Raw genomic sequence first — 72,089 nt, forward strand, 5'->3', positions numbered from 1 at the left:
TCCCTCCAACAGTGAGAGGTGAGCCAAGCTGGCCTCCCCGGCCCCCTCCCTGCCCCCGGCCCCGGACCTGGACCCGGATCCAGACCCAGACCCCGAGCAGCGGCACCCCCAAGAGGAGCAGTATGTAAGCGAGGCCGAGTCCAGCCAGCTTGAGACACACTCGGCACCGCCCGACTGCAGGGACGCCGAGACCATCACAGGTTTGTGTGTGTTGGCCAACGTTTTAGGAATTACTGCAGGAAAACACTGACTCGCAGTTTGTATGATTGATATGTTTTATAAACCCAAACACTGTAGGCATAGATAATAATTCATTTTAGAATATGTAATGTAGACTTTATAAACACTTTCAAGCAGGTAAATATATACTTTTTTTAGCAGCAATGTACAAATATATTTGTCATTTTTATTGCTTTGATCTATATAGAAACGTAATGTAGCTACAACGACCCACTGTGTCCATTTTATAAACATTACATTACATTTTCTTACAGTGGTGACTGCTCAAGCAAAAGATACCGCTCACATTCATGAAACTATACATCCAGAGGGGGCAGATGTGATTAACATTGTAACAAGTAAACATCAAAATGTACGTTAAGTATCAGTTAGTAACAGTTAGTGAACTTCTTCTGCAGAGACATCTCCTGTGCTCCTTCTGGTTTTTTAATATTAATACAAAAATGTCTAAAGAGCATTTTAATGTTGTCTCTGGTGGAGTTGAAGATTTATATTTTTTTTATGTGCTGGTGGCTAGGGTGTGTTTTTGTTCACTACTATACTAATCGATCACAGTACCAGTCGGTCCAAATAAAAAACTCTTTGCTAACATTAAAGGGATAGTTCACTCAAAATTGAAATTTCACTCATTATCTACTCACCCTCATGTCGACTAAGGGCTGGGAGAAGTTTCAGCAAATCGCGCGAGATTTGGACGGACCAGGAAGAGGAGCTTCCACTGCAAACAAGCTTGAAATATAGACTTATTTAATTTTCTTCGGAACAATTTCGCATTTCGGGGCGTCAATACAAGACAGACATTACATAAGAGCAGCATGGAGGTATTTGGATGTTTTTTGGTGACATGAAAATTCAATTTTGGGTGAACTATTCTTTTAAATCTAAAGTAAGTGAAGTGGTCATATAAAAGCAGTGTAGTGAGGAGGCGAGTCAGTTTTAGTCTACATGTTGCTCCAGGACACTCACAGCTCAGTTTCCTTGTTCAAGCTGCTGTATCTTCACCGTCCTCTCTGTCATGCTCAGATGTGTGCAACAGCACCGACCTGCCAGAGTTTGAGATCATCAGTCTTCTGGAGGAGCAGTTGCCGGTGTACCGGTTGCGGGCTGACACCGTCTACGGCTACGACCACGATGACTGGCTGCACACTCCCCTGGTTGCCCCAGACGCCCGGCTCGACCTGACCACTGAGCAGATTGAAGAGACACTCAAATACTTCTGTAAGTTTGGCACTGACATGGTCGCACACAGTTTCATATCTGTCTGCAGTGCCGTTGAAGCTGTTAGAGGTTTTATTCTTATTTCAAATTCAGACTGATGAAAAGCGGCAGGGAAGAAGCTTTTGGATTAAACTTTAAACCTTATATCTGGGGTTTCTATTGAAGTACATGACCTTAAAGTTAAGGATTTAGCCACCTGGGCCCTGTTTTAATCCTTGAATTGGTTCTTGGGAAGATAATCTACGGTAAAATAATCTATTTTGTGTGAATATACTGAATGTGTGCATTTTCTTGACAGGTGTCAATTGGAGAGATATATTATACAAACAGTCCATACAAAAACATTAATATGTTTCTTATCTTTAATGTAGGATTGTAACAAAAATCAAAAAAGTTCATGTGCAGTGTCAGTGCACTAGGGGAACAGGAAGGTGTACTATTATCATAACATTATGATATTGGATGTGTCCTTTACCATCACAGTTTATATTGGAGTTTCTCCCATGTATCCTCAAACAGCCTCTCTCAGGTTTGTTGTGTGTTTTTAGTCATATACAGTACATATACAATAAGGAATTATTATGTTTGATCCTATAAGCCTTATAGGATCAAACATAATGTTGCTGTTTTCATAGCGACAAAAGCGTTGAGAGATGGTTTCAGTGTTGATTTTAGGGGTTCTGGGGTATGGAGTCAATCATAGACCATTTTTATTGCTTCCTGTCTATAATCGACACCATATTTGTTTTGAAAGCCTCGAGCTGAGTCACACTAAAAAGTCTGAACCATCATTTGAAACCTCAGAATAAACATAGTATGGTTTTATGTCAACACGAAAACAGAAAATGACTCTGGTTGGTCGTCTTCATCAATATCATCTCAGTTGTCCACCCTGCCTAATGCACCGGCTCAGAGAGAAGTTACTCTCAATTAACAGTTATCAGGGGATCAAATAATATTGATTGTTGTCGGGTCATTAAAAATGAATGTTTGCTGATGGATTTAAAACATAAAAACCATTAGCTCATTAACACAGGTGTTTGTTAATTTCGTTTGGCACATTGATAACATCTGATATCTGTCTGGTACAGATGAGTAACATTCAACAAGATTTCTCATCCGTCAGCATGTCTAATGGCTTCACACTTTTAAATGTAGTCAGTCCTGTTTTAACATGACCTTAGGGCCTCCCTCCACAAGGCGGTGCTGTGGCTTTAACCTGGTTATAGTCTTGGTGTTGCTGAATTGCCCTCTGTATTTTTTCAATCATTTAGATGTAAAAACTTTACTTTTGTTAGAGTTGTACTCCCTTTTCAGTGATTCCTCTGTGATGAAGTATGTTCAAAGAGTTATGGAGATGTTCTTTGTCAGCGATGCAGACTCTCCTCCAGTACAGATCAGTGATTTACTGTAGATCCTCTAATGTGTAAATTGGTTTAATTTTAGAATATCTCATTTTAAAGATAGTGTTGCTAACATGGAATTTATGTCGTTTATACACTGGCAACGTCACAGTTATACTATATCTCCATCATATTTGCCTTATTTCACAATTAAGACAATGCATGCATCTCATTTTTAAACTTCTTCTGTGTCCCATTGTGTGACATGGCAAACTGATCTTGTCATTCTTTGTCAGATGGAGTAGATGCTATAATTTCCCCCCCTGTGCTGCTTCGTACACCTTTCACAAGAGATCTTAGATATTTCTCCATCATAAGTCATTTTACAGATTAGTGTGAGCTTGAGACTGTACTGTGAGGAGGCTGTGAGTTGTATAATCAAGTCGGATCACTGGTTCCTGCTCCATTATGTTTTGTTGCTGTTTACTGAGGCTAAAAAAATGTCAGAAAGATAAGACACATCCTGTGGCGGTTAAGAGCGGTGTCACTGGCCCTTTTTGTGGATGAGGGTCACCATGGTAACAGCTGTTGGATGCATATACATGTACAGTGGTATTGCACAGAGCAGAGGAGAGAGAGAGAGATGTGGGAGTTCTGTCAGCACTTACAAACTCAAAGAGGACTCAACACTTGTATCCGTCCTCTCTGATTGGCTCCCTCATCCATCACGCAGCCTCTGCCGTCCAATCATGACACAGCGTCTACTTCCGTTTCACCTCGAGCAGCTGCAGAGCTTTTTTCAGAAACGGATGTGGACGCTCTGTCATCTCTCCGCCTCCCTCGCGCTCACTCACAGGGGCGTTGATGTGGGTGGGCGGAGGGTAATTCGGGCTCTGGGCCTGTTATGCTGTACGGTGGCTGAGCAGTGGGAGTGAGAGGAGTGAGAAAGTGAATGGATCAGTATTTAGATCAGTTGTCATGCCTGCGTGTCGGTCATCGTGAAGCCAAGGGGAGAGATGGACAGCAGGAGCAGGACGGAGAGATTGGCGAGGGATGAATGTGAGCTGGATGACTGGTATTATGAGGAGGACGTTAAAGGTAAAGTGCATGTTGAGAATACAGAAAAGAAATGTGATGTTGGCACACATTGTTGGTAGATTGAGAGTGTTTTTGACAATGAAGCTTGTCTTGGTTTTGTTCTTCTTCATTAGGAGGAATTTGTGTGTTTCTAACATAACAACCCTCAAGCACACACACACATGGTTCATTGTTGTTCCTGTGTGAGCCACAGATTCAAAAGATACAACAATAATTGAATAATCCTGTGGTGGTTTTACTACTTGTATTACAGGGGTTTACCATAATGCATTCAATAACTTTGTACAGCAGGTTATTGACCAGAGCTCTGAATCAATGACAGCTTCCCCCCTCAGGGCAGACAACTGGCGTGTGCCATGGAAAACAAGCCTTTCGCCTTTCACTCTGCCCTGCTTTAACATCAAATCAGTGGAGGAGATCATAAACACACACACCCACACACACACCACCTACGAGAGGATGACTTTCTAACCTCTCTGTGTTACGTAATGTGGCTGTGTTGTGTCCGTGCCGCTAAGCATGTATCACACCAGAAGTGATGAGATTTGCACAGGAGTCTGTGGCTCATCTTCCACTGTCCTCTCTCGCTTTTCTATCTCCACAGTGCTATGTGCAGACAGAGTGGGCCAGATGACGAAGACCTACAATGACATCGATGCTGTCACACGTCTGTTGGAGGAGGTGAGATTGTCTATTTTTGTCTGGAATTAGAAGCTTCACCGAGGGGCAGTTCCCAAAGTGAGGCTGCAGCAGAAAGGACGCTGCACTGTAGGTTTGCCAGAATGAATAAAACGCCTGAGGTGCGAACACTTGTGGAAAGTTTAGCAGAAAGAGATCAATAAAGAATCTGTGAATTCTGCCGCAAAATTTGCCAGCAATTGCTGAACAAATGTTCTGCATCTCTTCTCTTCTCTTCTCTTCTCTTCTCTTCTCTTCTCTTCTCTTCTCTTCTCTTCTCTTCTCTTCTCTTCTCTTCTCTTCTCACATTCTGACTAATAGAAAGAGAGAGATCTGGAGCTGGCTGCAAGGATCGGCCAATCGCTTCTGAAGAAGAACCGAACTCTGACTGAGCACAATGAGTATTTGGAGATACAAGTGGGACAAATCACAGAGGAGGTCTGTACACACACTCACTAGAAAACAACACATGTGGCCGTAAAGTATGACATAAGACCCACTGATGTTTGTATGACATCCACGAGTTGTGAATGGTCTGGCCTCTTGCAGGTGGCCCAGCTGCATCATGAGCTGAACCTGAAGGACGAGCTGCTGCAGTTTTACACCAATGCAGCTGAAGAGAGCGAGGACGAGTCCAGCCTCTCCCCAACGTCAGCATCCACTCTTTGTTAATTCCTGTCTGTCTGTAAAAAGTTGATTTAGTAACTTCCAATCTGCATGACTCCAGGATGCGAATATGAAAAACAAGCAAAAACGCTCAGTTAAACCAAACGTTGATCACTTATAATCCACTAAAGATCAGAGGTGAGAGCTCCCTGACCTCTGGTCTGTGTTCCTCTGTCCACAGGGGTAAGAAGACTAAGGTGGAAGCTTCAGGAGGGTTTGTGAGTGACACACTGCAGAGGAAACTCAAGGATCTGGAAGAAGAGAACCTGTCACTGCGCTCGGAGGTACAGTATCTCCACACACAAACCATGACGATGATGATGTTGATGTACTTTATTTGTACTATGGTGTGTGATTTTTATTATTGTTTTACTGTTTGTGACTTCGCTCTCAATGTAAAGCAATTTGTGATTTTGGTAACACTTTATTTGACACCTATCTCTATAACACATTATAACCATACTTATAATGAGTTATAATGCAGTTATAGCACTGTATAACTATAGTTATAAACACTCATAAATGATCATAATGCTTTATAACAATAATAATAACACACTATAAAGCATTTTATCATGACTTATAAGGTCAGGTATTATAATACATTATACTGTAGTTGTTAGCAACTTGCTGACAATGCTCACATCAATAATGCATTATAAATATAGTTATAATGTGTTATAATTGGCTTATAAACGTGTATAACTATCATTATAAACACTTGTAAATTATCATAAGGCTTTATAACAATAAGCAACACAATATAGAGCATTATAATTCTATTATAATACTTGACCTTATAAGCCATTATAAAATGCTCTGTGATGTGTTATGCTTATTGTTATAAAGCAATTATAACACACTTATAATGCATTATCGATGTGGGCATTAGTTACTAACAATTATAACGTATTATAATACCTGACCTTATAAGTCATGATAAAATGTTATATAGTGTGTTATGATTATTGTTTTAAAGCACTATGATCATTTATGAGTGTTTGTAACTATAATTGCACAGTGCTGTAACTGCATTATAACTCATTATAAGTATGGTTATAATGCGTTATAGAGAAAGGCGTCAAATAAAATGTTTACGTGATTTCATATCTGCGTAAGGTGCTATACGAATAAAGGTTACTTACAAACAACAACAGCTCACACTGTATGAGGGAGAAACAGCTGGGAATATGTAACGACTGTTTAATTTACGGATGTTTACATGTAGGCTAACCATCTGAAGTCAGAGACGGAAATCTATGAAGAGAAGGAGCAGCAGCTTGTCAACGACTGCGTGAAAGAACTTCGTAAGTCTAGCTCTGGCTTTCTAGTTGTGTATATATATATAATTATTTTATTAAGTTGGTTGAGCTAATCTCTCCGGCCCTCTGTCCCGTCAGGACTGTCCAGTCTCCAGATCTCTGCCATAGCGGAGGAGCTGGCCCGTAAGACAGATGACGCCTCCCGACAGCAAGAAGAGATCACTCACCTCCTGTCGCAGATAGTGGATCTGCAAAAGAAAGCCAAATCTGTGAGTGCACACGCCCAGACACATAAACCCATCATAATTCAATCACAAGAACTGTTATGCTTAGTCAAACCTGCATGTGTGTGTCTAGTATGCAGTGGAGAACGAGGAGCTCTCTCAACACCTGATAGCAGCTAAAGATGCCCAAAGGCAGCTCACAGCCGAGGTAACTTCCACATCACTGCTCGCCAAGCTGTTGTCATGCCATCTATTCACATTAATGCCAAAAGTTAAGTTGAATTATCCACAACACGACAGCTCCAGGAGTTGGAGGAGAAGTACTTGGAGTGTATCGAGATGCTGCACGAAGCTCAGGAGGAGCTGAAGAACTTGAGGAACAGAAACTACACAGGAACTCCTCGCCGCTACCACCCCATGGGACTGTACCCGATGGTGAGGGAACGTGTGTGCGTATGTGTGTGTGTATCTGAGGGTGTGTCAGTGTGCATCTTGTGCTCCTTCATGTGTTTTTGTGTTGCAGGATTCTCTGGCAGCGGAGATCGAGGGGACGATGAGGAAGGAGTTGAGTCTGGACGACCCCGAGTGTGAAGAACAGAAGTAGGAGTTCAAAGTTTAATGTGACACTCAAACAATTCTGATTTCAGTGATTTTCTGATTGATTGTTCAGAATTATAACATAGAAAAAGATAAATGTAATGATTGAGGTTTGCTCATGAGATGGTTTAGAGGAAAGAGAGTTTCACTGCTTCAGCATGTGATAGACACCAGAAGATAAAATTAATGGGAAAAATGAATGAAAGTAGATAAATATCTTCATAGTAGTATTATAAATGAGAAAAACACCACGGATTAGTTAACGTTATTGGCCAAAAATAGGTTTTTGCCACTTAAAGGTCAGCAAGGTAGGAAACGTACAAGATGATCCAGACAGCGGTAGTGTTCGTCATAATGTCTGTGGTTCTTTGGTTCTGTTCACTGAGGTTTAAACTCAGTTTAAACTTTTTAAACTCTGTTTAAAAAGTGTATTATTCAATGACAAAAGTTTTGTTTCACAAAAATAAACAAGATGTTTTAAGTAACTACTCTATGTACGGTTTGTCCTGATACTCTTATGTCTGATTGTTTGCAGAATCCATCGTAAGCGTGTTTTTGAGACGGTCAAGAACGTGAACCAGACGGTCCGTCAGCGCTCGCTGACTCCAACCAGTGCCAACATCCCGGGCTCCAACCAGTCTCTGTCGGCTCGCACCTCGCCTCAGTCCAGCGGCCTCTCCACGCCCCACTCCAGCATATATGGAGGTGACATGAGCGGAGACAGCGTTGCCCTCGACAACCGCACCCAGAGCATCTTGATGGAGACGGCGTCCAATCAGGATAGGTGAGGGTAAAAGTGATTAGCAAATTGTGGATGAAGTGACTGAGGACGCATTTTGACGTCATTGAGAAATATTCTTACACCTTGTGTCGTCCCCACTCTGACAGCAGCACAGAGGGCCGAGAGAAGAAGGCGAGCGGCGCCGAGGACCTGAGGCTGGCCCTGCGGCGCCTGTCTCTGCGCAGACAGAACAACCTGAGCGAGAGGCGCTTCTTTGAGGAGGAGCGGGAGCGAAGGCGTGGAGGACACGGGGGAATGCAGGACGCTCTGGGCCAGGAGTGCGTGATGACCCCCTCAGAAAGCATCATGTCTCTGGGGAACCTCCACCTGTGGGCCACACGAGGACCATACCTCCCCGATAAACTCCAGATCGTCAAACCGCTTGAAGGTGAGGGAGAAAGGGAGCGGGGCGCGAGCTGCAAGGCGGGGAGGAAGTGGGAGGGCGAACGGGGCCGAGGGGCCGGGACAAAGAAAGGGAGCAAGAGAGGCTGGGCTTCGGAGAGGGAGAGCTGGCATGGTCGGACGCTGGAGGGGGAAAGAGAGAAAGGGTGGGGGTGGGGGGCGAGGAAGACGGGAGCTGGGATAGAGATGGAGAGAGGAAGGAGGTGGGCCAGAGACCGGGCGGGGAGCAGGAAGATGAGGGGAGCCAGGGAGAGGAAGGAGAGACCGCTGTCACTCATGCTCTTCAACTCTTTCTGGTCCCTGATGCACCATCACAAGTCAGGCAGCTTCACATCTCCACACAGCTATTACAAAGACACGCAGCCCAGAGAGTGGCTGTAGATACACACACCTCACTGAACAGAGGAGGGGCAATGTTTTATTTGTGCCATGCATCCACACTGTTTGCTGCTTTTCATGGCAGAACGCATCTTCATCAATTTGCATGTGATTTCTTAACTTGCAGTGTGTCAGGGCCTCTGTACTCTCACACTGTGTATGGAAGTGAATAAAAAAAAGAGTCCTGGATCCGTCCCTTCATGTGTATCCACACCAGAATTTAACTCCCTGGTTCATGCCCCATCCCCAAATCAATTTGCTTTTTGTGAAATCCTACCAACAAATAAATAAAGGAACCAACAGATGCAGGTGAAAATGTGACCTTATTGGCTGTAAATAGGTTCCCAGTGAGTGTAAATTCATGTATAACCTTGGTGATGGAGAGCATCAGATGTGACATCACTGATTTAGCTGAGGGAGAAGTGTAACATGTTAAAAGTTTGATCCCAGAAACAGTTGTGTGATCATTCCCCCTTGTGTTGTTGGCCTGTGCTGCCCTCTGCTGGTGATGCTTCATCCATCATTTATCTTCATATGGACCACCTCCATTGTTTACATGCATTTGTTTATTTGTATTTACTCCTCCTCATTTTGTATGTGTGTTTTATTTTTTCTTTCTTTTTGTCTATTTATGACTTACTCTGTTTTTGTTTTAGATTTTTCTTTCTTCATTCAGTCACTGCTCACTCTCTTTGTTTCAAGTCTGACTAATAAAAACCTGCTCTCATTCTAACTACTCCTCCATTTCATTTCATTTTCATGTTATGCTTCTCTTCATCACCTTTCAGTGTCTCTGGAGTACTTTCACCACCTTTATTTGTCATGCTAATCACAGAGGCTTTTTATATGCTTTTATCTTTTTATGGATATTCCTAATGGACAGGCATTAACAAGTGGTTATTAGCATTATTTTAACTGGGTACTTGTCATGCTCTTGTTACACAGTCAGTAGTCTTGTGTTAGCTCATCTTAGCTGCACCGATACCTCACAGTTTTTTTTTTCTATCATTGATTACTGAGATGCTTTTTGTCTGAATTAACATAGGAAAGAAAGTTGTGTCTTCAAACTGAAGCCACACCACCACTTAAGTATTGAGCACTGAATATTCAAGTGGTTGTTTGAAGATATTAAAAAGCAGTAAAGTACATAGCAGATTTATTCCCCTCTGTCCTCCAGGCTCTGCCACCCTGCACCACTGGCAGCAGTTAGCCCAGCCTCACCTCGGTGTGATTCTGGACCCCAGGCCTGGCGTCGTGTCAAAGGGTTACAGGCCGCTTGAACTAGAGCTGGAGCAGGTGTGTGTGTAAGGTGTAAATCTGTGTTTATAACACAGTGAGGTACCAAAAAACACAGTTACTTTTAATTTATTTATTTGAAAATGTAATTAGAAGATGAATCCAGTATTACTATCTAATGAAACTACACTTGTAATCGGCAATAAAATTGGGATTCACAGTTAGTCCTCTGTTAAAAATTGACTTAAATCCAGGCTGCAGTACATACAACATGTTCCTTTGCCTTGATAATATAGATTATCTGTCCATCTTCCTTCAAATTCTCTGCCATTTCTCATGAGTGCAACATTTTATCAGTTGCTTTGGCCAGGATGTTTTTATTATTATTATTATTATTATTATTATTATTATTATTATTCCTCATATGAAATACATACTGACCAAACCAACTGACCAAATCTGCTCAGATAGGTTTGAGATATTCAGTGGAAGTTAAAAAAAAAAAAAAGTAAATGGTATGACCTGACTAACTGATTGAGATGTATCCCTATCAATACAACTAATGTTGATATCGTAATTAGTAAAAATTCGTGAAATGGTAGTATCTTGTACTTGTACTTGTACTTGCACTTGCACTTGCACTAATGATCTGTACCTGCCTCTCTGCATTGTGCTGCTCTGTCTGCAGGTTTATCCGTGGGGCGGCTTTGAAGAGGACGAACCAGGTGAGCAGTACTTCCAGAACCTGCCCACATCCTCAGCCTCGGCCTCTCCGGCCGTGCCCACCACCTCTTGCTCCAGCGAAACCAACCAAGCGCAGCCTCCGCCCAGTCTCGCTCCGCTGTCTCCCCCCACTCCATCCCCGTCGCCACATCTCAGCAACACTGATGCCATTGGTGAGAACGGACACTGCATTTACACACTCACCGTACAGTCAGTGTTTAACTGTCTCGTTGTCGAAACACAGCCGATCCTGACCTGTTGTCTGTGTCTGCACGACTTGCAGCTGCATACTACCCAGGTAAATGCATGGCCCACACCAGCTCCACCTACACCTTCACCACCTGTCGGATCCTTCACCCGACTGATGAGCTGACACGGGTCACACCAAGGTGAGCAAAATAATTGAAAAAAAAAAGAAATTTATGATCAAAGTCAGCTTTTTGTTACTTGTACTCTTACGGGTTCTCCAAGTTCCCTTGCTGAAGTTGTTCTTAATCGGCCTGAATTTGCTGCAAGATTTTGCGTTCCTGCTAAAAGCAGCTGTATTCAAACATACCTTTCTACAGAAGCCCTAATGAAATAATGTGTTAAAGAGAGCAGAGCAGTGCCTAATGCACATTTTCAACATTTTTAAGCAAGTATTTTATTACGTTTCATATACTGTAATAACACTAAAAATTAACATGATCATCAATGCAGTTTACACTTTAATTAATGTGATAATGTTGTTTAGATATTGTGGCGCCCGGAGGAGCCCACATTGTCCTTAATGTGCAGTCTGAATTCAGCTGAGTCCCAAAGGGCAGATAAGATCCAAGCAGCAGTTGCTGAGGTTGGATTGTGGCCAAGCAACAACATTCAGTCAGTCGCCTGCTAGACAACAGGAAGATGTTAAATAATACATGCAGGTGCTTATGGCTCAAAGAAACAACATCCCTTGCGCAAAACAAATGTTAGTTTTGTGCTATTACTGTACGATGATGCGATATCACAGAAGTGCAGTTTAAGTTGTTGAAATCAATGAGTCACTAAAAGTATGTTTCTAATTATCCGTGTTCTTGTCTCCTCTTTGGTTTCTCGCCAGTCTGAACCCCGTCCCAGCATCGTCCTCCTGTGTGATGACCAGCACTCTGCTGGGGACGCCCGCTGCAACGCCCTGCACACCCCGACGGCTCAGTCTCAGGCCCTCCGAATCCTCAACTAACCTCAGGCAAGACTCCAAAGATACCAGAGAATTACTTCACTCTGAGCTTGTAATAATGTATAAATTTATATCGGGTTAACAATGCAGAAGGTTGTTTTAAAGGGGACATATTATGGAAATATCACTTTTTGAAGGCTCTTTAACATATATTTGGGTGTTTGTCTTGCCTTCTGGCCCCCAAAATGTGAGAATTGACAAAAGAATCTGTAATTTTCAGCCTCTCTCGGTTGAAATCCATGTGGTTTTATGAGTTGTTCCCGCTGTTGTCTGACCATGATGTAATTAGTTGTCAAATTTGCATAATACCACCCCTAGCTGTGAGTACCGGTACCGGTAGAAGGGGTGTCGTGGGGCAAGCAGCCGTTGAAACTAGCCATTCTGAACAGGCCTATTTTGATTGGATGAAAAGAGCTGTGATGTTTGATCCTTGGAGTATTTCCACCAAAGCATGTCACAGACATGTATTTAGGACACCTTTGTGGAAAAGAGGCATAATATGTCTCCTTTAAAGATCAATTAGCAGTGTATCACACTGAGTTAAGACAGGATGCATAAGACCTTTTGACCTTTCCCCCTACATCTACTTACCAGTCAGTATGATGTTGACGCAAATCTTTCGTGTCTGTACAGAGATGCAACCCGCACCACCAGCACCTCCCTGGGGTTAGTGCGTCTTCTCCAGGAGAGAGGGATCTCAGCAGCGATGTATCACCACAGCCAGGGCCTGGAGCATGGGCCGGGCAGCGGAGGAGTCTTGTTCAGCACCTCCATCACCCCAAACCGAGCGCCCAACCCCGACCCCCTGCGCCCCTCTACCCCTCCCAACTCGCCCACAGGACCAGGAGCCACAGCTTTGCTAACCTCAGCGTGTTTCGACTTCAAGAGCCCGTCGTACGACAACTTCCTGGCCTCTAAACCAGCCCGGTCCATTCTGAAGGAGGTGACTGGGGGGATGAGGGGCAGACAGAGAGGGAGGGACTGTGAAAGCCAAACGGATGTTAGCGTGACCGTCCACAACCTCAACCTGCTGGACAAGGTGAAGCGGCTGGGTGTGGCTGGAGCTCAGGGGGGAAGAGCAATCAGTCCAGGCCCGATGCTGGGTCCTCTGGGCGGGCTTCGCAGATCTGGCTCCCCTTTTGCTCCCGATGGGATGAGGCGGAACCGGAGTTATCCTGCCATGGTTGGGGCCAGCATGGCGATGAAAGCCCCTGGGCCCCCGGAGTAGTCAGGACTGCTGCTGCTGGCCATCAGGATAACCAAGTAGGAGCCGGGCCGGGTCGAGGTCTGACTGCTGAGCGGTCACCTGGAGCCCAAACACTGACACTGTTCATACTGTACCACAACGACGTGGCACTACTGACCAATTTCTAATCACTGCTGTGGTTCCACACTGACATGATCAACTTTATAGCGCTTTTAGGTAGCGACCCCTGCTTGAAGTAAAAACTAACTAACTTAAAGGGTTAGTTCACCCAAAATACAGAAAACATTTTCTGTTTTGCTTTTACTGGTACTCAGCCTCAGAAGGGCTGGTTTTATGTGCTCAGATATTGAGTTATCGCTGATGGCTCGAATAAAAATTCTCTTCGATGAGAAAATCAGGTGACGCCACTCTCATGTTTATGTGTTAAGTATGAAGATGGATCTTAGCTTAGCATAACGAATGGAGGCTTGAGGATACAAATATTCCGGTCATGTCTAAAATTTTAGAATACAAAGACCAACACTTGTATTGCTTGATGATTCACATGTTGTACAAGATAGGTGTAAAAATAATTTTAACTAAGAGTTACATGGTGTATTTATTTCTTAATGGACATCCGATAATCATATTTGGCATCACTTTGCACAGCAGGCAATTGTTCCAGTGAATATGCCTGAACTAACACATTTCTTTTCTGTTTGTGTAATGGATATAATGTTTGTAGAGTTGACTTAATACAAAGACATGAGAGAGATCAATCATCTGTGATGAATTTCCCAAACTGTAAATAACACTTGGCCGTGGCTTGTCATTGAATATTTAATATTAATTTGTTGAATACTTTTGTTTTTGGCGAAATGTTTGTAAAACTGACAAAACCTCCAACAGAATCAGCTTAGCTTTGATTATGGTGTTAATAACTAAAACCTACCATGCTATCGCACTAAACTAACAAACAATCGGCCTGGTTATTGTCAGCTTGTTAGCATGGTGACATTATAATCAGTCAGATATCTGAAAATCTGGGCAAATACAACGTTTTTTTAATCTAATTTAACTTTATGTAATTGGGTGAACTGATCCATCGACAGCAGAATATCTTAAAAGAGATTTCAATCCAAAAAAAAAAACTACTGCTAGCTACTCACGCCCCCTGCTTCGGAGACTGACTCTGCTGGCTAGATGTAGTACTCCCACTCTTGCCTTTTCTGAATCACAGCCACACAATCCCACACACGTCCAGACACACACAGGTGCCATCGTACTAGTTGGCTAGTTACTGTAGCACTAAATCATGCCTTTCTTCCTCAATATTACTGGGTTAAAATCCAACGTTTTATATGTAATGGAAAATTTAGACCAAAAAAATGTCATCCTTCCTCTCACTCCCCCCCCCCTCCTCTCCTCTCCTCCTTCCTTCCTGTGTCTCCCTCAAGTGATTAGGTGTGAACCCGACAAGTCACTTTCAACCAATCATGGGCATAGATTTTGTGTCAGTATTAAAGATACTTTGGATTAGTTTCTTAATTGGCCATTAGACAGAGAAGCTGATGGTGCTGCCCCTGAACTGGACAGATCAATACGAGGGATGAGTGAAGTGATTGTGGCTAATCAGCTGTTGTGGTCGGAAGCTTTCTGACATTTTCCTTAAGGTTTCCTTGATGAAATGAAGCAATATAGTGCCTCAAGCGTCTTATTTTTTGATGATTTATTGTTCTTCTGGCGTTGGATTAAGTGTGAAGTAGCTGTCACGACCATTGTTTGCACTTGTGTTTATTTATTTTAAGAATATTTTCCTGAATTTGAACTATTTTTCATAAGAAAATATGTTGTCTCACACACTGTATATAAATGCTGTTCATTGTCAGTGAAAATGACACACTCATAAAGGAACTGTTATGTGTAGCACATAACCAAGAACCACACATCACTGTAAGTATTGGGGTGAGCATGTAATCAGGGGATTTTCCAAATAAAAATCATCAAACAACAAATGAATCTATGTGATTTTCCTCTTTATTTGCCTCTACATGAGTCTGTGACTCATCCAGAACTGGTCAAATCAACTCATTTCATCTACTCACTTCCAGCAGATGGAGCTCACGAATAACTCAACACGGCAAATAGTACGTGAAGTGCCAGTCTGTCCACATTCATTACCCATCCAGCATCTGTAGCTCTTGTGCTGTGAGGGAAATGATGAGGGCTACTTATTAAACCTCTATTAGCCGCAGGGTGAATGAGAGGTGAGCTATAACCGAAAAATGTCACTCTGTCAGCCGGGGGAGTCTAATTAGAAGAAATGAAATCTAACTAACGTCACTGATGTCTTCCATGTTGGATATTTGTCCCCTTGGAATAACATTTTGATAATCTCATTTATCACAACATCAAATCACACAGCCCCAGAGATGTAAAAGGAAATCCACCCTCCCTGTTCCCTCCTCTGAGCACAGACATGACAGCAGCTGGACCTATAAAGTGAGTGAATGTACAAATCATATGTTCATGGAAGTGGATATTAATATAATTTAATTAATTAATTAATTAATTATAAATTAATATAATTTAACAATAGTGTAGTGTAGCCTACACTTATCCAGTGTAATATCCAAACACCTGCCAAATGGATTGGCACAAATATTCCTACAGACATTCAAGACAACAACAGATGAGATCAGTTCTGATGACTGAAGATTCATTTTCTTTGATGATCTTCTTCTAGCGCCACCATGAGGTTGGATGTTCAACGTAACCTCAGGTTGAGCATTTGATTGAGATTTCCCAACATTCACAGCTGTGGGTGGCACTAATTAGCTAATGACAGCTAATCCTGGCCAATAGCACGCTGAGCCAGGATGAGCCAGGATGATGGTGAGCATAGAAAAATACCAGCTAAACATCAGCACGTAACAACTGTCGTTCTGAGCCTCTTATAACTTACAACAGGCTCAGGCTGCTGGGAGCTGTGTCTTGTGCGCTCTGCCTGTCATATCTGGTAGTTAACATCAGTATTTCAACCAAAACATTTTTAATATCAGCTTCATATCAATTTTTAATTCTGTTTGTGAGTTTATTTTCCTCCTGTGCTTGCCTGGGGCCAGCTACTGTCCTACTGCAAAATCGACCATACCTGCTGCTGGTGGTTATAAATGTATTTCTAGTCAGAGTCTAGTCTGAGTTTAAAATGTGTAGCGACTACTTTATTCTGTTTAAAAGGTTTGCAGCTATGTTATGTGGTCATGGCTGCTAGATGAATCTACATTATGTGGGCTTGGATTTATAGCCTTTGTTGAGTCAACCCTCAGAGAGCAAGTCTTCCTTGAGTATACTGTAAGTTGCTCTGTGTCAGATGCCTTTGAATCAACTACAGTTGAAAGAAAGGGAAATCTGGAGAGTGGACAGAGATTAAAAGACAGCATGTTCAGCCAGTTTCAGGAAGAGCTCGGACCATCTGCTCGTCACCGTGAGCTGGATCTTCATTACAGCCACACTCTTGGAGCTCATGTTCCTTTCATGAGTGTGTGGCTTCGCCCATTAGGACAAAAAACCAGAGCACTTATGCATGTATGAGTGCTCCAATCGCTCCATGTGACCATATAGGCTAGATGCATGTTCGCCTTTTGACCTTTCTTTCTCTGTATGATTTCCACCTCTGGCACAGATCCACATTAACACACACACACACACACACACACACACACACACACACACACACACACACACACACACACACACACACACACACACACACACACCAAGTGGAGCTATTTGCTTGCAGATGCCGATGAAGCTTTTAAACCATCCCAGAGCCTTTAACTCTGTAGTCTTTGGCTCTAAGTTTGAATCAATTTCCGTGGTCCTATCAGAATCTCAAATCTTTGAAAATTTCTAATTCAATCGCAAACCCCAGTCTAAGCTGGTGGCGGGGACACACACACAGACACACAAACAAACAAACATATAAACACACAGCAAGCCCCTTTCTTTCCCGCGGGGCATCCCAAACCACTTCTCTGAATAATTCACCCAGCCTGCTTTGCTCATCGATTCCTCTCCCCACCTCTCACTCATACAGACACATCTTTCACTTAACACACAGGTCCAGCAGCAGCATAATGGGCTGCTTCATCACAATTCACCACCACTGTGTTTTCCACCTCTTCACGTCACTGATACCTTCAACAGGTTCATCTCAGCAGACTTTCATGACGCCTGGCTTTGGTCAGAGTCACTGCTTTCAAGACCATTTCAAACAAAAAATGGAGTCAATAGAAAAATCATTGAATCTCGTCTTCTCTCTTCACCCAAACAAGTTTAATCAAATATTTTCTCATAACACATATTTCTTCATAACAGCCAGATATACGGGGCTTTTTGGACACAGTTATCGTCTCTGTGGTGGAGGCAAAGGCAATTATTAGGATTCATTTTGGGCCTTCTTTACAGTAATAATTCAGTCGATATCAGTGTCTCCAAACATTTCAAACTGGTTCAGTGTTTAGCAAAAACTTTAGCTCGTTATGAGCTCACAGCTGAGAGGGGAAAGTATTCTCAGACACTTACTGGCACTCTCCCTAAATGATGCATTTACTGACTTTCATCTCTTTCATGTGGCTGCACGCTGACCTTTTTTTTTCTAAGCATCAGATATTTTTCTCTTTACATTTATTATACTCTTGAAAAAATCCACTGTGGACCAGGAACGTTTTCTTTCTTTGTTTTGCATCAGGCAAAAAGATTCAGATCTTTAACACTGAAAAATCATAGGTCTGAAATCATTTTTGTCCTTTTGAGTGATTCAAAGTTGCATGGATTACAAAATGTGTGATACAAATATCAATCCATTGCATTAGCAGTAACACTGAGTATAAAAGAAATCCACCTGGCAGTAGATAATATTAAGTAAATGACAGGTCCCATGTAGGGCTCTGTAGTCAGGGATCTGCAGAAAGTCTGAAGCCCCACATTTGTACTGTAGCAGTATATCATTATTTTTTCTTTACTTCAATAGAATCACATCAACACTCAGTCTTTCAGTCAGTCTAAGATTTATTTCTTGTGAAATGTGACAGTGGGAGCAGTTTCCTTAGAGTCTTTTTGCCAAAAGCAATAAATTATCTAGCAGCTAGCATTTCAAAGAGAGATATGTCAAAGAAGAGGGTCTTTGTTCAATGTATAGCTGTTTTATTGTTGTTTTATACCACAATCCCAGTTGGCTGTACAGTTCCAAAATGGTTTTATGTATTACTACTGTCAGCAAACACAAAAATAAAGATCTCATTCTCTGAGATACCAAAATATATAGTTACATCTAATGTATGAGTTTCTTTCAGTTTATTGTCTTAACACAGTCATTGGCTTCTTGAGATATGAAATGAGGACGATTTCCCCAATCCAACACAAAAGTATATGATGCAGATTTTGGGGTGTCATTTATAGGATCGTTGTATATCGCCTTAACATCAAACCAAAATTACATACAGCAGCTCTATGTGTAATGAGCACTGGTACCTGCTCAAGCTGTCACCACTACTCTGCTGTGTGCTATGTGAAGGTTCATAAACCAGGTGCCACGGATAATCCTCACTTTTCCGTGTGAATGCACCTACTGAATGTTAATGAATCTAATTTCAATAATTCAAATGCAGAGAGTGATATTTTCAATCTTTATTCAGTCCAGTTAGTCTCAACAGACCCTGACACCTTCCCAGTCCTTACCACCCAAAAAAAAAAAAAAAAAAAAAGATAAAGAAAACCAGGAACAAACAAACCTCGGACAGTGAGAGCTTTTCTGCAAAATTTGGCATATGTATATTGCATTATTACAGTTTTACAAACAAATGTACAACAAATACATCATAAATAGACTCTTATTGTGAGACAGTGAGGAGCCAGCTTGCATGGGATTTTTTCTTCTTTTTCTCTTGTGCCCGTATGGAGGGAGCGACTCGGCTCTCTTTACGAGGAGTACTCGTACTCCTCTGCGCTGCGGCGGCCAAAGTCCATCCAGCCCAAGTAGTCCCTGTCTGCTATCCGGTGGTTGGCACTGCCTCTGCTGTTCGCTGTGGAGTTTCTGCGCACAGAGCCTGGGGAGGGATGGAGGCAGGGAGAGAAGGAGTGGGTGGAGGAGGAACAGAGCAGGGAGGGAAATTAGTATTCTTCAGAGAACAGAGGACAAGAAGGATCGAGAGAGAGAGAGGCTGAAAACTTCCCTGGCTCGTGGCCCCACTTTTGGTTTGTTTCTGCAGTTTAAAATAGAAGTCGCAGACGAACATGGTGCCCTCGATTCATTTACAGATCCTGACGACTAAAGCCTGACTGCTGCATTGGAAGTGTTATTATGTTATTGCAGCTGTAATGTGTCAGTTTGGACACAAATGATGCGATCACAAACTCAGCAGCACGTTGGCTTCCTGCTCTGGAACTGAGTTTTAGTGAGTGATGCCTTTAATATAAAAAAAAACAAAACAAGTTTCATCACTTTTGCAGTTTTCAGAAGAAATTTTCAGAAGTTACTTCACTTTGTCACCAAATTATACTTTTCACAGTTGAGCGTTCATGCCTTCCAGAGGAAGAGGAGCTGGTCATATTGGAAACTTGACTCTGCACAGCTGACGGCTGATGATGTTTAGTTGCTGTGATGATTCTCAGTTTTAAAGATTTCTGTTGTTTTTATTTGATTTTTTCCCCCCTCTTTTGCTGTGAAGCTGGTTCGCTTTGAGAGACTTTAATTGCCCACTAATGGATCTGTCCTCTCTTTCTCATTATTTCTCTCTCTCTCTCACTTACAGACATCCCACACACACATACATACAGAGAGAGAGAGAGAGAGAGAGAGAGAGAGAGAGAGAGAGAGAGAGAGAGAGAGAGAGAGAGAGAGAGAGAGAGAGAGAGAGAGAGAGAGAGAGAGAGAACACCACAAAGAAGAGGATGGTCCAACAACAGCTGGACCTTAGGTCCTTAGGTTGACAACATACTATTACCCTCCCTTCCTTTGTGTGTCCATGCCTGTGTGTGTGTGAGAATGTGTTAATACCCCTGAAGTGATCGATGTACTGTAATTTTACCCCGTACACACACACACATACACACACTCTGACCTCCAGCCTTGTAATTACCAAAAAAACGTTTTAACACAAGTGAGGAGAAGGATTGCTGCTATTATTTGGTAATCAATTGAGCGCTAGCAGAGATGCTGTTTTCACTCCACCTACAGCCTCCTACGCAACACACACACACGCACACACACACACACACGCACGCACACACACACACACACAGTGCTTCAGTTCCCTGGTGTGCTGAGAAGATTGGCCGCAGAAGGCTCGACAACGACACCTCCTACACTGAAACATGCAAGTGAACAGCGAGCACACAAGCACCTAGACACCACACACACACAGACACACACAGACACATACACATACATTACATTACACACCGATGTCAGCGTGACTTTTGACACACTTTGCTGTCTGACTGACTGAACATGCAGTTTCTGTTTTACATTTTTCTCTTTTCTTAAGTTTTACTGTAAACTGGAGATTTTACGACAGCAGCACATCAGTTTCACAGCCTGGATATGTGAATATGCAAAAGATACATATTAGTGTCACGAAACAATCTCACCTATTTCTTCAACGTGTTGGCAGTGAATGAATCCTGAAAGTGACTCACTCTGATTTGTAAATCGCTGACTGTTGAAGTTGTTTTTTTCCCCCAATCTAATCCCATGTTGCAGTCTGTCTCTTCTTCTGGGACAATATTTCAGTCCGTTCAAATTCTTCTGCAGAGAGACCCCATGCATGTGGACACACAAGGAGTCACATTCAGTAGCGTCAAGCCAAGCTGAAAATGCAGATCCCGACATCGTGTGTAAGTGTGTGTGTGTGTGTGTGTGTGTGTGTTGTGCACTGTGGATTCTCCTCGGCCAGAGAGATCAGAGCACTGAGCATGAGGAGCTCAGACAGGATTGAGGTTTTGTTTTCTCTGTTAGAGAAAAAAAAGACAGAGAGAAGAGAAGAGAAGAGAAGAGAAGAGAAGAGAAGAGAAGAGAAGAGAAGAGAAGAGAAGAGAAGAGAAGCGTCTGGGGAATCAGACGAGGAGAAAAAAGTGAAATAAGCTGGCACGAGGAGAATGGCCGGAAGGCTGCGAACACTAATACACGCTCTTTCAAACCACAAAAGCTTTTCAGAGCCACTAATTCATTTTACAAAGCTGCCGGCGCTGATTCCAGTCATTAGCTGGACCGAGGGGAGGAGGAGGATGGCAGGGAAAAGCACTTGTCTCTGAAAATGAATCTTTCTTGTAAATATTGTTGTTTATGAAGCTGTTTTCTTTATAATCTAACTCACTCATCCCTTCATAGAGTTTGCAGGCACTAAATACAAGAAAACTAGATCCAGAGAAATACTACCCTACACACACACACACCTTTCCTGGAGGAGATGAGTCTTGCCAGCAGCTCACTGAGGTTGGCCCGGGAGTCTGCATCGTCCTCAGCCAGAGGAAGAGCCTTCAGCTGGGGGGCAGAGCGGCTGTGTCGGGGCTGGAGTTCTCCCAAGGTGTGGATGTCGGAGTCGAGGAGAGCTGCTCACACACACACACACACACACAGAGTGGGAAGAACAGGTGTCAGCTATGAAAACTCACAGTGATATTATAATGCACCTGTTTGCTGCAGGCTTGTTCTTGCATGTACTGTACCTTCAGAAGGAGCAGACACGGAGCGCTGACCCTCGTCCACGGGCGGCGAGGAGAAGGGGAGCCCCAAACAGCTCGTACATAGGACTGCCAGCACAACACACACACACAGCCCTGCAGTCATCTGAAACACACACACACACAGCAAAATGAAATGACAGAAAGAGAGAGAGTGAGAGAGAGAGGCGGGGGTTAACAATCAGAGATGAAGTCCAGTCTGAGTTCACAGCTCAGTTCTCAGGCGTCTCCTGACTCAACAGTCGACTTCCACGGTCACAAACTACAACTGAGAGCGTCTGGCAGACACCTGTTCCTTCACAGCTAATAATCACTGACTGCAAAAAAAAAAAAAAAAAAAAAAGGCGCGTGAATCAGAGCAGCGTATTCACACTGTGGCTCACGGGGCACAGCGCACAAACGCAACAGCTCTGTCGCTGTAGCTGCTGCTGCTGGACACTCACATCCTGGGCTCAGGGTTTCAGCAGGGCAGACTGAACCTTATTGTCAACGCAGAAGGAATTTCTCATTTCCTTTTTGGTCTCAGGACTCATCTTTGGAAATGAACTCTCAAAAGAGAATGAGGGGAAGCAAAGCATAATTAAATCATTTCTAATCTGACCCTTCCAGTTTATCAGTAAACATATCAGTACAATACAACCCTGCTGTAAATAACATCTACATTTATCCAGTAGTATCTATTATTTATATTTATTTGCACTACCAACTGACCACCTTAATCCACCTGCCACTTTACTTATCTGTTGTATTATGTTATTGCTCAATTGTTGCTGTCTCATTCTGTATGTCTTTTTTATATGTGTACAAGTGAGTGCATAAACCAAAGTCAATTCCTTGTGTGTCTGCACATAATAAATCTGATTCTGAGCAAATGTGATGTATTCACACAAATATAGATTATGTAAAAAAAATAAATAAATAAAAAAAAAATCTAAACAGAAAACACATTTTCTTATCTTCTTTGCCTCAATGTGTTTTAGGAGAAATTTCCTCTGTGTTGGATCCAATGAAGAAAAAGAAAAAAAAATTACATTTTGAAAATAATCTCATTAAATCGTATAAATCTTTGCTTGATCAAATTCTAAAAAGAAAAAGTGGTTGTCTTACCTTGAGAAAAGAGGTTCAGCGTGTTAGAGGAGTGTGTGAGAGAGAGGAGAGCACTTCTATGCTGAGTGGGAAGGATGTCCCTTTTATACTCCCCGCGCTCTGCGCGTGTGTGTGTGTCTGCTCCCTCAGTGTACATCCTGTGTTTTCTCTTCCTCTGTGTGTTTTTGCAGCTAATGTGAGTGTATTTGTTACAACCTCAACGATTGAACGGCGTGCTTCATTTTTTATTGTCTGTTTGCTCATCATTAAAGTCAGCACGAGGAGCTGCCTGGTTGACATGCATTAACTAGGTGTGTGTGTGTGTGTGTGTGTGTGTGTGTGTGTGTGTGTGTGTGTGTGTGTGTGTGTGTGTGTGTGTGTGTGTGTGTGTGTGTGTGTGTGTGTGTGTGTGTGTGTGTGCGTGTGTGTGCGTGTGTGTGTTTGTGTGCGTGTGTGTTCTGTACACACCTGGATCCAAAATATAGTAATGTTTTATTTTTGTATATTAGTGTATTCTGATCTGTATCTTTGTAAATGATCCACGCTGTATGTGTGTGTGTGTGTGTGTGTGTGTGTGTGTGTGTGTGTGTGTGTGTGTGTGTGTGTGTGTGTGTGTGTGTGTGGGTGATGAGGAGGATGGCAGTGCGGTCAGGCATGTGTGGGCGTGTGTATTTGTACACACCCACGCGTGCATTAGATGTCAGCGGATGTTCACACTTAAAAAGTAGCAGAAGCAGAGAGGAGAATTTTAAAGTGAGACATCTTCACCATCTCCACACTGTCTTTCACCCCGTCCCCGTCTCTCTCTCTCTCTCTCTCTCTTTAACTACGCAGGATTTACCAGTCTCATCGATCACACAGGTGGAGCAAATCAATCAGCCGGGGTCAATAGCCATTGATAAGCTGTTGTGAGTTAATGGTTTTTATTAATGAGGCCGACAGCTTCTTTGCTGCGTGATGGGATCACGCTGCCACAGCCGTGTTTTACCTGCTGAGATAATGTGGACAAGAAAGTGTAGCATGAGTGAGGCTGTTAACTAACGCTATGGTCCACAGGGGAGTCACACACGTCCTTTTACTGCTGGAGCAGGAGAGATGAATGAATGACAGCTCAGAGAGTGTGAAGCTGCTCTTATGGCCCAGTCATTACAAACTCTTTCTGTGCAGACACATAACTTTATTTTAAATTCAAGTGGAGATACCAGCAGTGTCGGACTGAATTAATGTGCAATGAATGATGAATGATGAATACGTCTCAATATTTCTATATTGTTTTATTTATTTATTTACTTCTTTTATAATTCATTTGGACATACTGATAAATCCATTATATATAATACGAGACATATGCGCTATCAAGAGTGATATTCCCATATTGCTTTTAACAATGCTATTATTAACTATAATGTAATTTTGATATATCCATGTATCATATTTGTGTAAAGTAGTCTTTTCTTTGAATATTTACATCACTGTGCAGACCTAGAATAAGTTCATAGAGAATATATGGTGTAAATGTGTATTTTACTCAGTGTTCTGTTAACAGCATTTAAAGCAACTACAAAGAACTTTTAACTGGATATGCAGAAGTTTCTCGTTTCTGCTGATGTCTCTGTAGCTACAACCTACAACAGCAAATGAGGCCATCGGTGGGAAGATAAGTAATTTCTAAATAATGTAACTCTTTACCTTGGGGAGGCAGTGGTGCTTATTGAGCGTAGCGTTAGTTCTGGCAGGCCACGACGTCAAGCTCTAACTGCTGTCATCGCTGGCGCAGATCAGCTGATGGCTCAGCTGACTCTGCGTGTCCGCTCCCAATTGGGATAACCACTAATAATAACCACCAATGATAACCACTGCGCCACACACCACCCCACATCTGAAGTATTTACTTAAAAGGTATTTTACTTTACATGTAAGTTGATATTCTGACCTGACATTGGCACTACATGAATATCTGTGTCGCAATCCACAGAAATTAATTTCATTTTTATGGAGATATTTCACTAAAAAGCAGAAATGTGAAATTCATAGTGGAAAAGTAGGTACAGCATTTTCATCTGTACAGACTAGGCTACTGGTGGACCATGACTGTCTGACATTTTACAATATTTTGATGTAACAATTTTACTAGAGCCAAAAAAAGACAAAAAGCACACACTGCGGTCTTATTAGTCTACATTTAAGGGACTATTTTAGTTCTAATTCACCCTCTGAGTGGTGCTACATCTTTAAAACAGGCTACAGTGAGTCGCTATCGGAAAGTTGACTTGATTGGTCGGGGGCGGGGCTAGCTGGTTAGCATGCTAACTACAGAAGAAGAAAAGACATGATAGAAACAAACAAGAGTTGTTTTCCTCTGCTGGAGACAGCTTTTGGTGACTCACTGTGAATGTCTGCTTTTTGCTTTGGCATCAAAAGTTTCCACTCACTGTAGGCTAGGTGCTGAAACGCCGCAGCATAAATTGTGGTGGACAATTGTTGCCAAGCTGCCAGTCTGATTCCAGTATGAACTCCTCTCTGGTAAAAGGGAAGCGACACAAATCGTCTTCCCAGGCAGCTGCAGGAGGGATGAGGTTGGAGACCTTGTCACGTCTCTTGTTAAGCATCAAACATCATGACCTGGCCCCAGAGTGTGCCCGCTGTGTGTGTTTTTTTTTAGAATATCTATCTTATTTTCAGTTTTCAACAGGATATAGGCCTACGTGAAAATACAGGAACATCGCTCCAAACCCCTTCCTTAACCCACCCACCAACAAACTAAAAGAGAGAGAGACAGAAAGAGAGGGGGGGGGGACAGACAACACATTAAGACTGATGACAAAAGTTTTGTAAATTCTAATAACCTTTCTATAACCTGTCCACTAAGTTGGTAGGGTGTCCATATAGCCACATCTCTACAAAAGTGTTTCTGAGTGTGTGTAATCAAGTGGAACACAGCTAGGCTATTCATGGTTTGTGCTTCTACTGACACTATTTGTAGGCTATTTAAAATATAAAATATCTAATTTCACCACTTTCATCGTGCTAAACTTTGAGCCACGAGTCCTCGCTGTCACTACAACACGCCGACGTGTCCGTCTCAATTACGTCACCTCACTCGGACATTTCCTACTTTCACATTGATGGGTTTTGCTTCACTCTTGCTGCCTTACTCGCTCACTGCAGCGTTTCCTCCAGGCACCTTCACAAGGCAGAAGTGTAGGAGGTGAGGCCGGGGCCGTTCAAATTAGAATTAATTAACCATGAGGTGTGGGAGGCAGGCATGTGCGTGAAATCTGCGCACTTGTGAGGTTCTGTCCGAGTTTGTACATTTTAGTGATTTCCTCTCTGTGTGTGTGTGTGTGTGTGTGTGTGTGTGTGTGTGTGTGTGTGTGTGTGTGTGTGTGTGTGTGTGTGTGTGTGTGTGTGTGTGTGTGTGTGTGTGTGTGTGTGCGCGTGTGTGCGCGCGCACTTGAGACATGGATTTACTGCATCTTGGAGGCAACCTGTTGTACATGACTGCTCCCTCACCTTGCAGTGTAGGCGAACAAGAAGTCGTCTCCTGTGAGCTGAGGATCTATCCAAATGAATCCAACGCACATCTGGAAGATAGGTTGAGTTGAAATGCTTGTCAAAGAATCTAATTAGCATCAGTGGAGGGAGATCTATGAGAGAGAGAGGAAAATAAAAGACAGACACAGTGAGAGACCACACGCTGAGGGCATTCACCACGACTTTGGTACACAGTAAACATGCTAAATAATGCATAGATCTATTAATGCATGTCTCGGTAGCTTTGTCTTCCAGTCACACACACACACATTCACACTTAGACCGGTCTCACAGGACCGTTTTGCCTACGAGCCAGGTCCTGGAGCTCCTGCACACACACAGTAGTTTACATATAGTAACCTGATGGTTTCACTTCACGGCATCTTCTTCATGTGAGCTTGTGTTTCAGTTTAAGGCTCCACAGGAGCCTCAGGGACGTAACATGCTGTGCATCCATCTGTTTCTATAGGGACGTGTGTGTGTGTGTTGTTTTTAAAGATGGTCCAATGGTATCAAGAATTGGTGGAATCTGACATAAAACAATGAGGATTTAAGACATAATCTGACTGCAGCTATCTTGTAAAAACATTTAATCAAAAAACATTAATATAGATTATATGATTATAATTGAAAAAAAAAGTTATAATTTCATGAGCTGAACAAGTAATCAACACAATTTAGGGATTTGGGATCAGAACGAATTTATTACATTTTATTTCCTTTATGTGACGGCGGTGAACATGAAATTTGCATAATGAACACATTGCAGTAAATGAATGAATAAATTGTAAACAGAGAAAACAATTGCATTTGTGTAAGACAAGAAAAAGTCATTCTGAAGTTTTGGCAGACAAAATTAACCGGAGATACTTTACAAGAAAAGTTGAACAGACAAATGAAAATGAGCGTGGATAACTGTGGGTATTCTGTGTAATGACACTTAAGAAAAGATGAGGATAATTGAACACAGCTTATTTTATTGCAGTGGATAAGTTATCAGTTTGATAATAGACCAAGGTACAGAAGGTGCCTCCACTTTGTTCATTAAAGTCCACATCATCAGTGTTTCACTGATGTGAATGAGGCCAGCTACCCTCACTCTAAAGTAAAGAAAAAAAAAAACACCTCTCCAAGTTTAGCAGGGATTGTGTATTGAAATAATTCCTTAAAGGGACAGTATGTAGCTTATTTGGCTTTTTATTAGCAAAAATCAAATATTGCTTTCATAAATACGTATTTACCAAAGTCTAATCAAAACTACATGAAAGCTGTCTCGTAGCTCAGAAAAAGTTATTTCACCCACCGGAGGCTGTCATGTTGCATCGCCATCTTTGAATATGAAAGCGGACAAACCTGGCTCAAACACATTATTGAGTGTCTGTGCTTGTGCCCCCAGAGGATGATCTACAAAGTTTTTTTTTTTTTTTTTTTTCTGCCGTTACGCAACACTCACAGTGCTTGTTAAGCAGCATTAGCAGCTAGGCTACATCTTACAATGTTGAGCTGTTTTTATACAAAGTGCAGCCAAACACCAGGCTGAAGAGAGAGGGACAACAGATATTGTTAGCAGTTAGCGTTTGTCCTCGGTGGCCACCGTCACTTTGCCGACAGGAGGGGTGAGAGCCCCAATACTACATACTGAGGCTTTAACAAGCTGTAGGCTTACATTATCTATCACAGCATCTCTGTGCAGGTCTCTGCAGTTAAATAGCTACAGACAGTGAGCATAGGTTTTAAACACAGTGTGGCCTGTTGTTTGCCAAAGCCCTAAAATGAATGACCTATTCACATATTGTCTCTTTGAGTACAGAATAACAAGCTCCCCAAATGTTTCTGCTGCTTTGAATCAAAACACATGCTTTGTTTTTTGCATGCCATAAAAATCTGTTTTACTAAATCAGATTAGATTTAGAAAATAAAAGTTGTTGAAATCAAATAACAACCATAGCCTATAGCATTAAAAAAGAAAGAAAGAGGGAATCACAATAATAAAACTCAACATTTTTATACTTTTGCTTTAGTGTATACAGATGAGATATAAAGTTATAATAGTAAGATTTATATGCTCTGGGGATTAATTTTCAACACCCCGGGGGGTTTAGAAAATTTTAGGATTCGCTGAAGGGTTTTTTGCCATTTTCTACAAAACCACTGGCCCGATTTCAACCAAACCCTTTGTGTTGGACTCCGCTCGGACCACCAGATGATATATTCGAGTTTGGAGAAATTTGAATTTTGGTCAAAAAATACTTTTTCGACACCCCCAGGGGTTAGAAATTTTGAAAATTGCCTGTGTGGTTTTTGGTCATTTCCTCCAAAACCACTGGCCAGATTTCAACCAAATCTTCTACGTTGGACTCCCCTCGGACCCCCAGATGATATATTCGAGTTTGGAGAAATTTGAATTTTTTTCCAAAATGGCAATTTTCGACACCCCAATCTAACTTTTATACCAGTCAGTGTCAACCTATAGAATATATTATATATTGAAATGAAAACAAGGGTTAAAAGAAAACAATGGCAACAAAATATGTATGTTGAGTTCTTTATGCAGGGTGGTCACCACGCTTCACACAGCGCACATGGTGTAACATATATCTCCCTTAAACCTACCTCCTCATTTCAAGTGCTAAGCTGATTCAACACAAGGCTACCACAGCAGTCACACTCACATATGCCTGTGCCAGGAGCCTCACCCTTGCGCCGGTTACTGATGAATGCCAGCATGTGGACGGTGCTGGTGGTGTGTGGAGGAGGTGCAGCAGCAGCAGCAGCAGCACTTGAGTCCCAATGAATTCAGTTTCAAGTGTGATGTGAAAAAGACACATGGACCCTCAGCTGCATTCAGGCGAGGATGGATCACCAGGTCCTCTTTACATACAGACACACACACACACACACACACACACACACACACACACACACACACCTGGAAGGAATAATGCATCAAGAAATATCCTTTTTCTAGAGTGCTGCGTGGCCAGGAATAACACAAACTGATTACACACTGTGTTTATGCAGATTTCTCTTCAGGAGCTCTTAATCTTTCTTCTGTCTTCACCTTTGCTCTTGTCCTTAAATTACCATGCCTGTAAACAAGGCTGCTGTTCATTTCCATGTGTCAAAATCAATTTTATTTTGTATAAATAGTCTCAAAAACTCGCACAGACTGAGGCAAAGTTATTAAAACAGAGACTTTATTCATCTCTCAGTTGGATATGCTGCATTTATTTCCACACATGAAACTTTTCCATTTTCGTTTTCGGGCTACAGGTGATTTCTTTGGGGTCGTGTGAATGAATCTCCCAGGAGATTCAGCACCAGTATGGACAGTCACAGGACAGGGAGACCTATCACACCGTGTGCCTCCCATCAATTGTTCTGACACACAGGTTGATGAGAGCGAAATGCCTCGCCACGGCAATGGGTCCATTATGATGAAGTCTGCGACACGTATTATAATGTGCAAATTGCTCAAATCTTCTTGTTCTCAAGGTTTCCACCGTGTTACTCCTCCCATCTCTTGTGACAGACGTACAAATGCACAGCGTCAAGGATGAAAGTGCTGGAACACACCAGCTATTTAATTTATATTTGATTCCCGCCTCAATCAGGCGTCAATTTGCTGAAAGAAATTAAATTGACCCCTGAAACAACTCTGCGGCCCTCTTTAGTTTTCTGAGAGGATGAAAAAAAACGATGCACAGGAGTAGAGGAGCAAGCAGAGACAAATGAGACTTGAGTGGCGTGAATGAAGGAGAGGAGGAGAAAATGAAGGATGGTTGAGATAAGAGAAGAGAGGAGGAGTGGAGGGAGGAGGGAAGGAGGGAGTGAGTCACTCTTGTTGTGTGGTCAGTCTTTGTTATCACTTAGTAATTAACAAACAAACCAGAAGCTTAAGCTCTGTTGGACTAAAGGCTGCTGCATGGTCAATGGTATTGATTAGCATTAATGAAAACGTTGTTTGCTGCTTTTGGAGCTTTTCTCTGCAGTCTGAGCTCCGGGGGGTCCTTGGTACCCCATAACTTTTTTCATTTATTTCTTCCACATATTTTTTTCACATTTTAATCTCACAAGTTTGATTATTTCAACTGCACAGTTGGTGTACAGTTTCACACGTATATCCATACATGCAATCCAACAGGCACAGGCCTCAACCAGCTGTCTGTAATGTAATATAATGTCATCTCAGAGTAGAGGAGATAGCCTTAACATAGCTGTATTTGTTATCTGCCTGTCATCACTGTCGACTATCAGCAAGATGAGAGGACGATCAGACGTCCTCCAGGTTTTCTGCTGACTGTGAAATTTATTCATCAAATGTCATATAAATCCATTTCTATGCAAATCTCACACACTTTTCTATGGTGTTCGCAAATGCACAGTCACAAACAAATACAGTAAAAGCAAAATCGTTTAACATTCACTACATCCCAACTCATTTTTTTCATTTTGTAAATCTATCTGAAATATTTCCTCATGTAATTCATGTAATTGTGCAAAAAATATTTCTTGTGTCTTTTGGCATTTATTTACAAAATATAATGGCTGCCATTTTGCTATTTCAAATTCATTCACGGCCTCTTTTGTCACTTCAAGCATGTTAAGGTTGTGCTCCTCTCCTGTCCTCCTTACTGTCTCTGTCCAAACATGATAACAGTTTATGATCAATTTGTCCTTTCTTTATTCTCATAATCTAATCAGTCAAGGAATGGACTAAATTTATATGTATCTTAAAGTGTATCTTTTCTGCTCAGACCAGGTCACAGTAAATGCCCAGCGAAGACATCCAGGTGGGTCTTCCTAGTTGTTGGAATAAGCGAAGCAATCAGAGTCATTAAAATGTGCATGACTTAAGTGTTACGTCTCAGACAATGTCAGCAACTTTTATAAAAGTCTGATGGATTAGCTGCTGGATTCAATCAAGAGGCTAATCCTCCTTTGCAGAAAAACGAAGCCTGCAGGAAAGAGCCACAGAAGTGCAGTTCCTCCAGCGGCCACAAGAGTCGCACTCCAGATGACACTCAATTCCCATCGACTCCCATGTTAAAGCAGAAGTAAGTGATATATTTGTGTTAATATAAGTCTTAAATAGTTATATCTTCCGACAGCAATCACTTACATAGAGTGTTTGGACTGAAACACGGGTCTGTCAGTCCCTCTGCTCTGCTCTGAGCCGAGGAGAAAACATTTATCGTATCCTACAGTTTTTATCCAATGAGGAGAGAGAACGGCATGAAGGGCTGTGTGTGCAGCCAAGGGACGCCGTGAATGTGGTGACGTAAGGACGAGGACTGTTATGGTGCGTTCAAGGCAGCCTGTAACTCGTGTTTTTCCTACCTGTGAAGTTGTACCAGTTCGATCTGGTAGGAGTTCACAGGTCAGAAGTTACGAGTGGCCGTTATAGTGACTTTCACAGGTAAAACAGGTCGGAAAAACACGAGTGGGTTGCCTGGAATGCTACAAAGTCGTAAGTTGTGACTTGAAGCTGTAATTTACGGTTTCGAAAGCCGGCTTGGAACGCAGCATTAGCCAAAACGACCGGATCGCTTACTTCTGCTTTAATGAAAATGACCAACATTACAGCAGAAAGAAACATGTTTACAGCCAGGTTCAGTCCAAACAGCTAATTTCCTCCTTCATGACGACTTGACGTGGGTGGATCTCTGCATTACTCACTCGTTAAAATTTGATCAAGGCTTAAAGTTCTGCATAATTGAAGGCATGCTGCTCTCAGTGAGAGTTAAGTAAATGCTTTTACCTTCTTCTTTACCCATTTTTAGATGAGCTGGAAGTTCAGGTGCTTCTAAGATGTTGACGGCAGAGCAGCCCACTCTCCAGAAGCCTGTGGGTGACATAACAGAGACAACATCCATCTTTATACACAGTCTGTGATGTAATGAGATGCAGCTTTGGCGCATCGTGGCATAAAAGCTGCATGTCACTAAAAGATCTTTTGGAACACAGGATCACCAAATATGGACTTTTTTCACCACAATTTCAGAGACACTGATGTCTTTTCTCACCAGACTAAAAGCACAGAAGGTGTAAAAAAAAAAAAAAAAAAAAAGAAAGAAAAGAAAAGAAAAAGAAAATCCATCTGAAAGGATGGTTAAAGTGTGGAAGCTCGACAATCAGTCAATTTCTGTAACTTTCTGATACCAACAAAGTGATTTTCACACCCACTGCACTCAGTGACTGACCAGCTGTGTGGATGTGAGACACTAGAGACACTAAGTTGGAGTTTGAACCAAAATGCCCCTCAAGTTTTCTTCAGTCTTCACACGCCTGTTCCTGTCACGTTGTTACACAGACATCCACCAGCCAGCGTAGTCTCTGTGAAGGTGGAAGTTATTCAATCTCAAAACATACTGGTGTGAAATTATGAAGGTGGAGAGTGGAGTTTTCGGCCAGGAAATATCCCATCTACAGCCAGAGGTCAGCGAGGGGGCAGCTCACCATCACCCGATGTAGGCAGATGGTCCTTTGTCAGCAACTAAAACATGAAGGTGGACAAAGTTTTGTTCAAAAGTTTCCCTTTTGTTGATAGTACGATTCATATAAATGTTATTTTATTGCTATATTTTCAACATATAAGATCCTAGAGAATCTCCTGGGCACTTTTCTTGGCAAAGGTGCTTTGAAAAATGATATAATGTACATTACAGTGTTATGCAGAGAGGTGAGGGGCCGCAGCAGTAATAGCAGCTCGTCTGCTTCCACCTACAACTCACATTTCTCCATATACGCACGAGAGCTGCCGAACGCCTGTACAGTGTCTGAAAAGGTGAAAAGCACAGGCAGCAGTCTTTGTGACTAAAGCTGTAATCATCTGTTCCTCACTCATGAACCCTCTCTCGGTGTCACTTCCATCTTTTCCTTCGGCCAACTCCTTCCAAACATCAGGTGAACTGAGCCTCCTCAGTGTTTTCATCTACTGCAACTGTCCCCTGCTTTAGTCTTGCATGGAAGCGTCTTAATTTTCATCTTTTTATTCCATGTGTCACTCGTGTCTGTGTCAAAACACATCAGCTGAATCTCGCACTTGAACTTCGCTCGCTCGGCTCTTCAGCAGCGTGTCAGGGTTAAGTGAGTACTTGATGTGCTCAGTTTCTACCACTGACTGAATGGGCTCACACTAAACAACATAATCTATCATTATGCTCTACATCCTGAATGTTAAGTCAGAAGTTCAGGAAAGGACAGTTACCTTTTAAGAGGTGATGTTAGTCCATCTCAGTTTCTCCTCTTACTATATTTAACATGAATGTTGTAGCCTTGCCATTTTTAAGCATTTTATCAGTTTGCGCTCATGAGCAGTCATTACAGAGTCGCATTGTCTTTAGAGTTTATACTGGTCAACTTTAGATTGTGTGTCTGTCACTGATCTTGATACACTTTCAGCTACACTAAGAGTTTCTTCTTCATTTGAGCATTCAAAATAGAATAAGATGATTAATAAACATGGATATAAAATGATCTGTTTAATGTATAAGGATAAGAGGATAAGCTCTGATGTGTTTGCAACATACAGTATGGTCTATGAATTATTACCATAATTGTTATCATCATGTCTGAGGTAGGTAATCTCTCACAAAAATACATAAACAGCAACAAGTGGAAAATAACGTTAACGGTTCACTGAACTCATTTAAAAACATTTTTTTCTTTTGCAGAAGACATTTTCCGTCTTTTTGAATATTATTGGTAGTTTAATTTTTGCATTATCTGACTTGTTGTTAGCATATACTGTGCTGTAGGCTATGTAGTATGTTGCTTCTTCTCCCTTATGTGATCACAGTGACTTCTGACCAGTCACTTTTATCTCTGCATCAGCCATTATCATTGTAGAAAGTGCATATTGCTGGCTGTTACCCCCCACCCCCAACACATCATCACACAATCTTCTGCATGGAGAATAACTTAATGCTTCAGTTCAGCTTCACATACCATCAAAGAGAGACAAAGGGAAGGTGGCGCTGAGAGAAGCAGGAAAATGACAGCTTACGCCAACCGTTAAACACATGTTAACATCATCACATGAAAAATAGGTCATATCATGTGGCAACCTGTGTGTTATGACATATGTATGTTATGCCTGAATGTGCACCAGTATGCAGAAACATTTCATGCGGGTTAGTCTCATAGAAATCCATAATATCACTGGGATTTAATCACATGTCTATGACTTGAATATATAAAACCACGTGGAACCAGAAAAAAATGTCATAATTACCAGGTTATATCTGTTAAATGATTCAATGCACAGATCAACTTCATTTGCTTCAAGTCACTCAACAATATGAGGATGAGTTGCATATTAGACTCAATGTATACTCACTGTATACAGATTTTACAGCTTCACCTTTAAATGTTTTAATAAAGTTTGTGACCAGACTTAATTCATATGATGTCAAACTGGGGTAAAGACGTAAAATCTAATTTGGTTTCCACTTTTGCAGCAGGAAGCAGAACTTTGACCTGAACAATGTTTCATAACCTGCATTATAAAGTGAAACTAAACCAGAATAATTTCTGTGAGGATCTCTTTTTCTTCAAGGTAATTTTGTTCAGGATAAAATTTAGGCACAGCAGCACAGATTTTATATTTATATTTGCACCGAGCAGCCAGGTTTTTGCCCTCGGCTACGTTCTTGCAAACTGCTCCTGCATGTCGTGATCTTTGGCTCCTTCTCTTCATGACTCATGGTGTAACAGCAGCACTTTCTTATTTAGAAAAGTGTTTGTGTCTGTGGGGACACAACCCTGATGAAGGCAGGGTCGTCTGATGCTTCTGCCCAAATACATCTCAGAAAAACAATATCAGTGTGTTGCTTTTTATAAATATGTATCTGCTGTGGACCTTCCTGGCCTGTAATCCATCATTACAAGTCCAGATTCTTCTCTGCACTTCAGGCTCAGTAACAATGCAACCACCTTTACAAATGAATAATTGCTCCAAGTGAAAGCAGCTGATCATTCACCTCTTTGACAGACTGTTAGGTAAACCACCCATGTCCCAATTACTGAGCAACATTCAGGAGGAAGCTATTCCCTCCACATCCACGATGTCACCATAATAAATGACCTTCTTAGCTGCTCCGTTAAAGCCTGATCCCCTGTGAGAGCATGTTATTTTACACATATGATGCCTGTTACATACGTTTTGGTGTGTTTATCTGCGTGTGTGAGTGTCTGCAGCGTGTGGACATTTTGCAACCAATTAGTTGACGAGGATTTATTAAATCAAGCCACATTTCTAAACTTGGGGCAATTAAAAAAGCGTTGAGTGAAGAGACACGGATTTAAAACAAGAAAAGAGGAAAAGTTCATCACTCATCAGGGCCTGATGACGTAAAACTAAAACCTTGAAGACACACAGCCTTCCATTGAAGCTGACAAAAAAAATCCTCACATAAAATAAGGAATAAATGTTCATAAATGAATCCTGCTCACTAGTCAGAGAGGACTAATGCTGTTAGCTGTCTCTCCCCAGCACCGGTGCTGCTTACATGAACGCTGGGAAATGTCACCACCTGTGTGTACCTGTGCAGACACACATGGGCAGAAAAGCATGAAAGGCTGGTAATTGTTGCTCCACTCCAGCGCTTGTCTGTAGGAAAAGCCATTCGCGTGGCTCTGCTTGGTCTCTGCGCTGAATAATAAATGACCCTGCGGCGTGTCACCGCTGACAGAGAGAGTGGCTATAGGTTACTCCCACTGAGCAAACACAGGCATCACACAGGGAGGAGATATCTGTGGCAGCTCTACTACTGCCTCGCTTTCACCAACTCTGCTGCCTACAAACCTGCGGTGCAAGAGCATCTCCTTTTTAATGCGACAAAGAAAACAAATGAAAGAGTCCGACTGAAACAGCGCACACCATAACCGCAACCAGAGCATCACAACTGGATCACATTTCCTCCATAAAATAAATGATTTTAGAGTCATGAGGTGCAGGAGCAGCAGAGTGAGTTTGGGGCTGAACAATTAAGTAAAAGGTCAAAAGCAAGACATCCTCATACCTTTTAGTCTCAAAGGTGTTAGCTAGTGCTTTTTTCAAAAAACAAACAAACACACACTATCCTATGTTGTGTTATTGTGTTCAGAAGTATTGTGAAACTCAGAGCTGGCATTTGCTGAAGGCCCGTGAGTGCAGGAGCGGTGTGTCAAAATGGAAAAGCTCCAGCAATCAGAACAACAAGATGTTTTTCTCTTAGGTTGATCAGAAGATCAGACTACCTCAAAATTAAATTGAAATTAAAATTTAAAATAAATAAATAAAATTAAATAAAATAAGAAGGCCTATGTCACATCTGGAAGAAATACATGTCATTCTGTTCAGTCCAACATCTCAGCTGCTGCATGGTATAGCTGCAGGAAAACAGCACCAATATATCTTCAGTTAAACTTATTCAACTCATTGCAACTATGATTGACTGGTTTTGGTTAATGTCTCAGAAAGAAATGTCTCATCCAACACTGTCACTGAAAAACATGTAGCCTAACACATAGTTGCTTGTTCTATCCAGGCGCCTCTAACAAAGTAAACCAATATAACTATAATGGTTTCCACAACAACAAAGATGATCACGTGTTAAGGAAGTACTTTTTAAAAAAAACTGAAATTAACTTCATTATGGTTACAATTGGTACAGCCATGAACAAAGCCAATGTAACCTTAAATGGAGTGATGACTCACTGTGTTTGATCACAAAGGTAGTTAGATGAGTTTAGGTGCATATGAGTTGGTTATAAACTCATCATGGCGCAAATAAATCAGTGCTTCTATGTCTGTGCAGCATTGATAGCATCCTCGTCCTGTCCCCAGTGGGTGCTCAAACGCTGAGCATCCCATGGGATCGGCGCCTATGGTCTGAAATGACTTTGCTTATTCTTTAAGCATTAAAGTGTACCGCCTATGTGACATTTATGCTGGGGCACTGCTCATTTATACCGGGGCTCATACCCCAGTAAAAGGGGTCAGGTGACGCCCATGGAGAAGACATATTATGAAAAAGCACCATTGGTCGAAATACCTCCATAGTGCTCGTCTATAATGTCCCTCTTGTATTGAAGCCCCGACATGAGAAATTGTTCCGAAAAAAATTAAATAAGTCTATATTTTAAGCTTGTTTGTAGCGGAAGCTCCCAGTGTCTCGGTTCACTGCTCTTCCTGTGTCAGTGCAAATCTTACGTGATTTGCACTGACCGGCGGAAAAATTCTCACAGCCCTTAGTTGCCATGAGGGTGAGATAATGAGTGAAATTTGAATTTTGGGTGAACTATCCCTTTAAGTATGGTGAGTGTAAAATGTTAACTCTGTTATTACATTACATCTACAAATACATTCAGTCCTCTGTTCATCAAACACATGCCTTTTAGGGTGTTTTTGCTCTTCATGCACTCATTAAAAACCTCACACTGATTCTTCTCTAATATTTTTTGTTTGGGGCAGTTTCTTCATTTTATTTTGTGCTTTGCATTATGGGAGCTTTTCCATGTTTTTTCCTCACCTCGTGGCGTGAGACAGCAATGCAGCTCCATCACTCACGTCATGGTGGTTAGGTACATATCCATTAGACAAAACAAACCATTAAATATTAAACACAAGCCTTAATCTTCATCCAGGGCTGATGAGCACGTGGTACGTGTATGTGTACACCAACGCGCGTTGAGGCAGTCGTGTGCTGTATTTGTGTGCATTGGTGATACAGGAAGGAATTGGCCAATAAAAGAGGATGAACAACAATCATTATCTCTCATCAAGGGAAACCATTATCCTGATATAGAAGTGCCTCACAGAATCTCTATTGATCTTGGGAGTCGTAAATATCAAACACAACCTTAACAAAGTAACCAAATATTGATCACGGCCTGTGACAAGCTCTATTTATCGAAGGAAACACATCTGTGTTGGTAATGATCAGTGCTTATACACCAATTAGATTCATTTATTGAAACTGCAGAGAAGTAACTTCTACTTTTTTCTTCTTCTTCTTTCTTTTCTTTGGTGTAGGTCAAAACAACATTTTTTTGTCCCCAAACACAGGAGTTACTCTTGAAACAGAATCTGAAGATTCATGGCAAACAACCTGTGGCATGAGTAATGAGCATGATACATGTGATGCTGACATTTAAAAGAAAACATTTGATTAGGTTGTATAGGTATTATGAAACAGAAGGATGGATTCCTCAGAGAGGTGATTATAAGACAAGAGTTAAACAAAGAATAACATTGATGCTGCCTAATATACTAATAAATAACTGGGAGATTTTTTTAATTGTTTTACTAAACCTTAAAGGAACAGTTCACCAAAAAATGAAATTCAGTCATTGTTGACTCGCCTTCATGCTGATGAATACTCCGGAGTAGTTTCTTATTCCTCAAAGTGCATCTGGAGACCCGGTAGGGGCGTTCAAAACTTTATATGAGAGTAATAGCGCCCAACACAAAAACGTCCATAAAACTACACAAAAACCTTGAAATATTCCTCCACAACGCTCGTCCACGGCAATCCAAGTGTCCTGAAGGGATTTAGTCCAGAGTTTACCCGAAACGATGTCATTTAAGCAAATCTGGTCACGTCTGCGTGCATCACATAAACGCAATAGAGAGTGCACCAGGTTAATTCAATACAGGACTGTTTAGGCTGTAAAAATGTCCTAAATGACGTTGTTTCGAGTAAACTCTGGACTATATCCCTTCAGGACACTTGGATTGCAGCAGACGAGCAGTATGGAGGAATATTAAATGGTTTTTGTGTATAGTTTTATGGACGTTTTTGTGTCTGGCGCTATTACTCTCATATAAAGTTTTCGTTGGACTACGAACCCCCTTCCTGGGTCTCCATTCATCAGCATGTCAACAATGACTGAATTTCATTTTTTGGTGAACTATTCCTTTAACCAAATACTTCTAGCTGAAGAATAAATCACAAAAATTGTGATTTGGCCTCTTTCACCTTTATTAGACATTTCCAGGTGGAACCACTTCAGTCCTGAGAAAAAACTTTTGCACCGACAAACAACTCGGTAAGTTTGAATAGAGTCATTCAGGGGATTAGTTTAGTTTTTACACCTTGTTAATACTGACTTGGAGGTGTGTTTGAAACCTGTGTGACTCCTACACGCTCACCTCAAGCTGTTTGTTTGACCTCGCCGCCTGAATCTACAGAAAAACATCAGTAAGCTCCAGCTTCACTGTTGTCCCAACAGTCTTTGTGTTGCCGAGCACTGTGGATGTTAAAGCGAACAAAAAGAAACAGTGTAAACTATCTGAACCAAAGGATAAATAAGACTGTAGGTGTGACTGCAGCAGATCACAGCCTGCGTCTGCTTTGTTGGTTTGTACCACGGTGTTTATGCCAGCTTTGCTGAATTTGTCTGTGTGTGTGCGTGTCAGTGTGTAAAGGATCCTGTCGTGTTTCTTGCGTCTCGCACCCACGTTAATGGGAGAAATTAGTGTCAGTCATCTAAACTCCTCATACATTATTACTTTTATCTCCTCCCTCTTTCTCTATCTCACCCTTGGCTTGTCATCCATTTCTAAACACTTGTTGAATGCTGAAGACAGCAGGGGATTTAATGATTTTCGAAGGCACACACAGGATGCATAATTCATTAGGCGTTAGTGGAGTTTGGCAGCCATTGGTTTTGTGAGAGTTCAGAGCTGTAATGTGACACGAATTTGGCAATTACCAGAGGAAACGTGCCAAAGCGGATTGCACAGGGGGACACGAACTGTCCACAGAGAGAGAGAGAGAGAGAGAGACAGAGACAGCTTTGGTTTGTGGAGCAGAGGTGGAGTACAGTACCTTGACTGCTGCTCAGGAACTCAGAGTGATTGGAAACCATTAGCGCTTCTAACTATCACCAATTCGTTCTTGTTCTATCTATCACATCCAAACGATTTGGTGTGTGGTTATGAGAGCAGTTTTCTTAACCCAGGTGACAGTGGGGGCTGGTGTATAATCCCATCCTGGCTCTATTTCAGGTTGGAAAATAACTGTGTTTACTTCTGAGAATGTGATGCTTTGTGACTCCCTCTGGTGAAAGACTTTGTGCCTGAAGCAAGTCTCACAGCATGACACCTGAAGCTGCTATTCTATCCTGTGCACAGACACTTCAGCAGGTCCAGCTGAGAGAGGGCGTCTGAAATGACTCAAGCTCTATACAGTAGGTACAACAGTTCCTTCAAAGTGAGTATATCAGCTCCATGTCAGAAATATCTCCATGCTGCACGACATGACCAGTCATGTCCACTGCATGCACATGGGGAAATAGAAAAGAGAGTTACCTCCATGGATGTAGACTATTATGAGAACAACACTGATGTCATGTTCTTAAAAGTTCACGCTGACAACATCACCTTCTTATGACACATCTGTGACCTCTTCAGGGCAGATTTGAGGCCATGCTGAGTCACTATTGGCAAGTGACGAGATGAGGCTATAGCCAGTTAACTTCAAAGGAAGAAAAAAATGTGATAGAAACAAAAACTAACTTATATCCACCCAACTCCCCACCACCTCCAAACTTTCCTCTCTTAGGAAGTTTGAGCCCGATCTATGTGGAGGGCTGGACTGGACTCTAATGCACCACACTTTATTTATGTTTTTATACTTGTAGTTAGGCTATTGTGCCACTTCTCTTGAACTACTCAGTGTGCTCTAAAATTGCCCCTCGGGGATAAATAAAGTTATTTGATATTTATTATATTATTTAACTGAATTGAAAAGCCTTGGTGTTGCTTTCCAGGGCGGTCCTCTCTGTGTGTGTAGCCAAGGGATGCACGTGAATGTGGTGACGAAGGGACGAGGGCGGGGACTGCTAACTCCATCGACTGACAGAAAGTTAGCCAAAACGACCGGATCACTTACTTCTGCTTTAACATAAGGTGATGTATGGTGAGTTTGATTGGTTTGTTTGGTTGGTAACACTTTACAATAAGGGTCCCTTACGTTATTTAGTACATTATTAAGCAATGTTGAGTATAATGATAACTAATTACATTATTCAACTTTTAATTTACAGTATTAACTAACTTAGAGTAGTAAACATTAATTAACTGCATACTAATAGGCTACATTATGTGTTTCATAACCCTAAGTAATACATAATAAAGATTGTTAATATATCTGTAAACATTTAATTAATGCCTAATAATGTACTAACTAACGTTAATTAATAAGGGACCCTTATTGTAAAGTGTTACCGTTTGGTTTAGCTTAACCTTTGTCTTTAGCCAGGTCCACCACTTTTTTGTGTATCTGGAAACACTGTTCTGTTATGGGTTTTTGAAGCTTGTTTGTGTAGTTGTGTTGTCAGTTTGTTTCACCTGCATTCTCAAATTGATAACATTGTTTTCAGTGCTTGTATGTGCAGGTGTTTTCTTATGCTATTATGTTGAGCTCTCAGGGCCACCGTACACCTGGCGGAAATATCCTACAAGTTAATTGTGTTTTTTTGTTTGTCAGCAGATATCACACAAAGTAGTAAATCAAGTTTCTCCAACCCTAATTAAATAGGTGGATGGATTGATGAGAACCAGGGATGAGGATTACAAAGTTTTTTTTGTTTTTTTTAATCCATGGATCTTCCTAAACATGTATATTATTTACAATATTTATTTTTTTTACTTTGTTTGGTGCAGATCCTTTTGATAATTTGGATCTCACAGATGTATGTCAGCTTTTTGGGCCTCATGTGCTCTGCTGTCACTCTAATTTCTGTAGGGAATAAATAGAAGAAGTGGGTGGTAAGCGTGAGTATTTAGGCCTATATTCATATCGAGTAAACAGCATGCCACCTACAGAAACAGTATTGACAGAAAATCAAAGGAAAGACATGTTGCAATGCTGAGAGATATCAATAGCAATACAGTGACACTTTTTTTTTTTAGATTATCTACCTTGTTTCTTTTATATTCAGTGATAGTCCACCTCAACAGCTGTAGGCCTATCTATCTGTTATACTGGTCCTCCATCTCCATGACCACAACATGCATCTCTATTGTATCTTTGTTGCTATGTTCTCTAAAATGAGCATTGCTATGTTTAACTATCCTGTTATTATGAGTGCACAATTAGACATGTACAAAATGTTTCTCTGTAATATTTCACCCTCAGCAGCATGTCTCGGCAAGAGCTTAGCATAGTGAATGAAAGCACTCAATTATCCAGTTATATTCATTTCCAATTAAGTTTCCTGGAAACAACAGTGTTTTAGCACAGGGCCAGGTAAACAAACATATTCCTCACACAGTAAGTTTATACAGTAAACAGTTGTTGATTTCCAGAGCAAAGTAACTTAATTTGAAGTAAATGTTCATGTATTATCTGGTGAGACTTTACTTACCACTTGGAGATAAACGTTTTGATGAGCTGACCTGCTGTGCACTCTAGCAATTACATGGAATTCAATAATTGGAAATGTTCTAATTGCACATGATGTAGACATTATTTTACCTGCAGTATAAATACTGGTATATTATATTTATATATTTCTGTCCTCCTACATACACATGTAAAGGCCATGACTGATTTAAGAGATTAAAATGATTCATATATTTTTCAATTTATGACAGAATGATTGGGACAATATGCCATACAGTTGAGATACTGTAGGTCTGACGATGACACACTGAACCATCATAATCCAATCGGACATGAAGGAATTAGTCACAGCCACACTGAAGTCCAGACAGATATTTATGTGGGCACACATACAGCCACTCTCACTCTCTCTCTCTCTCTCTCTCTCTCTCTCTCTCTCTCTCACACACACACACATAGCCTACACATACACATACACACATGCTGACAGGTACATCCCGCTCCCAGCTTATTGCATATGGATGTGCACAGCCTCAGGTCCTGCTGAAATACAGTATGCATGGCATGCTCGTGGTTGCTATGAATCATAATGAATATTTCATAGTTGGCATGCCTTGTCTGGATAAGCAGATGGTACCTCTGCCGCCTGTCTACCGTGCACCTGGACCCTGTTCACGTATTAGCATTTAAGAATGTCTAGTCCCTTGCTCACTTCTCTCTCTTTATATCTATCTCTATCCCTCTCATTCTCTCTCTCTCTGTCATTATCTTCTCTCGGTGTCTGTTTAAGCCATGGTAGCTACTCACTTTCCAGGAAACATCTGATTAGTTCGCCTTGACAAAGAAGGATCAGCTGCTCAACTGCCTCCACCACATTAAGTTTATTGACAATATCAAATGGGATCTGTACTAAAAGAAAAAAACTATCCTCATGCACTACTCTGTATAAACGCCAATTAAAGCCATTGTTATACCCAGTGGCAACAAATTAAAATTAAATTTTTCACTAAAAAGTGATAAAAGCATTTAAAAAATGAATTCAATAATCTAAGTGAGCAGGCTGTTAATGACCTCAGGATAGCTTTTATTATACTGGTTATAAAACAAAGCCAACAATGATCTTACGCATTTTTTCTGAGGAAAAATCATGTTGCTGTAAAAAAAAGAAAAAGAGAGAGAGAATAAAGCAAAAGCTTATTTTCATGCTTGTTAAACGTTTAACCTAAATCTTAAAGGTCAATACAAGAAAGTAATTGTAAAGGCTCAATTTGTGTTTTTATGGACACTGAATGAAGAGTGACTGTTCATGGAGATAATATTCTTATGCACAGTCACCATTATCCACTCCACGGGCATCCCATTAGTCAGCCATGTGGTCCTTAGGATGCCAAAGTAACAAAATAAGAAGAAGAAGAAGAAGAAGGAGGAAAGAAGATGGAGAAGGAGATGAAGAAAAAGCAACCTGAATCTACAGAGAATCCCACATAGATGAAGCCAAATGAGAGAGGCTGTGCGAAAGCCTGACAGACGATCTTCGAGGAGCCAAGCCGCCCATCTCCCAGATGGCTCCATCTACAAGCAGTTAGGGGGGTGTACGCTCTTCAAAATTCCTTGAGGAACTAATAAAGCTTCTGTCACTGTGAGAAAACCTGTTTCAGAGTGAATGTTTAGGTCTGTGGAAAAGTGTAAGGGAGTTTGATCAGTCGGCCCACAGCCTAATTGTTTACTGTCCACTCATCTTAAGACTTTTATTCATCTTTCATTTTTCAGCCTTTCACTTTTGTGATTACATCTTCATGGACTCTTTTTTTTTATCAGTCAGTCATTTTTTCAGTCCAATCTGGATGAAAATGACAAACATTCTTAGGATCCATCTTCCAAGGCTTCGACTTTCTGTGCGTCAGCCATCCAACTGATTGTCAGACCACATCTTCAAAAGTTTGTTATTTCCTGGAATCGTAATGTTCACTTGAGAATAATTGATTAAGAAGAGCGCCCAACTACTACAACTCTGCCTCTAAGTTTTGAATGTGGCATACAGGTTAAGACGTAAGACAACACACAGCCACTACTAATGGAAATGCCATTATTTTTGGAAGGGTTTTCTCAGCAAAAAACAGCGGCAATTACGCTGCTTCCTCAGGGTAGATACAGTAGGATGCTTCAGTAACTTGCCAACAGAACTGTATAGGGCTCGATGGTTAGGGTTAGCATGCTAACTTCAGTAGAGGAGGAAACAGAAGATGAGGAGGAGTTAACATTGGTGTTTCTTGTCATCACAGGAGACGGTGAGTAAAGTAAAAAAAAAAAAAATTTTGTTTTTTTTGCCTTTATTTGATAACATATGTGAGAGAGACAGGAAATGGGGAGGTAGAGAGAGGGGGAGTGACATACAGCAAAAGGCCACCCAATGCCGGATTCGAAACCGGGGCTGACTGCAGCGAGGACTATCCTCTGCACATGGGGCACCTGCTCAACCCACTGCGCCACACAGCTTTGCCAAAGTTTAACTTGATGGCGATGTGTGATTATGAAAATTCAGTCCAATTCAATTTATTGACACTTTTATGAAAAAAACCTTTGTTTAACATGGGAGCGAGAAGCCTTTCTCCCTGTCATGTTGTTTGCAAAATAAAAAGGAGACACATTTAAAACAAGAATAGATAAGATGGGGGGCAGGATGGGGCAGCATAGCGAGCGTTCATATAGCTCTGATGGCTTGGGGGAAAGAACTGTTGCACAGTCGGGTGGTTCTTGCTTGGATGGGGTGGGAGGGGTCAGTCATTATGTTTGAATAAATTATATACTCACATTCATTAAAATTACCTGTTGTCCCTCCTTCTTTCAGCCTGTCAGTTCAATGCTACTAAATTTACAGGTCAGTTACTGGACATGTTGCAGCAAAATCTAATACAGTTTTTACAGCATGTTCTCCACTTTGACCCATTCAGTTGACTCACATTACGGTAATGGACCAGGAACGGCATGAGTGAAATGACTCACACAGATGGCGAGTTGTGGCGCACACTCAACAATGTGGTTATTGGGTATGATTCCCCTCAATAATTTATAAAATTCATTTTCTACAGATTTTAACAGTTTCAGGGCACAGCTGGATGTTTCTGTAATCAAGGTCACGGTGGCGTAAATTGGATCATTAGTTTCTCTTGGGGAAAATAAAAAGATGAGATTTCCCCTCAGATATGCTGTTGTAGTTCAGAAGTGGGCAGTACTTCTTCTACAGCCTGATCACATGTCTAATGCAGTAGGCAGTGAAATCCCATTGCATGTCTGCATAAATCTGACGCTACTGAGTTAAACTCATTTCATGTATGCAGCAGACACCTCTGGGGTTTTCTAAAATACCTATGACATCGAAATCCCAGTAAAGTCTGGTGTTAATTTTGTGTAGAAACGTAATTTTGGACGGATGACTTGTCATTTGACTGGAGCCTTGTGCTGAAATGTTCTGATTATCAGCACATGTGGGACAGGGCATGATTGACGCTGCAGCAGTTAAGAACAAACCAATGTCTGTCTGAGGAGCTGCTAATTACTAAGAGTGGGTGATAGATAGCAACTGTTTGGCAATTCTTCCCTAACTTACACCCAGTTGTTTTGCTGTTTAGTTATAGGAACTCCGGTAACACTTTATTTGACGCCTATCTCTATAACGCATTAACCATACTTATAATGTTATAATGCAGTTGTAGCACTGTATAACTAGTTATAAATACTCATAAATGATCATAATGCTTTATAACAATAATCATAACACACTATAAAGCATTTTATAATGGCTTATAAGGTCAAGTATTATAATAGAGTTATAATTCTCTATAATGTGTTATGCTTATTGTTATAAAGCCTTATGGTAATTTAGAGTGTTTAATGATAGTTATACACATTGATAAGCTTATTATAACACATTATAACTATATTTAATGCATTATCAATGTGGGCATTGTCAGTGAGTTAGTAACAATAATAACATATTATAATACCTGACCTTATAAGGCATGATAAAATGCTGTATAGTGTGTTATGATTATTGTTATAAAGCATTATGATCATTTATTAGTGTTTATAACTATTGCATTATAATTCATTATAAGTGTAGTTATAATGCGATATATAGGCGTCAAATAAAGTGTTACCGGATCTCCTTTACTGTTTGAGGTTTCATAGCTTTGACCCATTGTGGTGACTATCAGCACAAGTCCAGCTTCTTAACATCTTAACATCTTATTAAAAATGATTGAAGTGTCAACATTTTAAACTTTTTTTTTTCTACTTTACACTAGAGCATTTCCATCCTGTGTTTATGATGCCACTGATCATCAGTATTTTTTACTGTCAAAAGGATTTAACACAGTGTGTGTTTGTGCACATAGATAACACACACACGCATCCATAAAACATAAAAATGTTCTTCAGCACATTCACATTACTTGTCCTCGTTGCTGACAGCGGGACCAGTGCTGCAGCTTCTAATCTGTCAGTGGCTGTCTTGTTCGGTTTGATGGATGCATCCAGCGTCACCACATGTCAAAATACTGCAGCCTTGAGACAAAGCATATGGGAACTGTTTCTGCTGCTACAGGGTAGAGAGGTCACTGTATAGTGGATCGCTATCATTCAGGTGTACAGTGGAGTCTTGCAGTTGAGATGTGTGTCCTTCCCCCCCGTTACGTGACGTCCCAACTTCAAAAGCTCTGACGACTGCTTTTTAAGTCAAATAATCATCATGATAATGAAGCTTTTTCCTGGCTTTTCCCTGTCACTCTGGCTTTATTTATGTATGCCCACAGACCTTTATAGTGACTTGTGATTCAGAAGTCTCTCTGGTCTTCATTAGAGGGTTTATTCACAACTTTTGTTACAAGGAAAGAGAGAAGAGAACAAACGGAAAAAGAAATGGACTCAGGGGAGGAAAAAGACAGAGGTTGGGGATATGGGAAGAGAGTTCAGATGAGAGAGACATTAGAGATGGGAGAAGATTTACACTTCAAATGTGCTTCTTATATTCTCCTCCACTACTGCACACATAGTAAAGGTAGAGCATAAAGTGCTTGACTGTATTAAACCGTTTGCACGCTGAATACAGAAAATCTTGAGCTGTGTATGGGTACACCTAAGTGTAATGTTTAAATATGCATAAAATCAGTGGTGTATAATTATAGCTGCAGCTCAGAATGACCACCGCAGAGAAATGGTCACAGCGTCAGTGTCAGGATAGAGAAAGATGTTTCAATGACCCATCTATACAGACTTCACTGCTCTAAACCCTCATGTTTCCTTTTTACTCATCAGCAAGACTGAGTTTTGATGTAATAAAATGAGTGAAAACTGTATTTGAAACCACTTGGGTGTCTGTCTGTGAGACAGTTCCTGTCGTGAACGGCTGCTTGTCTGGATCCTTTAAAGATGATCAGTGGGAGGAGGATCAGAGAAACAACACAGTATTGTTAACCTCGTGCATTTTTAATGCACATTGCTTCAATATTTGATGGGCCGAGAGGCCTCACAGATATTGTGGCGTCAGCTGACAGATGTGCGCTTAACAACTCTGGGGAAACTCTCAGAGCTTTAAAGTTTCAGTCTCAGTTTTAGGACAGTGTCTATGCGTTTAGTGAGATGTGCTTTTTTTCCTCCACGAGAGAGACTGAGAGGATGTTCAAAAAGAAGAGACAAATCAGGGTTTATGTATTCATTTATTTGTGGCTGTGCGCTTTCCTTCTTTCCTCCGTCCTTCCCTGATTTGTCTTCCCTCATCAGGCTCGTCTTTCTTTATACCTGCAGTAATTTAATGACTGTTTTGCGACACATCGGGCACGTATAGTTTTCAACGATGTCCATCATGTCTATATTGTGTTTTTTTTATGTGATACAAAAGAGTCAACGCCATGACCGCAGCATATTCCAGTGTATCAATGACAGTCTCATTAAAACAGATTTGTATTTATGTCAGGGTGTCATTTGTCACATTATTTTGCAGCCAAGCCCGTCAACTTGTGGGAACAGGCAGCTGGTTAAAAACTATTCAAAACCTTGTCAGTGCAGAAAGTGAAAGTTTAAATCAGCAGGCTCATTATCACTGTGTCAGCCACTGGCAATCACACACTAACAACATAAACAAATAACTACAGTCACCTCTCACATCCTGTATTTGCTGATTTTGGTCAACAATAACATCTTATCGCCACACAAGGTTAACATCCAAGTATTCAAGTTGTGTAGTCACTGTCCTTCTAAAAAAGATCCTAAACATCTGCTATAGGAGCTGAGGGGAACTCGCTGTGTCACTGTGAATGTTACACTTTCAGATCACTTATCATAATTTGATCATTATGAATAATTAATTAATAAGTGCAGCTAATAGAAGCTATAAATATCTACTGTACATGAATTGATACTTAGTCCATAACTTGCTCTAGAATTAGAACCAGAAAGGATTTGATTCAACCTTTCCCTGTTATCCAGAACAAATAATGCATCTATGAAAGAGTACAATGCATCCGATGAATAATAATCACACAACCATTTGATTTTAAAGGAATAACTTGTGGTGTGGCACTTAATCGATCAGTGATCTGTTACGCCAGCAGCTCTGTGTTTGCTGTACTCTGTTCCTATTGACTAAATCATTATCCCTGCAGAAGTGGCGACGCCACCTCAGACCTTTATCGTACCATCAGATGACTTTTAAATGTTGTGCACACATCGTTCAGCACAGTCGCTTTGTAGATCATTAACACCGCTGTTCGGTGCCAACACTTCAGCACATTTTTTCAAAAGTGATATGAGAGCAATTTTCAACCAACTCTATCATCGTTATAAATTGTAACACATGGATTTATTAATGTTTAATAATGTTTTAATAACCTCTCTAATTAATGCTCTAGAATAAGCCATCATATCTGCTGTTGTAAATGTGAATGAAGCACTACTGAATTTATTACAACCAATTATTGGGTCTGAGTTAATAAGTTCATACACAGATTTAAAAGTGCTGCTTTAGCAGGAGCATCTGGATAACAACTAAAGATATTATTATCAAAAATAAATCATTGCTAAATTATGTATTTTTCATTGACTGATAAAATATGACTTGTTGAAAAAGTGTACTGAAAACAAAAATCAGGTTTTAAAGTCTTATCTTATCTTAAAAATTGTCATCCAAACTACCTGAATGAGCAGTATGAAGAGATGCTAGTGAATCTGAGGTGTTTTAGAAAGAGGTCGGCTGGTGATATAAAGTGCATTGCAGCCATTTGATCCCTGTTCATGTGTTTGTCGTTTTCTGTTTACTGTTCTGTTTGTCTACATGGGAAATGTGGTTTTGATACGTTTAGAGAAGTTCGACTCCATTTGGCTATTTTCCAGTTTCAACACACTTGTGAGAGACGTGGGACTGGGGAGTGAATAAAATAATAACATTATTGTATTGACAGCACCACCTGTTTATGCTTGACTGACTTGGGGGTTGATGTAACAAACAAGAGGAGTTAGAAAATGACAAATTGGCTGGGTAAACTATGGAAAACAGACAAATGAAACACTCTCGAGAGACTGAGAGCTTTCCATGAAGGAAGACAAATACCAAATATAAAATCAATAGATAAATATTTATGCTGAAAGTGAAAAAAATGGGGATTTTTTTTTTTACAGGAACAAGTTGTTGGATCATTAAATAGCCAGGTGCTTTTTTTTTTTTACCACCTTTCTTCCATCGTGGTGTGACTTTAAATGTGTGGAGCCAGCGGCCCCAAAACTGAGCAGCTACTTCATTGTGCATGTAAAACTATAGCTGCAGCAGTGCAGTGCACATCAACCTTTGATGCACCTCACCACGGGGTCTTCTGCTGCCATCAGAACAAATCCCTTTGTTCAAACAGAAAACTCCATGAATGAGTGGGAGATAAAGAGAGAGGAGCATGTGGAGGATGCAAAAAAAAAAATAGAAAGAAAAAAAAAGAGGGTTCGGGAGGAAAAGATCGTGGGTGATGTGAAGAACTTTGCAGGTGTTTGATCCCTGTTCGTGTGTGTGTGCGTTGGCTGACCTTTTCATACTGTGTGTCTACATGGAAAATCTGTCTTTGATACGTCAGGAGAAGTTCAGCTCCCTCTGGCTGTTTGCATGAGTGACACAAACAACAGCAAGAGACACAAACACGCATGGAGGGATAAATAATAACATAACTGTATGGACAGCAACATCTGTTTATACTCCACTGGCTTCTTGGGGAAGCAGCTGTCTTCGTAGAATGAATCTTCTTTCCTGTTGGGTTTTTTAGCAACATGGTGCAGTAGTTAGCCAAGTGATGTCTGGGCTTCAAAGTGTGTGTTGAATATACGTGACTTTTTCCATTGAAGCGTGTACCATTGTGTGTATTATTTTAGTGGTATGATCTAGAATAGAATAGAATACACTTTATTGTCCCACAGGGGGAAATTTGTTGTGGACTCGAGTGCATGGTAACTGATGTAAGCCTTTGCTGGGATTTCAAATTGTAACCTACAACCTTAGAGAGAAATGATATTTCATAGTTTCTGGTTTATAACACTGGTAATCTCTGACTGGTTGAAGTTGCAGCAGTTTAACTTCTCCGGTCTGACAACTTGCTGATCTTATTTCTCTCAAATAGAATACATGTATTGCAGCCTAAAATTATTATAGATGCTTTTTATAGTCATATATTTTTGAGGCCCATATCGATTGGTTCAAATATTTACTCAGAATAAAGATTCAATCATGTTATTCCTTGTACTGATGATTTGAAGTATACAAATATTTGTATTTGCCTGTTTTACATTTTAAACCAATAGATGTTACTCTTGTTAAAATGAGACAGCACTTTGCTCGTACCACACCACACAGTTTCTGGCTGGGGGCTTTCTGTGTGGTGAAGTTTGTATGTTGACTAATGTCTTGTGTGAATACGAGTGAATATGGTTGTTTATCTTTATCCAACAGCAACCTGTAAGACTTCAATTAGGCCAACACAGAAGCGAAAGGAAATAATACATAAATATGCAGGTCACATTTTATCTCCCTTTATAGATCATCTTTAAAAGAAGTTTATTCAGAAATCGTTATACTTTTATTTATTTATTTATTTATTTATTTATTTATTTATTTATTTATTTATTTATTATTGTTGGAGCAATGTATTTATTGTTAGTATTTAGTGCTGTTTAGTGTAGTATTTCGTTTAGTGAGTATTTAGTCTGAATCAATTTATTTGATTTCATTATGATTAGATTTCTGTTAGTATTCTAGTTTATTATTTGAGTTTTGTTTCATTTGGGCACATTATGGGGGCACTTGAGATTATATAGGTAGGCTCATGGTAAGGGACCACTAGCATGCACCTGAGTGGGCAAATGTTTTTTTTACTGGAGCGGGAGAGGCACAGGAATTTTCTTTGTTCTTTGTTTGCTCACTTTTCTGGTTAAATAAACCACGTTTTTTGTTGAAACTGGACATTTGTTTGGACATGTTTGTTTGTATGTTTCTTTGCACCTCAATAGCCTACAGCATGATGTGCGTATAAAAACCTCCTTTTTCCAGAAATGTTTGTATGTTTCTCCCATCCGAGTACACCACAACCCATGGTGCAACAGTGGCCCTTTGATTTTTATGATTTGAAGTTTGATTTGAAACTTGAATTTGTTTTGACGAACGGCTGCTACAATTATTATAATTTGTGTGTGTGTGTGTGTGTGTGTGTGTGTGTGTGTGTGTGTGTGTGTGTGTGTGTGTGTGTGTGTGTGTGTGTGTGTGTGTGTGTGTGTGTGTGTGTGTGTGTGTGTGTGTGTGTGTGTGTGTGTGTGTGTGTGTGGGAGAAACCGGAGGGCCCGGAGAAAACCCATGCCAACACAGGGAAGCTCTGCAGTACTGGCTCTGGTCATGGTGTTGAGGAGACCAGTACTGAATCCCTGTGTAAACGTCTGACAGTGGACAGACAACAGTGTGAACTGTGTCACTGTCAGAGGTTTACAGTAAGATGGCAGCCAGGATGCCCCAGAAGGCAATTATTCCAACGATGTTCAGGAATTCCCACATTATCAGTCTCCTGTATTTCTTCTTTTTATTCTCAGCAGACCCAGTAGAGTGGTCTGAGATGCAATGACCTCCTCCTCTCTGGGCTGCTCTGAGAGGATCGCAGACCTGAGTTTGCGCCCCCCCGCCATACTTCTTCTCCAGGTCTTTGTAGACAGTCTTGCAAATCTTCCCTGGACATCCTTGGTGTCCAGGATGTATTCTGGTTTTACACTCAGTCCCTGCATTGTTTGTTGGACCACTCGCTTAGTGTAAGTAACTGAATCTTTCCCACCCCAGATGTTTGCAACATGGCTCTTGGTGAGCAGATTCACAATTCAATAGAAACACACGTATGGATTCTTTCAAGTGTTTCAGATGTGGAGCTAGTAGCCAAGAACCAGAGTCTGAGGAGAGAGGTGAATATTGAGAAATGGTACGTAAATGTCAAAGTTAAAGTAGTTTATTTTAGAGTTGTTGTTGTTTTTTCTCCTGAATCTTTTGCACATCTATATGTAGTTTCTTGACACAATAGTTCAGTTTTCTGTTTTTGGTTTTACACCCTTGTTGTTATAATTTATTTAGTGTATACTTGCTACAATCTAGTGTACCAAGGTCTCAGTTGCCCCTCCCAGTTATGGATTGGCTAGTTGTTAACCAGTCAGGCACTGCCAAGATGGTGATGGTGGAGCAATCCATTTTGAGTTTCACAACCTCTACTCAAAAACTCATGATGGTGCCAATGGAGGCTACATCCACCTAAATATAAAGTCTGATCTCTCTATATAAGTTCTGTGATAGAGAGGTAACCTGTCCAGAGCGTGCCCTGGCCTTGCACAACATCAACAGGGATTGTTCCAGCCCCCACCGAGCCTGAAAGCAGTTTCGTCCTTAAATGATGACTGTGAAGGCTATAGCAAATGATTCACATCATGTTTGACTTGTCACCTGTTTATAAATACACCAACATGGTTTAGGCAATGACAACCATCCATTCACAACATTCCCTGTATCCGTTCAATTTCAGGTTTCCAACTTGGATAGTGTTTCTGTCTCTGGTGGTCTTCCTTCATTTAGTCTGAAATACAGTAGTGGAAATTCCAAACACACACGTCCTCGCTCTGCTTTTATTAGAATTCACTATTGAACTGTCCCTCGCATCCTCTGGGTATTTTTCTCATACGCACGAATGAAAGGACTCAAATGTCTGAACATGAGCGGGCTATATCTGTGCAGGAGATGCGGTGATCCACAGTCGGTCTCAATTTGCTGGGAGGATGGGCGGACGGGGTAATTTGCGCCAGCGAACACAGCGCCCAGAACAGAGCAGAGGTCAATGAGCTCTCACATGGCTCCATCTTACATCTGTCGCTTTGTATGTTATCAGTCCACTGCCCGCTGTAATGGATCGGCCTAGGTGTGTGTGTACATGCATGTGTCTGTGTGTGTCTAATAAACGTCTGTGATGCATGATGACTAGGTAGAATGGTGGTCAGCCTAGACAAACTTGAGGTTACAAGGCCACAGCGAGTCTATAATCCCATCACTGGTTTATGTCCCCCCCCCCTACGTTATTCACATTGAATCACATTCTGCCTGACGACGCTGCTATAGTGGGGTTGCCATGACTCCCTGACAGGAAGGTAGGAAGATAGAGATGTCATGATCCAATTCGCCTGTGGAACGGAGGACATTAGGTAATGCGATGGCTATAAGTAACCACATGTGCCACAGCTGCTTCGTCAACACAGTGTCATTGAAATTCACCTGCATCAAACTTAAAAAAATAAAAAATGAAAAAATAAATCATACCCGGCTCCTGCTGGCTAGAAGAACATGAGCCAAAGTATGACTCAGCGTGTCATCTTGATCTGTCTCAGCAGAAAATTTGGGATCATCTTTCGAGCTCAGTCAATTGCTTTCATCGAGTATGTTAAAGGGATTGTTCAACATTTTGGCAAATTGGGGGATAATCCCTATAGTTTTAGGAGTACAGTAGGTTCATTACCTTTAATTGTCAGTGCACACTATTTTTAGAAAGGCGGAGCAGAGCCACGAGTTGCTCAGAGCTACGCTATGGAGGATAATCGGATTTCTTGGTTTCCCTCATCAAATACACAATCCAACAACTCCAAAACACTCAAGTTGACAAGTTGTGACCTGCACATTCACCACGCTATGAGATAATAATGTAATGTTATGAGATGGAGTTGTTTTCGAGTCAAATGCAGAGACTGCTTGCCGAAAAACTGCCCCCCGGCGGGAACGAGCATCAGCGGATTTGCATGAATTTACCTCGAAAACAACTCTGTCTCATAATGTTCTGTTATCATCTCATAGCGTGGTGAATGTGCAGGTCACAACTTGTCCACAAAAGAGTTTTGGAGTTGTTGGATTGTGTATTTGATGAGTTTGATGAGGGAAACCAAGAAATCCCATTAGCCTCCGTAGCGTAGCTCTGAGCAGCTCGCAGCTCTGCTCCACCGTTCTAAAAATATCTTGCACCGACAATTAAAGGTAACGAACCTACTGCTATGACTATAGGGATTATGGCAATGGGCCGATTTTCCAAAATGTTGAACTATCCCTTTAATGTCTCTGCAAGTGGGTCAGACCACTGGATTGGCTCAGAAGTGGGCTCCTTGTTCTTTTTCTGACACAAAGGCAGCGCCATTGTAATTTTAGGTGTTGGAGACATTCTGATGAGGGTACAATTATATGTAATGAATAGATTTGGAAAAGATCAAGTGGATAGGAGAGGGTACATGTGCAGCAGGTTTCTCAGCTCGCAGAAGAAACGGGGCCCAGCAGCGACAGAGAATAAACAACAGTCGCTGCTAGACATAAGGATGGTTTTAACACCTTATCCCCAGCTCCCTGCAGAGCTGAATCTGTCTGTACGCGTCTGTCCACAGCTCTGTTCATGGTGTGACAACATGCATGAAAAAAAAGACTGACACAACACACAGTATATATGACACTACAGACATATAGGCATGATGTATTGACATTCACATCAATACTGTCCATCAAATCCAGAACATCCATCAACAAAAACATTTTTTTTTTGTCTTTTCACTTTGCATGTTGTTATGTCTGTGGGTGAAAGGCCTTGTTATCTGGTGTGCAGGGTTGTTTTCTGGTTTCCTCCATGATGAGACAGAGCGTAAACACTTCTTGGCTGTGAGTTGGAGTCAATGTGCTTGAAAAGTCTTTGAAGAGAAATACAAGACAAAATCAATGTCTATCTCTTTCAGTCTGTCTCGCTCCCTCTGCTGCTGCTGATGCCTCACATCTGCCCCCCCCCCCCCCCCCCCCCCCCCTCCTCTTTTCTGACACCTCCTCAACGGAGGGATGACTCTCCTCAGGACCCCGGGTTTACATGGGTTTGAAGGCACCTCTGGAGGATTACATACTTGATGTCGGAGTCACGACTACGTCACGCCCTCCATCACGCCTTAGCGTCAAGCCTTCGTCAGCAGCCACACGCCACGCTCTGTACGGGAGGGGTCGGTCAAATACACCCACGCCTCTGTGCCTCAGGTTAATGTAGAAAGAACAGCAAAGCCCTCTGTTCTGTCTGACACAAAGTTTAGGAATAATTTTGTGGTCAGCTTTTTCACCTAGAAATGTTTCTGTCATTAATGTATTCATATTTACTCCAAGATGTTTTACTGTAGCCTATATAAGAAACCATTGTTTGATAATTCATTAAAAAAAATGAACTGAATGCACCAAGAAAAAATGTAAACAAGAAGTTAGTGGTACAGTGAATTTTTATATTTGTCAAAACTAAATTATTGTGAAAGATTTATTATTTATTTATTTAAAGTCATGGCCATTTTTCTCTGTCTGAATCTGGGTCCAGTTCTCTAAAACCCAGACATTTAATTACAGATAATATGTAATACAGAAGTAGGCTACAGTATGTTTTCACCCCATAGGACTCTTCTCTTCATCTAACTCTTTGGTGTTGCTTGCGATGCTAATGACAAAAAAAACAAAAAAAACAAGATGCTCTGAATCTGTTGGATACGTAAATAATCTACTGTTTCCTAATAACTTCACCATTTGCATCAGCCAAAAAGTTGATAATACATCAGTGTTGTGCTCGTGATTTCTAGCTGCTGTCACCCAGTGGACAAAAACAACAGTTTCTGCAGGGTTAACAACCCTGCTAACTTGCCTGAACTGCTGTGTGTGGCAGTCACAACAGTAAACGGTTACCTCTTAAGCATTTTACAATGTTGCCCTTAAAGAAAATAGTAAAATGACGATCTAATTTTCATTTTCTTTGCAAACAGGAGCTCACCATGCAGCTGTCGGATTAATAATGAACCATGAGGTTCTGAAACTAAAATGTAATAACAAAGTAGCTAAAAAGAGATGAAGGAATTTTGAAATACCAAAAAATCTTGGAATTTACTCACAATGGTTATAAGAATCTCCAAAACTGTGGACAATAATTTTTTACAAGTAATTTATTTCATCATGTCTTTGTATTTGTCCAGGATGTAAAGGCTGCAGACACGAAACTGTGAACACATCATCCAGCTCTTTGGTGACCAAAGCTGACTAACACCACCAAAGCGAAACAAACCAGATATCCCTGCTCTGCGGTGCCTTCTCAGTCTGCTGCAGCTAATTGGCTCCTCTGAGAGCCGTGTACCCATACACACAGAGTGGATGCAGGCATCAACACAAACACACACCAACTGGACCTCCCAGCCATCTGTTGGGGCCTCGCACGTACAGGTACTCCCTGGCTCCTGCTTTCCTCCACTCGGCGCTCGGGAGATGTTCACAGGCCCCACCAGCCGGCTGTTGTGTTTGATCACAGGCGCTGTGTCGTGCCTTGTCATTGTAATTTTGCAAAAACCTGCGGCTCACGACTCATCTCTACCCAAACAGCCACTTTTCTCATTGGCCACCCCTTCCTCCACACCACCTCTTCTCTTTACCTGAGTGCTGGAAAGATACACTTCACGGCAAGAGATCTCAATCAAGCAGATGCTCCACAGCATATTTCACACAGCTTACTTTCTTATCAAGTCCTCCTTGTGAGCCGCCACAGATCCACTCCAGAATAATTAGCCCACGGTGTTTCTCTCAGGGTGAAATGTGAAATGTAGCACTGCTGACATCAAGTTGTGGAGGCAGGGAACTACACCTGAGTCTGTTAACCCTCCATGTGGCTGTTGGGGGGGATTTGCCTCAGGTCATGATGATCCAACTCCAACTCACTTTACAGTTTTTCTCAGTCGCTTTGGTGCTTTTCTCACATCACTCTTAACATTTGCACAACAGTTAGTGCATTTCTCAGACCAATTATTGCAAACTGCAAAACCTAGTGGATGACCTGCAAAAGCGCGTCACTTGCTCAAAATGGATTGTCCATCCCTCAAAAGCAAGTACTCATGTCAATGAAACTGTCAGTGTCGTCAAAATGAGAAGTCCTGACACCATCGTTTATGAACAAGGTAGTCACATGGCTTTGTCATGTTTTCATTAGGACACTTTATTCTCTAAGTGTTTTCCAATGCAAAAAGTGATGATACCTGAAAATGCTCCAGACAGCACTATACACTACTTGTACAGCCATGTGAAAACTACAGTAAAGTTACACATTATTGTATTTAGTGGAGATACTGAATATGTATGTTTCACATTTCTACTGCATATGCTCTTTGCAATTCTGGTTCACAGCATTGTGCAAAGGAAAAATACACTACAGTCATCTACAACAAACATAAGAAACACTCTTTGGGTACAACTTTACGTAAACAATGTTGCAGTATAGTAAGTGAACCTACAGAGTACTGTAAATCATTCCTGCACATCCAGACGTTCCATTTTCATCTACATAACTCTGTCAATTGTAGCGATTGAAACAGATTCAATATTCCCAAAGATACAGTAATGTCATCCTTACATTGTATCTCTTTCAACCTTATGCCATTGTTTGTAATGGGCTCAGTCTCTTCCACCTCTGTGAGGTTGTCTTGTAATCCTATGTGATGCAGAGTAAAATTACAGTAATGTACAGTACATGTACTGCATCAACCATTATTACTGTAGTGTACAATACTGTCAAAGTGCTTCCTACTTATAAAATGCTGTAGTGCAGTACCGTACTGTAAAGATGGGAAATCTTTACTGTGGTTGCTGTAATACATTACAATACAGTAAATCTGTTCTCTAGTGAAGCTGTGAGTCTAAATGTAAATGTCCCACTGTATCTTACAGTAATGCCTGACACAATGACAGCAGTGCAGATTGTTTAGTGCTGAATTACTGTCCAATACCATACATACCTGTTGTTCCTTACTGTAAATGTTTGAATCATTGAATTCACAGTGTTTCTCCCAACATTTAAAATTAGTTTGACAGATTTTGAAAACTAGTTCAACAATTTTGTATGTAATGACTCAAGCAATGAAATGAGGACTATTAGTTTTTTAGGGAAAGACTATTCAGCGTTCAAAAGTATAGTTCATTTTGACTGACATGACATAAACAAATGATAATGTTGTAAAACAGCAGAGAATTGTATGAGAGCAACTGATACATGTCCAAAAGCTTTGCAATTTGTTCAGAGGAAGGAGAAACTGCTACTATGATGTGGACAAATGACTACATGTTGTGGAGGTTGAACTATAGTTATGAGAACTTTCATTCTGATCTGAGATTAGCACCAAAGCGACTGAGAAAAACTGTAACTGTGAAGCCTTTGGTGAACACAAGGGAGAGCACAGGTGTCATTAATTATGTTAATTAATGACACCTGTGCAGAGTGCAGCAGTGAAGTCTCTGACGTAGTGCTGGTGCACTACAGAGCATCATTATTTGTAACAGCTGTGCTTTTCATTGTCAAACTGTCCCCGGTGGGAAACACCTATGATGATGATGACCTCAAGAAATCATCAAGGCTGAGTGATTTATCTGTTGTTGTTGTTTTGTTTTTTTTTACTTTTACTAGGCCTATACATGGATATAGGTTACACTTATACCCATAGATCCCCACATCCCTACTACATCGTACAAATAATCTATAATAATAAATTGCCTTACTCTGTCTCTGCTTATGTCCAGCTCAGGGACTTACCTTTAGGAATTTTTTTTAAATATTTTTCTAGATATTTTTCTATAGCTCCCACTTTGGTACCAGTTTTGTAAATATATAGGCTGTCCTATATGCCACTTGTCATTGTAAGCGTCATTTATAGGCTCTATACATTTAATTGTCTATTCATGTTGCTGACCGAGAGTGCCATGCTGTGATTTTATTTTATATTAGTATGATCATCTTTTTGTGAAAATTTGATTGGTTCATTTGGGTCACCCAGCTTATTTAAGATGCTCTTTATTTGTACATTGTAAGACTACCTGATGAAGGTCTGTCTCATATTCATGAGACCACTATATTCTTTTCATGGACCTTGTTAAGATGCATACATAGGTGTTAGGCTCAAGTATTATTTATAAAATGACTTAATAAACCCATGTAGAATGAACAAATAATGAAAACTAGTACAGAGAAAAACAGGCTGCTGTACTACCAGCATGTGCAGCTAGAGCAGCATGTCTGGTGTTGTTTTATAAATGCCCAGCCAGTCTCTTCTGTTTCCACCTTTTTTTTTTTTTTATCGACATATCGTTGACATGACAACGTTTACAAAGCAGAGCAGCCTGTTTCCATCTACAGGCACACAATATGTTAAAGTCTAACTGGAGGTATATTTTTACCAATATGTAACCAGCTGACAAGAGGTTGAACAAGAGGCCAAACAGCCTCCAGCTCTTCGCTGACCTCTGACCTCTCTTATGGCAGCCAAGTGGAAACACATGGTTCTTCTTCTTCTCTTCCTGTCATCTCCACTAGAGGGGGTCGACAGTCTGCCATGCACTTACCCATGTAGATGTACATGAGGTCATGTTTTTGTTTTGTTGAAAAGTCCCATGAGTCAAAACAGCAGGAAACCTTCGCCTGATAGGCCCATGTAAAATTTAACGGTTCAATCTATTAGATTAAAAAAAAATTAAATCATATGGTGTTTTCTAAAATAAATGTAACTGATACTGTATGGCAAGAGCAGTTTAAAACAGTGTTATTGAAGGTTTTTCAGGCTTTTTGCTTTGAATCCAGATCAACCCATAAAGTGTTGCGATGTTAAACCGTTTCGTGTTTTCCCATGATGCTTAGCAGCGTTTGAGGGCTGCCAACTGTGGATTAAACTGGACTGGCCTCAGTTCAGTTTAAGGTCTGAGAAATTAATCTTGACATATTTGAAAGTGGTTCTTTAGGATTTCTTAAAAGCCCGTCTCTCTCTCACCTCCAGCACCCAAACACGCCTGACCATGCACTTTGGTGCACTTAGTGCTGAGGTCTCCTACTGCTCATTTGAAAGTTGCTTTGAATAAAAGCATCTGTCAAATGAGTAAATGTAAATGCACTCCCTCTTGCAAATCACAAGCTTAAGAAAAAACATATCAGTTTTCTTTTCTTTTTTTAAAGCACAAACATAAAACACATTTTCTACATAGCTGCATGCCTTCATAATGTGTCTGTCTTCTCTCTTAATCCTAGTGCTTTGAAATTCAACAGACTAAGTGCAATTTTCTCACAACATGAGGAATGCCAACTTTCTTCCCCCAGTCAAACCAGTCACTGTCCAAACTAATTTCGGACTCGCTGTGAAGCAACAGAGTGTTTGTCTGTCTGTCTTTAGCAACTTTGGCTGTTTGCTGTGTCAATTATATGAACTGACAACAGACTAAGAAAACACAAAATGAGGCACAGATTACCTTCTGTCCTCTTTGCACTGAGAGACAATGAAGCAGCCTTCGAGGGGGATCAGGAGTGGCCTGTGAAAGAGTTGTGGACTAAACACACACACACATGACTCTCATGGTTACATTGTGTGTGGGATGTAATGTGAAATATGAATAAGTTTCATTATACATTTGTGCAGTTTAAGAGCAAAAAAAGAGACACACAATTGAAGTCAAAGAAATACAACTTTATTTAAGTGTAAACAAAACAAAAAGAAAGACAAAAAAACTGCATAGGAAATGTTTAAAGTCCACAGAGTACAGAGAGCAGCAGGTGGCCAATATATTATAGTCTCCTTTGCCTTATTTAGACTGAAGACCTGACATATGCACTTCCACTCAGCACAGTATGTGAGTGTGTGTTAAGAGGGAGGGAAGTGTGCTGGCAAACACACACACGCATACACACACAGGGTTTTCACAGACACGCGCGCGCACACACACACACACACACACACACACACACACAGCGGCATGGATGAGGAAGCGCCAGCAGCACCCATCTAAACTCAGCTGGCCACACTGGCTCTCCCTGCCTCTTGGACTGTGAGGAGGATACATTCAGTGGATTCTGCTCAGACAACAGAGATGCAGCGCACAAACACAACGCCCACTCCACACACATCCTGCTGCTGGGAGAGCAGGACACAACGCGAGACATGAGTGACGACAAGATGAGCTCAAACCACCTCAGGGCCAAACATCCCAGCTGATGTTAAAGCTGGTTTATAAATGAACACAGTGCTGCATGTTCCACTAAAATACATGATTCCACCTTAAATATTGCTGGTGTGGAACATATAGCGAGGACTCGGAGCCATGAGGTGAGTGTGTTGTGCGTCTCTGTTGTGTCTTGTGAAGCTCCCAGCAGCTGGATGTAGCGAGCGAGCATCAACAAGATCCCATCTAACCCTTTTCTTTACAAAATACATTCTAAAAGGACCAATGAGCATCAAGTGGTGAGAAGCATTTGTACTTTTTTGTAAAAGATAAAACGAGAATTGGCCAGAAAAATAAAAGAAAACAAAGATTAATCAGGGGAAACTAATCAAAATATTATTTTTTTTTCAGATTGAGAAATAATTTGTTTTTATAATATGTAAATGGACACAAAGGAATCGGACTAGTACTGAGAGGTCATAACAAGGGGGGAAAAAGTCATTACATCATCACTACGGGACAAGTTTCAATGAGACACCTGTAGAGCAGGGCTGCTGAGAACTACCTGAGTTTTTTTTTTTTTTCCTTTCTAAATTTTTCAAACCTTTTTCTTCCTTTCTTCCTTTAGTTTCTCTCTTTAGAATATACAATCATTAAAAGGAGGTCTACGACCTTGCACATGTCACCTGGTGCAGCTTTGCTTTTTCTCTCTCTTAAGCAGTGAGAGGCCAGAAAAAAAAAAAAAACTAGCGAGCAGGAGTGCAGTGAACTGATCACATGCTCGGCAGCCGTCACCGCACTTCCTGGATTTTTTATACAGACGAGGAGGGGAGATGATTACTCGTTGGTGCTGGAGAAACTTAGCTGCTTCTCACATGACAGTGAGAGTTCCTGTTACAAGGTCAAAACACAAAATGGCCGCCTTATGGATTCATAGTCGGAGAGGTACATCTACACTCGGCAGGAGGCTTCGGCGGCCTCTGCAGGTTACGGGGCTCGAGTGTGAAAGGACAACGTGTTAATATATCTACCCATGTTACGCATATAAGAGGGAGTTAAAGAAAATTAAGCACTAGTGGTGGAGGGGCAGTGATGTCAAAACTCTGCCTCCACTGTCTGTCAGCGACCGAGGCCTGGCTGGCTCGACAGCTTTGTGCTCTGCGGAGCCTCTAGAGAACAGGAAATACAATCGCCAAGGTCAAAGGTTAATTCCATCCAATGCAACATTAACACACACATACACATCTTTGGGTATATATTTTGGTAAAATCATCCCAATAGTCACCTAACCCACCCCTTCTGAGTTTTCAACACCTATCTGAGAGACGTCAGTATAATACAAGGACTTTTTAAAGCATGCAACAAAATGAAAAAAAAAAAAAAAAAAGTTTAAAATAAATTTTTCCTCTTTAAGAGTGAAGACCTAAGAATCTTAAAGATAGAATTCTGCAATCTTAATTAAAAAAACAAAACAAAAAAACTGATGCAACATGAATGAACATTTCACAGAGTAATACTGAAAACCAACAAAAAAAAAAGAAAAAGAATCTTACTGGTGAAACTAGGTGTTGGGTTCAAAGCAGCAGGGTGTGTAGACTGAGACTGGCTCACTGCCTGATGTCGCCACTAGGTGTAATAATCCTCTGATGTGTTTGTTTGAACCACAGCCAGAGTGGTTTAGTTTAAGCAACATCAAGCGTCTGAAAATCCACACTGAGAAATCAGTAAATTGTGCTGAAATCGTACTTGTGCGTTCAAAGTGTTTTTTAACTCTTTTAAAAGAGGCTGTTTCCTCTTTCCATCACCCCTCGCGCACAGTAACAAAGTACGAATGGAATCTGCATGTTCATCATCATCATCATCATCATCATCATCATCATCATGAGGTAAAGATAAACGGGGCACAGCCCTCTTAAGCGCATCCAGTCAGAGAGCGAGGATTTGTCCCCGGCTGCTCTGGCTGAACTTCTGTATCTATGATATAATGGTCCAGTGACATTTATCGTCACTACAGCGTGGTCCAGATGCCAGCCCTGTTTGGCACAGAACGCTCACAGATCATTTGGCACAATGCTTTCCTCTGAAATATTTGGTTTCTTGGTGATAAAAAAAGGCATAGTTTACCAGGCAATTTACAGTAGATGCAACAAATCGAAAAAATCTGTTCAGGGCTGCGAGATGGAGCGATGACCATGATGTAAGTTTTTTTAATGCAACTTGAAACAGTACCATGATCTTTGGTCCTAGAGCTATGGGACATGTACTGCACTGTAACACACGAAGATTCAAAGAATGAGGTATATCTGTAATGCATAAATATCCGATGAGGTATGCTTAAATAAAAGAGTACAAATGAGGTATTCAGAATGAGAGTAACAAGTTGAGGTATTTGAATGTTAAAATGCACAGTAGCTATTGAGTGACATACTTGAGGTATTCAGGAGTTGAGGTATACGAGAAAAGGAGGTCAAATGAACGCTGAGGTACAGGATATCTAAGATATGAGGATGTAAATCCTGATCATGTGCAAACGGACCCTCTCCTCAGAGGGGAGAGCCTGTCGGTGACTCTTTTCATGGGTCCCAGGGTTCTTTGCTAGGCTAAGGAAGTGGCTGGCAGAGCCTTAATTGTCTTAGTGCTTCCAGTGGGACACAGATTGAACAAAGGGCAAGGGGATTTAAAACCCCACAATGCTTTCACCACAAAGAGTAACTATCTATTAATAAGATTAGACTGGAAAACAAGGCTAATACGAGATGCTACTTGGAGCCTACAGAGTGTCCTAATATTGAAAAGACGGGGGAATCATTTGATGGGCTGATGCGATACGACGCAATGGGGAGAAAGGGGGTTTTCTTTGGTGCGGGTATCCTCTGTTCTAGTCAAAGTACTCATGCACAATAACCGAAGCACACTTTATTCTCCTCAGCCTAACAAGGACAGTGCTATGAACTCAACTCTGTAAGTTTTGTGAACTTCAGACTTCCCAGCAACATTGATTATTTAGAAGAAAAAAAAATTAAGAGGGGGAGGGGTTAGTTTCTTTAATTGCCAAATCTACAGTTGGCCATTGTGCAGAGATTCTAACTTTGGTTGACTCCAGTAGGTATATAGACCTCAATCTTTAGAGGAATCGGCCCACTAGCGCTGGAGATGTGTCCACAGCTCCGCGCAACAATAAATAGGGCGGGGCTAAACTGGACTGGACTACAGGCCCCGGGGCTGAGGGGAGTGGCTTTCAACCACAATCTAAATCCAGAGGATTGTAATGGTGTGAAGGTCTGTAATTTGATGTCATTAATGTCCTCTGGACGGCCAAATCTACTTGTGAGGCTTTTGTCACACAGCAGGCCTCATTAAAAAGGTGTCATTCCATTATATGATTAAATCTCTACATTAAGATCACTAATAGATCCAGATCTTGGAAGATATTTCTCTAAAATCCTTTGGTGGGTCCTCTCTTCTGGAGGAAATGCTGCTCTTCTTGCATACAAATCTTTGCATCTTAGTTGTTTATGCAGCTGACTGGATAGTGACAACACAGGTTGTCTTACTCTGTCCAAAAGTTCATCCAGTCTAATGGGACACGGTTTGGAGTAAGGGTGTGTGTGTGGGTGATCAAACAGTTTGGGTAATTTTATTACAGGGCTTATTTTGGGGGGATTTTTGGGGATCATTTTTGATTGATTCCCGAACTTTATATTTTAGCTCATCAATTTTTTCCTCAAATCAGCGTTAGTCAGTAAAGCTAGAGGGAGAGCCTGAAAAGTACTGATCCTTTTAAATCAGTCCTACCGTGACCTGAGCTAATTTTGATTCTATAAAGTTTGGCATCGCTTTGCACACTCTTCTTAGGCTGTCATGACACTACAAACTCCACAGAGCCACAAAGAAAGAGACAAGGATCGATGCACAAGCCAAACACTAACTAGTCTAAAACATGAAAAGGACACTACTGTACCATAGTTTCCTCTTCCAGCGAAGCCTTCTAATGAGAATAAATCATGCAGCCTCTACAGTGGTCTGAGTATTGTCTCAGCAACAACATTCAGGAGGTTCACTTTAACTCATATTTCAAAAAAAGCACAGCAAGAATCCATTAATCCTGTGCAAATATCAACTGAAGAGTCCATTCTTTTTTGTCTCTCTTAAATAACAAACTATAGAGTTAGACTTTCTTCTTTGTAAAACTTCACGACTAAAACCTCTGCTCACCGACTATGAGTACATTCATAAGAGCTAAATGAGGTAGGTGTGGAGCAGAGGGTTAAGATTTCAAGAAAAGTGAGAAATTCCCTGAGATGGATACTCAAGGAGAGTGTAGAGAGAGAATTCAGAGCAGCTGAGACCGAGGAAGGGAAATATGGCTCTTTTTCTACTGATTATCAATTTGTAGAGGTCCCCTTTGTCATACATACCACAGATATCTGATTTGGAGAATATCAATGTAAACAAAAAAAAATCATCTATAGTTTTAATTTCCCTTCATTTCAACGTGCTCTCAATCCTCTCCGAGCTCTCCTCCTGTTGTGTCGGTTGATTCATTCTCTCTCCTCCGTTTCCTTCATCGAAAAAACTGCAAAAAGGTCAAACGGAGGGAGAGAAATTTGTTTAGAATTTGAGGATGCGATTATTTCCAAAGTCGACGACCACAATGACTCCGTCGGGTGTCACAGCCACACCGGAGGGGCGATCCATCTGTCCAAAGCCACTCCCCTGTGTGCCAAATTTGCATAAGAAGTTCCCGTTGGGCTCAAACACTTGGACTCGGTGGTTGCGGGAGTCCGCCACGATGATGCGGTTCTCCTGGTCCACGGCGACGCCCTGGGGCCGTAGGAAACTGCCCGTTCCCGGTGCCCTCCGAGCCCAGGAAGCGAGCCGAGCTGGCAGTCCGGCCGGATGACCAGGAGCCGGTGGTTGTTGAAGTCGGTCACGACCAGTGGTCTTCGTGGTTGAAGGCCACTCCTCTGGGAGAGTCAAAGTGTTTCCACAGGGCCCCTTCAAAGCCGTACTTGTTGAGGAAAGAGCCGTCGGGGGCGAAGAGCTGCACACGGTGGTTCCTGGTGTCTGAGACTAGGATCTTACCCTCGGAGTTGACAGCCACATCCCAGGGATAGTTGAACTGCCCCATTCTTGGTACCCTTTTCCCCAAACTCAGCAGGAACTGGCCCTCAAAAGTAAACACCTGTCAGACAAAGCAAATGTCTTAAAGCCCATTGTGTTTACATGTGGAGCACGGGGAGAGTAAGCATGAGGAGCCATGTGTTTATACATGTATATATGGGTTTACAAAGTATCAGAAGCCAACATGCTTTTATAACTTACACAACTTTACTTTTTTCCCACAACTTTCTTGTGGCTTTGAGACCTTCTGACAAATATGAAACGATGGACTTCAGCTATTGTGCAACATCACAGAGTAGGAGTAGTTTTGATTAAATGGGTTTTCATACCTGCACACGGTGATTGTCCTTATCAGCCACAATGATTCGTCTCTGACTGTCACATGCAACCCCAGCTGGACGATCAAACTGACCGGGCCGAGAACCCAGAGAGCCAAACTTATGGGTGGAAGGCACCACAAGGCTTGAATATCTGGAGAGGGAGGGGGGACATTTTTTTTTAATGTTTACATTAGAACCATCACGATGAACAAGCTCTGATCTAAAGTGTTAACATGAGGCTGCTTGTTAAATAGGAAGGCCAGCCTCTGAAGTTTTTTATTTTTTATTTTTTTTTTTACATACTGCAGACTCTCTGCTTGGCTTTTTATAGGAACTGTATAGTGCAATAAATATTTTCAGCATTTAGTACCACAGTTGTTGGATACGACTCAAGAACATGAATGTACAGTAAGCCGTCCAAAATACTGGCATTTTGTTCTATTAAATGCTGAAATGGCAGTAATTCATTTATTGCCTGTTTTCATCATTTCAGTGGCTACAGCGTTTGCATATATGTGTGTGTGTGTGTGGTCATGGAAGAAAGAAAGTAGGAGGAAATTAGATTCATGTGCATTCCAGCTCAAAGTTTGCTAAGCAGACTCTCTGCTACATAAACACTTCAGCAGAAAAATCAACAGTGTGAAGCCAGCATTAACTAATGATTAATGAGAGAATGATAAACTTCATAGAACCACTCTAAATGCAATACAAGTGCAGATCTCTGGGGCATCTATTTGTCATGCTGAGTAGAGACAGACAGTAACATGTGAGAGTAGAGAGAAGACAACGACAGAGTTGCATTGAGAGTCTTGAATAATGAAAATAAAATAGACTTCTTTATATTTGCTTTAGCTGCATCTAATGGCTTAATTCATTTCTCATCAAAAGTTTCTCATCATTTTCATAAGTGCTGTAAAAGAAAATTGATTCGACACCAGCAGATACAGAGAACTTGATCAGAGAGACAAAGGGCCGTGCTGTACCTGTATACGTTGTTTGCTGCGATCCGCCACCACCACGTATCCCTCCTTGTCCACGCTGATGCCCCAGGGGCGGCAGAGCTGACCGTCTCCCTCCCCCTCGCACCCGAAGGACGAGACTTGGGAGCCCAGGGCGCCGTAGCTCCGCCCGACTTGACGATCACCTTGAAGGGGCTGCCTGGATGTGCTGGTTACACACCAGCGCCGACACCAGGTGCTCCCCCTCGCTTTTGGGCGCGTAGCTGACGGTGTAGGAGCCGTTCTGGTGGTCCGTCACCTCCGCCGCAGACAGGCTGCCGTCGCCCACCGACATGACGATCGCGGACACCGCGTCCCCGCCGGAGAGACGGGGCTCGCCGTCGTGGTCGTACCCGATCACAGTAAAGGAGGTGGGCTTGCCACGAAGTGCACTTTTCAGACCCTCGCCGTGGGCTTTGGTGACCGGGGCAAAGGCTCCACTGCTGATCAGGCCCATGGCCTGGATGGCGATGTGCAGAGCCTGTGGGGACGGTGATGGAGGAAGTTATGACCAGTATTGGGCACGTTACTTTAAAAAGGAATTATTATAGTTTCTACTTACTTTCCCCCAAAAGTAACCGAGTTAGTAACTGAATTACTACATGATAAAAGTAATGAATCACATGGAAAGTAACTATTGCGTTACTTCTTTATAAAATGCTCAAATATGTCAAACTACCTGGCCTCCTCTCCCTAACCCCCGTTTATCCAACTAGTGCACTAACCAACTCCTCAGTACTCCTCAACACAGACAGGCTCCACGATGCATCGTATCACTCCGCCTCCTCCACACGCTGCTGATCTAAACAGCTGATAGGCGGAGTGATACAGCTCGACGCGGAGCCTGCCTGTGTTGAGGAGTACTGAGTCAGTTGGTTAGTTCCAGATAAACAGCTTTTTTCCAACCAGTTGATGAACTGAAAAAAATGTGTCCTACCCTTAAACAGGTGTATTATTTCTGATGGGACAAAGGAACGGCACATTTTATTGTCATAACAGCTTTATAACGGGGGAAACGGGAACTGTTTTGATTACTCGTTACTGAAAAAAGCAATGCCCTTATTTCGCTGTCATTCCCATCACTGGTTATGACATGGACTTACAACTAGTAATAGACCAGGGTGAGTAAATGTAATTATATCTGGTGAAAGGCATCTCATCTTAAAGACTTGACCACTTTGAGCACTCACCTGGTCTGGAGGAGTGAACATGAAGCGGTCGTCCTCCTGGGGCTGAAGCAGGCCGCGGAGGGCCTTCAGTTCGTGGATCTGGGTGAGCATTCGCTCCCTGGCCAGCAGCACGTCCAGGTGGCGGCCCTCGTCCAGCACCTGGCTGACGGCAGCGATGGTGCTGTCCAACTTGGTCAGACTCTGGTGCAGCTTCTCCACTTGCCAGGTACAGAGACTTGGCCTTCACCTGACGGATCTTCTCCACCTAAGAGGAGACAAAGAATATGGAGATAAACGACCAGATCACACGTTTACTGTCACCTGTTTCACTAAGTTAATACATGGTTTAGATGTTTCATTGATGTGTCATTGCAAAATCCGTCCAGGCGCCACAACACAGGCAGTGTTGCAAAAGTTTCTTGAATTTGAATTAAATCAAAGTATTCCTGGGTTGTGGTGAAAATGTAAAACAATCCAATCAAATAACTCAACAAAAGTTTCAAAACTGACAGCCCAGATTAAAGTGATGGAGACAAGACTCGGTCACAGCAGGTCTGCCCACTGGGTGGCAGCAGTGTGCTCACTGAAGCAAGTCTGCCTGATATTCAGAAAGAAGAAGAAAAGTGTTTCACATGGAGCCAGTTTCCTGCTTATCCATGTTGATTAGGTAACAGTTTGTCAGTATTAACCAATGAATCCAGTGGAAACTGGGTCAGGTGGAGAGAACTGAGACTGAACAAGTCATAAGCATCACTGAGAGTATTAGATTCATATACAAGTGGACTTGCATAGAGGTTTAGATGGTGGCACGGGTATAGTAAAATCATCTCCATGGTAAACCTATACATTTATGTAGCAGCCAATCATTTTTGTCACTAGTATGAAAACTTACTTCACCTTTATTTGTGTCACTTGAAATTCAATCACATAAAACATTTAAGACAAGGTCATACAAAATATCTGAATTATACACTGATCCAACACTTGATCAAATCAAAGGACATCATATATGTCTGTTCTGTAACACCTCTGTGAAAAACAGAGCAGCAGCAGACATTAAAGAAACAATGTACAACATACACAAAGTGTATCTGTGTAAGTGTCTGGCAAAGTGAAAAAAAAAAGGCCAACCAACACTTAGCTGTGACACATTTCTGTTATCATGAGAAGCAGGATAAAGTTACAGTAGAGTCAGTGAGAATAAAGCATTAAAGAGGGTGCAGAACCTGAGAAGCAGGGACTGGCTTTTACTTAACGTCACCTAACAATAAGAGGACAACACAATAGGCTGACGGCCTCTATGGTTGAGGGACTTCTGATAGTAGGAGAGACTCTGAAAAAAACAAAGGGTCCAAAAGAGAGAAGTCTTTTGTTAATCCTTGACATAAGTGGAACTGCAATTTGCATCTGTGAGACTTTGAGTTACACTTTATAGTCACTGAGAACAAAGACTCAAGTAAGTTAGGCCTCCTGATGGACAGATGACTAGTTTAGTTCCTCTGTTGCAACACTCGATGCCAGAGATGGTATGTATTTCAAAGAAAAGGACGCCTCAATGTTCTGCAATGCAAAAACTTCCTATGGCTTACAACATCACATGCCACAACTGCTGTCTTATACATTCACAAAACACGCCCCAGATTTCAGACGCATTTACAGTCTTATGCTTTACCCATGAGTCACATTCGGCGCCTGCACCGTCACGTCAGAATCTAGTTTGTTGACACGTGGCTGAGTCACGGCGCAGCACCTTCCTGCCTCGCTTTCTGTTTTTCCTGTCAACACAGGTGACCATCACACCAGCCTAAAGAACAGGATGTCAGCGAGCACCAGCAGACTTGTTTAAAAATACCGTGTACTGGGGCGTCGTTAGCTCAGTGGGTAGAGCAGCCGCCCCATGTAGAGGCTACAGTCCCCGCTGCTGCGGCCCTGTTCGGATCTACCAGTGGCCCTTTGCTGCGTGTCATTCCCCTCTCTGTCTCCCCATTTCTGTCTCTCTACAGCTG

General features: G+C 41.5%; 2 protein-coding genes and 1 pseudogene across 3 annotated transcripts in view; 1 reads left to right on the forward strand and 2 right to left on the reverse strand.

The window, feature by feature from the left end:
* Positions 1-4,529: 4,529 nt before the first annotated feature.
* trak1b (trafficking protein, kinesin binding 1b) lies at positions 4,530-13,275 on the forward strand (the record flags this gene model as incomplete). Its single annotated transcript, XM_083981914.1, has 16 exons — positions 4,530-4,580; positions 4,899-5,015; positions 5,127-5,227; positions 5,425-5,527; positions 6,472-6,550; positions 6,644-6,774; positions 6,863-6,937; positions 7,030-7,164; positions 7,253-7,329; positions 7,862-8,110; positions 8,215-8,495; positions 10,065-10,183; positions 10,812-11,019; positions 11,130-11,235; positions 11,931-12,056; positions 12,681-13,275. 16 exons carry the CDS (start codon positions 4,530-4,532, stop codon positions 13,273-13,275), a joined length of 2,553 nt encoding a protein of 850 aa, XP_083838040.1.
* Positions 13,276-19,215: 5,940 nt separating this feature from the next.
* Positions 19,216-22,084, reverse strand: LOC310993363 (cholecystokinin-like; the record flags this gene model as incomplete). The annotated part of the gene is made up of 3 exons (XM_083981694.1): positions 19,216-19,343; positions 21,691-21,846; positions 21,964-22,084. 3 exons carry the CDS (start codon positions 22,082-22,084, stop codon positions 19,216-19,218), a joined length of 405 nt encoding a protein of 134 aa, XP_083837820.1.
* Positions 22,085-62,060: 39,976 nt separating this feature from the next.
* The window catches only part of LOC310993228 (E3 ubiquitin-protein ligase TRIM71-like), a 21,947-nt pseudogene continuing 11,918 nt past the window's right edge, over positions 62,061-72,089 (reverse strand). The window contains exons 8-11 of the transcript XR_014596494.1: positions 70,105-70,348; positions 68,900-69,395; positions 67,926-68,067; positions 62,061-67,657 (exon numbers count right to left, since the gene is read on the reverse strand). The product of XR_014596494.1 is annotated as an E3 ubiquitin-protein ligase TRIM71-like (transcript). The remainder of the gene's footprint in view (positions 67,658-67,925; positions 68,068-68,899; positions 69,396-70,104; positions 70,349-72,089) is intronic.

The sequence above is a fragment of the Trachurus trachurus genome (genome assembly GCF_905171665.1).
Source record: "Trachurus trachurus genome assembly, chromosome: 11".
Lineage (NCBI taxonomy): Eukaryota > Metazoa > Chordata > Actinopteri > Carangiformes > Carangidae > Trachurus > Trachurus trachurus.